The 72,089-nt window shown below is 45.8% G+C and overlaps 3 protein-coding genes across 3 annotated transcripts in view; 2 read left to right on the forward strand and 1 right to left on the reverse strand.

Annotated features, from left to right (window-relative positions):
* The window catches only part of pex11a (peroxisomal biogenesis factor 11 alpha), a 3,949-nt gene extending 2,713 nt beyond the window's left edge, over positions 1–1,236 (forward strand). Inside the window, exon 3 of the mRNA XM_066684303.1 lies at positions 1–1,236. This exon is cut by the window's left edge and continues 412 nt beyond it. Within this exon, the coding sequence (XP_066540400.1) occupies positions 1–157 (157 nt within the window). The 3' untranslated portion in view covers positions 158–1,236.
* A 3,404-nt stretch (positions 1,237–4,640) lies between these two features.
* On the reverse strand, positions 4,641–60,116 carry LOC136709217 (RNA polymerase II elongation factor ELL). The gene is made up of 12 exons (XM_066684302.1): positions 59,979–60,116; positions 54,548–54,595; positions 29,306–29,433; positions 26,899–27,062; positions 18,212–18,453; positions 15,131–15,255; positions 13,617–13,737; positions 12,148–12,589; positions 10,844–10,907; positions 8,871–9,042; positions 8,721–8,765; positions 4,641–7,306 (listed from the first exon to the last, which is right to left on the reverse strand). The coding sequence occupies exons 1-12, from the start codon at positions 60,114–60,116 to the stop codon at positions 7,193–7,195; spliced, it is 1,803 nt and encodes a 600-aa protein (XP_066540399.1). The 3' UTR covers positions 4,641–7,192.
* A 5,442-nt stretch (positions 60,117–65,558) lies between these two features.
* Positions 65,559–72,089, forward strand: part of fkbp16 (FKBP prolyl isomerase 16) — a 105,693-nt gene continuing 99,162 nt past the window's right edge. The window contains exons 1-3 of the mRNA XM_066684204.1: positions 65,559–66,096; positions 67,977–68,146; positions 69,996–70,084. Of these exons, the coding sequence (XP_066540301.1) occupies positions 65,559–66,096; positions 67,977–68,146; positions 69,996–70,084 (797 nt within the window). The remainder of the gene's footprint in view (positions 66,097–67,976; positions 68,147–69,995; positions 70,085–72,089) is intronic.

Below are 72,089 nucleotides of genomic sequence, written 5' to 3' on the forward strand. Positions count from 1 at the left end.
TCTCGACACGCTCAGGAACGTGTGTGATCTTTTCATTCCCCTCGACAAGCTGGGGATATATCAGACAAACCCAGGTGTGGTGGGGATGTGTGGACTTGTCTCTTCGTTATTAGGGATTCTGTCAGTCCTCAAGCCCACTCTGAAAATAAAACCGTGAGGTGAGGAGAGAAAGGGAAAGGCCTGTAGGGTCCAGTCAGGATTTTTAAGATGGGTATAACATGGAAATTGTCATCCTCTGTTAATGCAAGTAGGTGTAATCCTGGTGAACATCAGAATATTGAATAATGACAGAGGGATAATGTTTGATTGATAAATATTAGACATGGATCAGTCACAGGGTTCATGGTAAATCACGGTACGGTTCCTAACGACTAGTATTAATAAATTAATTGTCTGTAACACTTATCCGGTTCAGGGCTGGAGCCAACCTGGAATCCCGCAGGGCGGGAACACACCCTGGAGGGGGCGCCAATCCTTCACAGGGCGACATTCACTCACACCTACGGACACTTTTGAGTCTCCATTCCAACTACCACCGCGTTACTCACGTACAGAGTAAAACAAAGTTACCAACAGTCTCCCAGACGCAGTGGGAACACAGCACAGTGGCAGAGCTCCCGAGCGCCTGGAGCCTCGGTTAAGAGGAAGTTAACTACAGGCTAACGGCACTGACACTGCTGTAAACACATGGCTTAATCAGTTTGTCATTCTTAACAACAAACAATATGTCTCATGCACACAAGTATTATTCTAGACATAATTCCAAACTCTCTTCCCCATAACAACCTAGTGCTGCTGTAAATATATGTGAGTGATGTTTTCCCCCTTTCTTTAAAATGTTAAATTAATTTCTGAGACTCTTTTCTCCCGTTATCTTTTCAGATTGTTTCAGTCTAATATTCTGCTGCTCATCAATTCCTCTTTAAATGGTTTACATTTAAATGCGTCCCCTCTCGTGCTCTAGGAGCTGTTCGCTTAAACACGCCTCTTAAAAAGGGGCCTCAGTGTGTTCTGTGCAGACAGTGCTTTTTCATAAAAACAACAAAACTGAGGTTTAATCATTTATGGCCATTCATTATCTGCTAAACATCAAACAGAACAAACACCACTCTCTTAATCTCATGATTTTCACAGCTTTACATAAGGCTCAAAGGTAAAACTGCAGAGTGTAGAGTGAGTTTAGGTCTGTTTTTATTTAAAGGAGTAGTGCTGCTAATGTTCTCAGTGTGAACAGATTTTAGTTTAACTTTTCAACACATTTGAACACCACCATGTAAACACTGATCAATAATACGGATATGAGATTTCCACAGTTTCCTGCGTAGTGAATGTCTGCGGAGTGTATCCTGGTGAATGTAGGTGCGTAAACACATAGTTCAGCTGAGATAAGAGAGTGTCCTATAGTGAAGCAGAGTGGACAGTGTCCCAGAATGTCTCTCTCAGGGTCCCGCAGGCCACGGTAACTCTAAGGCGTCCCAGCTTTAAGTGGAGATTTAAAATGGGACTCCACTGGGACTCCTGAGTGCTCAGGGGTCTGAGCATTGGCCCCATCACTAGGAGATCACTCTTCCAGGGTCAGTGGCGCTGTGCGTGGCAATGGGGGTTTCCTATCCTTCTGCAGAAGGTACATAGTGCAGCTTCTGCAGTGCTGAGTCTGAGCTGTAGCAGAGGCTCTATGCTCTTGTTACAATGGAGCATCGCAATGATTTTGGAGCTGTTATTTTTAAGGTAAAAATACATATTCACATCTAAACACACCTCCTCCGCTGCCGTGCTGGTCAAATGGTTGTAACACACAATTTACTCCATTCTGATTGGTCCTCAGTAACAGGCCTCAGTTGAGCTACAGTAAGGGGATTGTGGGTAGTTAGGGCTGGACAATAATTCATTCATTTCTTGTGAAATTCCCAATAAGTTTGATGTGTCACATGACTCTCTTACCATTGAAAAAACAAAAGTTGGATCCAAAATGGCCGCCATGGTCACCACCCATCTTGAAAAGTCCCCCCCTCCCCTCCCATATACTAATGTGCCACAAACAGGAAGTTAATATCACCAACCATTCCCATTCTATTAAGGTGTATCCATATAAATGCACCACCCCCTGTACATTATTTACAGCATCTGTCACTCACTGACAATCATTAGGGGGCGCTGCTGTCAGTTCTTTGTAGTTAATTTTAAAATTTAGTTTAAAAATATTAATATTGACAAAGCCACGAACGGTGACGTTTGACGGTGATGTCATCTCATTTGGTCTTAACAGTTTTTCTGTGGCTTTTTATATTGTTGATATCAATATCAGAATTATATCATATCGTCAGATTAAGAAACATATTGTTATGTAAATGTTGGCCCTATCGTCCAGCTCTACTCTATACACACACACACACACACACACAGTTGTGCTCAGCTGGACCTCGAGTGCAGCCTTTGGGACGTGGTATAAGGGGTCTTCTCTTCTACAGCTGCATGTTGTTGATGTCAGAAACGTCTAGAACCAGAGGAGGCCCTGAGGGCTTAAAATGCTTTTTTTTTCTGTGTTACTGGACTGTGCAGAGATTCCTTCGAAAGCAGGGCACGGCCAGGAAACTCCAGTCCTGGAGGATGGATGCTTTAACAGTTTTGTGAAGAACAAACAGTTTGAAGTGAAACACACCTGACTGAACTCACAGTAGCTCAGTAGCTGTGTCACAGGGAAATAATCAGCAAACCAGCTGGATGCTGCCTTCAGTTTCCCACCTCCCCTCGAGGGCAGTAGCCCAAGCTGAGCAGCCAGTGGAGCGATAAATGAATGAGAACACTGTGTACAAAAGAGATTCCTCTTGTCTGTCCGGTATGTGACAAGCTCAGAGAAGAATATCTGGCTGCTCCCGATCAGGGCTTTAATCGAGTCCGTTTGAGGACTTTATTCGTTAGTCGCTTCACAAATTACAACAGGTTTACAAGGGGATGTTACACAAAGCAGGATTCCTCAGTTCCGACGGATAAACTAAGCCCAAAGCCAGGCATGTCCAGTAGAATCCGAGGCTCATTCCGACTGGATATATGTCTGTTCTGAGCTGTTCTTATTAAAATATTAGGGGTGTTTACCCAGGAAAAGCAAAACTGACTGAGATTTAAAATCTAATTTACAACAGACGTGGCCCAGACAGGAAGCGGGACGTAAAATACACAACTCTACAATCAACCCTCCACGATTCGAGATGTCGACAAACGTTTTACACACTTCCAATGTCTGAAGCATGGGTTAGTTCCTGCAATTTTAACTTTCTGTATCAGATCCCAGTCTGAGAGTGCAGCAAATCTGAAAGTTTTAATTCAGTTCGCACCGTGGGAGTCTTAAGGCTTCAGTGTGAGGTTCTAGTTGAAACTGAATGAACTGGTGTAGCTGCATCCAGAGGAAAAAGTCTCTGCTAAAAGAGTGTGCTCCTCCTGCTGCAGGTCGCCCTGTCGTCTCCGGTTCAGTCGGAGATTTTTGGACAAATTCATCTTTCTGTGTGAATCCTGCTTCAACGCGACTGCGCTTCCAGGCCTCAGATAAATGCACTCGAGTGAAGGGAGTGCAGCATGACCCACGTTACAAAGTGTTCTTCCGCACGTTTCTGGGAGTTATGTATTTGCACCAGAGACGGCGCCAGTTCCTCAAACTTTGCCAAACGTATTGAGTGCAGCTGAGAAATCCTGCTCTATAAAAGTCTCCAGGACACTGTTAGAGATTCTCGTTTATCTCATCCATGCCTCCTTTTACACTTCGTAAGACCCATGTCTTTAGTCACTGATGATATCTGTTTCATTTTGAAGCTCATCACTAATTCTTCCTAGCTACTTGACTCTAGGTAACGGACACTTTGCGGCGTCTGTTTGCATTTATCTGAGTACTTTATTAAACTTTAATTGAGGAACCTCAGTGGAACTGTTACCAGTTTCTGTAGAGGATTTGTTTTTCTCGAATTCTGTGATCAATAATCAACTCTGGTGATTATTTCAGTTAAATACTAATTCATTAAACACATTTCTATGCACAATATTCAACGTTACACTGCTGCACCTTTTTGAACCCACTGTTATAAATCGTCTCTGTCCAGTTAAACACCTGTGTCTCCGTGTGTGTTTAGGTCCTGCATCATTTGTCCTTCACTCTGTGTGAACCAATAGAAACCAATAGAAATGCTCCAGAATTACCATCTTTTTTACGCTGATTTCTATTGAAATTAAGAAGGTTTTTCCTTTTTCTGTAAAGTTAGTATTTTGGGTGATTCGTGTTTTTAATTGGACAGTGACGGAATATACTTTTTTAATCCAATCAAATTTTAATATTTATGAAAGGGAATTTTGCAATTAATTTGTACTTGAGGTGGTACTTAAATGTGCTGCTGCTGCTGTGTGTGTGTGTGTTTTAGCTAATGTGGTTAGGGCTCTTCCTTGGGTCTGTAGAAGACTGTCAGCTTTTCCTCTTCTCTTTATAAAAAAGAGCAAATAAATAGCAAAACTGACTGAAACACAATGCTTTTCTTGCCTCCTTCTGCTTCACTGATTCACACCCTGCACCAATAATGAGGTTCATTCATTTATTCATTGTCTGTGACCCTTATACATTTCAGGGCGGCCGTAGAATCAACCTGCAATCGCTGGGCAAAATGTGAGTGCTAGCTAGCTAAGGCTACATATGAGAGAGAACTCGGCACACATTCACAACGCGGGTCAAGTTAATGCGGTCCAGTTTATTTAAGGCATCTACATCAAATACATGAAGTAGCCCCATGAAGGAAGAAAACATCATTAAAAGTTTACAGTTAAAATAACAAACAAACATAAAAGAAAAAATAAAAGGAACAAATAGAGAGAGACCTATGATATTTTGGCAATTCTATCAGCTTCCACACAATTCAAATTTGGACTGAGGAATGGCGAGGACTAACACTGCAGGGACATCCATAACAACTTCGCAGCTCCATGAGAGAAATGTCAAAGCACAGAAGTGACACAAAAATACTTCCAAAAATGTATGAGAGGCAAGTGGGTAGCGTTTGCAGAACAAAAGTGGACAGGTCGCTGGTCCACGGCGGTGAGACTCGGCCGGTCTGTTTGGTTTCAGGGCCGGTTCCTTATTAAACCAAGAACCGGAGGGGCTCTAACAAGCGTCGCAACCTTGAGAACCATGTTTAAAGTGTCAGATACGAATGGCAACTTGATCTCAAACAGATCTTCAGAGCTGCTTCCAGAGAGCTGCCCTTGGGGTCACTCCCAGAGCAGTTGCCATTCGTGTTAATCTTCAGGAGCGTTGGAATACTTGAGGAACGTTCGGAAGCGGAGATACTTGGGATCAGAAGTACACTCAGCAGGAGGGTAGCTCTGGATATGAAACTCTTTAGCAGTCAGTGAAAGCAATGATCATAAACCCCATCAAAATAAAAGAGCAGGCAGCTTTTCCCTCTCTCTTAAGATTGTGAAATCTCTGGCCTCTAACTTCCTGTTCACACTAGAGGGCGACAGAGCGACAGGGGATATACAGCCATGATTTGGAGGCAGGAAGCAAGCAGCAAATTCAGCGGAGATTTTCTCTACTGTACGCAAATGAGTTTTAACACAAGAGACATGACAAAAAAAATAAAGACTCCGAAGTCCTGAACACACCCATAAGACACAAACAGGAGACATCGCCCTCTAGTGTGAACACAGGGTCAGAGAACGGAGGGGACTTTAATGATGCAACTTAGTGGACAGTGGTTCAGTGAAAGAGACGGCCGTCAAAATAAAAGTACAGAAAACAGAAAAATCATGTGCCAAAGTGTCAAGAAAGCCTTAAATTAATGTGCTTTTGAAACATGATTGTGTACGATGTGAAGGAGTTTAATAATAAAAATAACAGCAATAAAATCATAATAATAACAACAAGAATATTTTAAGGACACAATGTGCTGTAGTGGTTTAAGCACTGGACCCAGAATTCATGGCATAACTACCACCGTGGTATCCTTTTACTGCAGTTTCTCCAACACAGATTAGTGCTCGTTTTGGTCCAGTGAGTTAGGCCTTAAACACGAGATCGAAGGGATTTGAACACTCCAGTTTTATCACGATCTCAGTGTCTTAGGTGCTAGTGAGACCCAGATCCAGCGTTAAAGAGCAGGACCGGTGAGATTTAAGGCCATTCCCTACGTGTTTCAGGGGTACACACAATTTACTTTACTTTTGTTGTGAGTAACACAACTGTAATTCAAATTCAAACATTCTCCTGCTCTTTTGTGAGTTTATGTAACCGTTGTATAGTTTTAAAAATGACTTTTTTTCATTTTATTCAACAAAAAAGAGCCTGAAAAAGGATTCACTGGTCGCTGCATTTGTTCTGTTCTTGGGGATAATGGTGTGTTTAAAACGACTGCTACTTTGGGTTTAGATGGGGATTTCGATGTTCGTGACTGTAACCATAGCGTATTAATACTTCATATTGATCCAAAGTCAGTCATTTTTAAAACCACGCAACAGTCACCGTGAAATGACTAAAGTGCAGGAGAGTGTTTGAATTCCGAATCACAATTTACATTAAAATCTGTGCACCGAATACAATGAACTTCCGATATCGGAACGATCGCCCTTGAAAGTGCACCCTGACATGCTCCGGACTCTAACAGGGTCGACCCAGATCTTCTATATTTCCCTCTTCCCTTTGTTCTATCCAGTGATTAAAACCCTTTATTATAGAAAGTCATGTTCTTACAAGTTTACAAATGTACATTCAGTAAAACAGCAAAGTAGGATCTGTGCAGAGACAGGAGACAGGACAGAGGGCAACTTCTAGGCCTCTCTTACCGTCCCGTCTTCATGATTGTACCATAGAACGAGCCCAGGGCCCTAAGAGACAAAGGGCGAGCCGAGAGTTGATGCACGTTGCATTAAAGGGGGTTTTCGGGAGTTTGGCTTAAGTCACGTCTCACCATCTCTACCCTCGCAATCGCACCGATGCAACACTTTCCACAGACTAACAGAAGAAAACACACACATTTAAAGGGCTCTAGTCACGAGTCGGAGGTCTCGGCCTGCGTCAGCTTCACCACCGTTTGTGCAGAGGACGTGGAAATGCTTCTTCAGGTTCTTCCAAAAGGAACCAGGTTTACTGCTGCTTCATCTCCACGGAGGAGTCTTTTTGGTCCGTACAGCCGGCCCAGGAGGACGGAAATAGGGGTCAGCACTAGGACGGGGTGTGAGAGCGTGTGTCATAGTCTACAATCATCTGTTTGATGTGAGACAGTTTCTGATGGAGATACTCGCAGCGTTTCTTCTCTTCCCGGTAGCCAGGAAACTTCTGCAGAGAAACACACGTGAATAAAAAACACACGTGAATATGGAGCAAGGCAAGTTTATCTATAGAGCACCTTTCATACAGAAGCAATTCAAAGTGCTTTACAGAAGAAACAGTTCAATTAAAATCATAAATGTCCAATAAAACAATTAAAATACATAAAAGAGTAAAATGATTATAAATGATTAGAAATGATACTAAAGCGCAGTTATAGAATAAAAGTGCAGAGTATTTTAAACCGAGCTGTAGCTGCTCAAACAGGAAGTCTGGATTTAAAAGCGTCTAAAAAAGCGGTGGGTTCTTCATTCCATGTTCGACATCTTTATCACAAAAGTTCTAATGAATATCAAAAAGGTTTAGAGTTTCTCACAGAGAATAAAACTAGTCTCGGGAATAACTACAGAGCTGACAACGAAACAACTTTGTGACACGTGAAGCTCCTTCAGTGTCAATGTGACTGTGGCCAACAGCAGCTAAAAAACAAAAAGCCGATGCTTACGCGAAAACAGCCTGTTTTCACGATGAGATGCTACAGTGGATTCAATTATAAATTGTGTGTTAATAAAGTGATTCTAATTCTAAAACCAATAAGACTACGTTTATAAAGGCCTGTATATGTTTTAAGTGCCTGTTTATAACATGGTTATTAATTACACTGTAAACACGTTAAAAGTGATTGAGGCCTAAATCTGACTGAGTGCAGTAAGGGTGTGAGCAGCCTTTCAGAAATGTACATCTCTGAGATTGTCAGGTCCCGTGATCTACGCCGGCTTAACTTTCAGTGGAAGTCAGTGTAAAAAGATGGTATTGAGAGTCATTTTGGAGTGTTTCTATTGGTCATTCATCATGAGATTGACACACAGTGTGAAGGACAGCTGCTGTGTTCAGATCATGTAGTAACTAAACATCCACAAATATGGAGATGTTTTTATGCAGACCTACATTTTCCTACATAGTAAACTGATCAGGATTGAGTAAGGGAATTGACAAAGAACTGGACAGTCGTGTAAAACTGATTAAGGCAGTTATCAGTGAAACCCTTAATTAAATTCTTCGATTCTTATTTCTCTGTAAGGTACAGCAGTGGTGTTAGAGTCCAGTTGTGTTCCTAAAGGTTCATTACATTCTCTTCTCCAGAAGGAGAGGGGGATCTCTGTAATCTTTCATTATACAACTGTGGAGAATAAAAGAACACAATAAAAGTCCTGGAGATGAAACGGGGCGAATGACATCAACACGACTTTAACATCCACAGTTCATATAGAGTAAGGTACAGTTCTGTTCCTAATTAAAGGGACAGACTCTGTTTCCTTGAGGGTACCACCACAGAGAGTTTTCTGAGTGCAGTGTGCACCTGGATCAAATAATCATCTTTGACAAGAACGCTGTGTATGTAAATACTCCTCTGATATCTCACCTTCTTGTATTTCCTGTATTTCTGCAGTATCTGCTCCTCCATCACCTGAAATGTTGACAGACCTTGTTACTCATGGCCATAAAACCTTGCTTTATTCGTGTTACATTAAACATGTTCAGCACAAAAAGCACAGCCCCAGCGCTGTCCTACCTTGTACTCTTGACTCCCAGGAGACAATGTCTTTATCTTGGACCCCAGCTGGACGAATATGTCAGTGACCTTCCCGATCCGCTCGTGGAGGTCTCGGTACTCGTCGTATTCAGCACAGAAGTCCTCCTTGTACTGCTGCCGCTGTTCCCCGTCCGTTATAGAGCTGTATTTTCTGCAGAGACGTTACAGAAGGAGCTTGAGATACAAACACAGGCTTTGTCTCGATGTACTGTGCTCCCCACTGCCTACGTATTACAGCACAATCAGCAACAATTTAATCAAACTTTTAGTTTTAGTCTAAAGCAGTGGTTCCCAAAGTGGGGTGGGGGCATGGAGCCATTGCAAAGAGGTGAAACAAGGCGAACGGATGAGGTGCACAATGCATGTCACTTCTGATAATTACACTGTAAACGTGATTTGGTTTTGTTCACCAAGAAGTTGCAGTTTTGCATGGATTCCGTTTTAAATAAACTATGTGGAGTTTGGAAGCTTAGGATGTGTGTGTATGTGTGTGTGTGTGTGTGTGTCTGAGTGGGGGGGACTCATCTACAAAAGGGGGACCTCTGGTCTAAACTTAAAATATAACAAAAGCTCAAATAAAATGTAAAGTCCCCACCCCCTAAACGACAAATGAAATGTGGATTGGCTCAACACATGTTAAAAAAAAAAAAAAAAACAGAACAAGAGCCAGTGCCCTGCCCTGAACCTGCTGGAGTCAAACCGTGATTCTGCAGAGAGATTTTACTGTGACAGAGATGACTAACACCATAAGCTATAACATCTTAGAGCCATTAAAATGATAACATGGCTATTGAAGACTATTAAAATACGTATATATATATATATATATATATATATATATATTTGTGATAATAAGTAGGTACCTAACTAGGAAGGTTGCCGGTTCAATCCCCAAATGCCCTTGAGCTAGGCACCTAACCCCCAGCTGCTCCCTGGGCACCCACCGCTCCAGTGTGTGCTCACTGCCCCCTAGTGTTCACTAGTGTGTGTGTAAATGTATGTTTCACTGCACGGATTGGGTTAAACATGGACAACAAATTCCTCTGTGTGCAGCACAGTGTCCAATAAAGTGATTTTAATTCTAAAAAAATAAGACTACATTTATAAAGGCCTATAAATGGTTTACGTGCCTCACGTAAAAGGCTAGTCGTTTCACACCACATTATCACTGACGTTTATAAAGACACTCTGTTGGTGGTTCATTCATTAAAGGGTTAAACTCATTAACAAATGTGTGCTGGAGCTGACGGAGTTAATGTCGACTGACGGAGGAGACACAGTGAGGTCAGTATTCAGTATAAACGTGTTAACAACATGATTAATAAACAAACTCTTAACCGTTTATAAACCTTTATAAGTCTTATTCTAAAGGGGTGCCGACTAGGCCTCAGGTCCAACAAATGACCAACAGGTGGCACTGCAGCCCAGAGCAAATCTGGACCATTTCCCAACAGCTCAATGAGTTTCATATTGTGAGGATTGTGTGGTGGAGAGTTGGGGCTTTTTTAGTTGTTTATGAGTTTTGCAAGATCAGGTCTCATAGTGAGGTATAAATAGAAAATTATAGCTTTGGAGGTGTGTGTCAGTGTTCCCTCCCCCTCTCCCTCCCTCTTCGGCAGCCGAGCAGGACGGGATCTGGGAGTGTTTACGTGAAGTATTCCCAAGAATCTAGGTAGCTGTACCTTCTTTCCCCATTTCATATTTAAAATGCTTTTGAAGCTAATTAAGCCCGTCATTGTCTCAGAAATAGCGGGTGCTCAGCTGGTGCCTGCAAAAACCGAACCACTCAAGTACACAGATGTTCCCGGAGAACCGAGGGAGCCCCTCTTCGCTGTTTGCTCAGCCTTTGCTGCGCAATTAGACTTTCATTCACAAGGCACATCAACACAAGCAGGCAATCTCTGAACTCACGGCTGGTTCAGAGAGCAGCACGCGATTCGATTTGGACTTACAATAAATAGTCAGGCAGCTCCTCTGGTGAGGCACGGGTCACAGGTGTGTTGGGGCCTTCGTGGTCTACACACACAAAAACAAGAGCAGAACATGTTCAGAACACACACGGCAGAGTGATTTATCAGAGGTCTTTCTGATAAGAAAAGTGCTCCTGCTGCTTGGACGTCTGTCTCTGTCCTGTGTTGCTTCTCTGGGCTGTGGGTCAGCCAGCTGTTACTGAGTCAATCATCTACCAGGCCTCCTCAGACGCACACACACACACAACCTGGAACAATCCCACTGGCAACACTCTCCGCAGGGATATGCCTCGACTTGTTCTGCATTTGCCTCTGGATGTGACACTGAATGAGGAGCCTATGGCTCATTAATGTCATCATCTACACACTGAGAGTAGGTGGTTTCACTGTAAGATGTTATTAGGCCTGACTCTGTCGACTCATGGGTGAAGTAACAAACAGGAACGTCTGACATCTATGACATGGACTGGTAAATTTAGCTTGTTTCTACACTTACTGTCCATTTTGTCAGCTCCAATGTCCACACAGATGCCCTGCGTGTTTCTACAATTACAGACTGTAGCCTGTCTGTTGCTCTGCATACTTTGCTACCCCCCCTTTCCCCATTCTTCAGCGCTCAGGACTTCCACAGAGCAGGTGTGATGTGGTGGTGGGTCATTCTCAGCGCTGCAGTGACACTGTGTGTGTTGTGCTGCTGTAGAGTGGATCAGACACAGCAGTGCTGCTGGAATTTTTAAACCCTGTGTCCACTCTCTGTCCACTCTGTGAGACACTCCTCCCTCGTTGGTCCACTTTGTAGATGTAAAGTCAGAGACAGTAGCTCATCTGTTGCTGTACGATGTGTGTTGGTCGTCCTCTAGTCCTTCATCAGTCCTCTGTGTTTTTTGGTGGGTGGGCTATTCTCCAGCAGTGACATTGTCAAGATTTAAAAAATTCTAGTAGCACTGCTGTGTCTGATCCACTCATAATAGCTGGGTCAGTGGTATGGTCCAGCAGGAGTGAAGGAACAGTGCTTTCTCCTCCCATAACTATAGCCCTAGTGTGTGTTTACTGCTACAGTTGGAGTGTCATTAAGGTTTCACGTCTATCACTTTTTCTTCCTTAAGCCAGGAATCCTAACACTGCTAATAACAAATGAAAGCAGGAACTTCTAAGACATAAGAGCCATGCTAACTGAGGCATGTTTGTCTCTTTAAGCCACAGGTTTGGTGACATTTTCTGATGAGGAATTATTCAGTAAGGAAGTCGAATAGACTTCCTTAAGAAGAGAGAGACACCAAACATACCTTCAAGATTTTCCTGGTTATGTTTCAGATCTGGGCTAGTCTCCACCCATTCAGGTTTTAAGCGCTCTCGCTCCTTTTCTTTGTGCTTCTTGGACTTCTTCTTTTTGTGCTGGCTGTTTGCTAGCTGCTGGTCAGTGCAGATAGGGGCTTCAGTCCTTGGGGGTTTGGCCAACACTGGCGACTGAGGCTCTAGTTTATGGATACCATTGGATTCACTGAGCTTGTGCCGGTACACGCCATTGGGGCCTGTTTGAACACTGTTGATGGTCCTTTCTGGCTCAGGCTTGTTCTGCAAGCTGGAGCTTCCAAGGCCAGAGGAATTATGGCCAGCGGAGGAGCCGAGATGTCCGTTCGAGGGAGTTTGCGAGGGCGGGTTCTGGTCGTGCAATCGCTGCTTCTTCGGAGTCTGACTTTCCAGGTGGTCAGAAGGCACTGGCCGTTTCTGGGACAGATGTAGAGGAGGATATTACAAATGATCATGTGCTAACAGACACAAGCAATGAAAATAAAAAAAAATAGCACACAAGTCAAACTGAGCTTTCCCACTGCATGGTACCTACTCAAATCACCTCAGCTGTACTCATCTTTTCTGCTTTTCCATTAAGTAAATTTGGTGCTGGTTCTGGAAGTGGGTTCTTGTTTAGTGGCTGTTCTCTCGTGGTTCAGAGCGAGTCGAGTAGGGACTAAACCGTGGCGTGTAAACCTTGCAGAGCGCTGATTGTCCAGAGAGAGTCGTCACTCTACGCCACGCAACGCAGACGACCAGCACCAACTCTCCATCTGTAAAATCTCCAGCTGCAGCAGAGATCACGTTTGTTTTTATCCGACTCACGACGGCAGCTCGTAAAATGACGCCGTGGTCTTTTGAAGAGGTTCAAACGCTCCTCGGATCGGTGGCCGACGAAAGAATCCAGCGAGAGCTGGACGCTGCAACAAGGAAGGAACAAACTCTACTGATCTGTCTGAACTGATGACGGAGCTGTGTTCAGTCCCAAACAACAACACGCCAATGCACCATGAGTAAACACCGCTTAACGTTACCGCTGCCGTTGTTGTGGCTTCCAAAGCCCACTGTTCCCGTTAGAGATGGGGTACACTGAATACATTTCTGGTGGGGTGGCCAGGGAACAAAACAGTGTGTAAAGCCGAGTTGAGTAGAGAAGGAACCATGCAGTGGAAAATCAACATAGCTGGCTCTATAGAAACAGTAGCAACGAAAGTGCCCCTAGCACTAGAATGGTGCCACACATACATTTATACCTTTTTCCTCAGGAAATATTCTTGCATTCCTTGTGTTAATGATCAGAATTCCAGCTACTGAAGTTTTTAATGATTTTCGTACATGTGTAATACACATCACAGGCTCAAGGGTCACACACCTGCTGCGGGAAGCCTCTGCAAAGTAACCGTACTCTGATGGAAGACTGTGGAGTAAAAGGAAGCAGTTATTTTAATGGGTACATACTCACCACAGAGAGATTCTTGACTGGGCTAAGCTGGGATGGAGAATCCCCTGTGGTTTTGTGGAATGAATGGTTGGACTGGAAGGTCTTCAACTGGCTGCTGCTGCTGCTGAGAGGCTGAAGCTTTCTGCAGGATTAGAGGGACAAACATGTAAGTTGTTTTCAGTCAGTGTGCATTAGCAGAAACCTCTGCCACTCATCCACGAATGCGTGAACTTAATAAGGAAGCTTGTGCCTGCGTTTCCCAAAAGCTATAAACGAGGCCAAGCTGTGCTTTCAGGGAATTGAGAAAGTAAACAGGAAGATGCTTGGGCTTAAGAACTATGAGGAAGACCAGAGTCCAGGAGTTAAGAGCACTTCTAACAAATTCATGACACACTCTTTCACACCCACTCTTGCCCACACCCTAGTCAGAACGTAGTCAGGGCTTGTTAGTTTGCTCTTTCCTTGCGCCGCTTGGTTCAGCTGCTGCTCGCGTGTTTCCTGGTGGCTGATAAGATCTGCAGTGGAGCAGGCACTGGCTTCACTGATGTCCAGCAGAGAAAACAATAGCGCCAGACGCATTCCCTCTCCCCAAACGCTCTCCTCTGGCAATCTGCTTCCTACAGCTCTTTCCTCAGATACAGTGGCCTATTATCTAGCTGAGGGATCGCTCCTCCCCTGCGGCCTGGTCTGGGACCTCCTTACCGTGACCTGAGAAGTTCACTGACTGAACTGCACAGAGATCAAGGGACACAAAATTAAAAAGTAAAAAAAATAAACAACAACAACTGCTTTCAACAGGAATTTCATGGAGTGACCAAAGTCTTAGTGGATCAAAGTTCTTTCAAACCTTCTTTCGGCTACGTTTTGTAAGCCTAGCTCCAGGGGTTTAGAAAACGCTTGCATGTTGCGAGAGCCGTGCAAGGACACTACTGCCTCTCTTCTCCTGGCCTTGATCCTGAAAAATGGTGGATAGAGGTGAAACTGGAGGAGAAAGTCAAGCGCATGGCCAGTTGAGAGAAGTGTGGCAAGCTTCCCAAACAGTTTGCCTTCCAGCTCCACCGGCAGGGTTGGGAATTTACGACCCCTATTGTTTCTTGGAGGAACACTGAAGCTTCAGAAGCCCTCTCTGTAATTCCACTCAAAAACGCCATGTGGTGAACTGCGCAGCTTGTCCCTCTGACAGGCCTATTAACCGGATCATGTGTGCAGGGTTAGGAATTTAACAGGGCCCCTGAAAGTGTCAGCACAGTGGACTTCAGGGGCCAGACTATACAGGCCACCAGCACAAATGATGGGGCTGTCACGAGCTGTCAGCAGCCCCCCAATGCTCAACCTACGCAATCATCCCATTACGAAAGCTTAGGAGGTCAAACCCAGAATGCCTTGAGGGCTTATAGAGGTTTCCATACAGAAGCAGCTGTTGTGTTGACTTAAGGACATAGAACTAATGCAAATTCAAAGTAAACGTTGAGCGCTAGGATTAGGGAAATGACAACTGCATGGCCCAGGAACACCAAGGCTAAAGGCTAACCCACCTGGCTAGAAGCTTGTGGATTTGCTGCTTCTCCTCCTCCACATAACCGGGCCAGTCCCTCTGAACCTGCTTGTAGAAGTCGTCTTTCAGCGTGAAGCTGTGATCTTTGGGGTTGAGTTTGGCCACCTGAAAGAGGAAGAGATGCACCGTGGTTATGATTGATGTGGGACTTTGAGACTTGTTTGAAACCATCTTTGACCAATGGAGATATCCCAGAACCATAGCTGTGTCCCAAATCCACACTTAATTCCTATTCTGACTAGTTTTGGAATATGTGTTATGTAGCATTATTAAAAAAAAAAACAGAATGCATAATTAGAAGCAGCTGGTTTTCGAGTACAGTAACGATGGACACGTTTGTCCCACAATCCAACAGGAAACAGAAAGGGAGGAGCTTCTCACGTCTCATGACTTATTTTATGACCTACACTGTGCACTACATGGGGTGTAAGAAGATATTTGAGTTTCAGCCTTTGCAGCTTGGTATCTTGGACCTGTGTTGTCATAGCAACATTTTATCACGATCCTGTTAGTAGTAAGTTATAGTAGGTAAATATATTTTGTACTAGCCACCACAATCATACTATTAATATTAGTACATAGTACATGTTACATAGTATTAATGTGTTATACACCATTAGGAAGCAGCCTGTGTCTGGCTCAATTAGGAGAGGAAAATTGTCCAAAGCTGCCCTGTGAAGGACTGGTGTCCCCTCCAGGGTGTATTCCCGCCTTGCGCCCAATGATTCCAGGTAGGCTCTGGACCCACCATGACCCTGAATTGGATAAGGGTTACAGAGAATGAATGAATGAATGAAAAAGTGTCCAAAGCTTTGATCAAAACGTTAGCGCCTCTCCACAAAGCTTTAAACACAATCTGAGTTTTTAAAAGTTTGACCACGCCTTTCTTTAAAAACACAGTCTGTATACAGTGTATGTACTGATCTTCTCAATCGTCTTCGAAACTAAGTATGTCCCAAAAAACATGAACATTTAGTGAGCTCACTCTATAAACACGTCTAGTGGAGCCACCCCAACCCTCTCCCATCTAAACATGATCCTCTTCTCTAAATATAATTAAAGCAATGGTCTAATTGCTGCCGCCAGCACCGCAGTCTCCTTCTGATGACCACAATGCTGCTCCCAAATTTAAGCTTTACAGGAAACGTGCAGCAAATAAACCCAGCGAGGAAATCAGCTGAGCTCCATTACGTTCAGACTGCACACACACCCTTAACTGTCGATAGTGGAGCCACAACCTGGAGCCTGGGTCTGCTTTTTCAGAGTTTGGGTGCTGAATTAAAGTTGTCATATTATGAAAAAAATCCCTTGTTCAGTGTATGTTCACAATAATGTGTGATTCTGGAGCCCAACATCCCACACACAGCGAAACAAGACCACCCAGTCAGTTTTCTTTTGGCTGAAAACGTGAAAAAATGAGACGTTCTGAATCACCTCCGCTTCTGACGTCAAGTGCAGAGACTTTAGAATGGCTCCGCCCCCTCGTCTGAGTCTGTCCAATCACAGCGCTGGGCCCGCGTTTATGTGAGAGCGCAAAGACGAGGTTAAACTCAGCAGAACAGACACAACGAGCGCGGAGAAAGTGCAGAGAAATAAGAGAACTTAGTGAAAACGGCTAAAAACCAGAGCTTCTGCTCCTCGCTCCTCACTGCTGTGCGCTCGGGGTCGGGGTGAACAGCGAGCGGCTCATTATCATTTAAAGGAACAGGTGCGTTCTGAACAGGGGCTGTTTACACAGGGGGAGAACACTGCTCAGTCAACTCTGGATATGGTCTTATTATGAAGACACACTTTTGAGGGCACACTTTCAGAACAAACGTCCAGTGTGTGAATTCATGTGTTTGTAAAACAAGCTTTGAGAAAAACAAATAGTTTAAAGTAAAGTGCACACGCTGCTGGGGCTCCTGAGTGGTGCTGTTTGATAAGAAGGTAATGACTGGAATTCCTTGCCATTGCCAAACACTCGCTGCCAAACGACGAGTGCAGCAACTCACCGAGAAACAATTGACTTATAGGAAGCATTTTTTAGGGACTGTATTCAGTAGGTTCCTGGAAACTCTTAATAGCACCTTCTGACCTCAGAGCAATTACGGTACTTTTTGGGCCACGTAGGCCACGGTAAAATGTGCTGAATGGTGAATATGTATCAGATTGAATATTAAAGCAACACTATGTAAGATCTGGTGTTTTTGCTCCTGGGCTCCTGCAGGGTTTAATTCACTTTTGCAGCACTCTCCTGAAATCAAGTGGAGGTAGAGGGGATATTTCCTACCCTAAACCAAAAGTAACATAGTGCAGATTCTGCAGTGCTGCACCTGGACTAGCAATGACTGAGCTTAAAATGTTACATATTGTTGCTTTAATAGCTTACTTTCTGCTACAGTGTCTCTATCACTGCATAAAAATGTTGTGCTGCCGCGAGTGGATCAGACACAGCAGTGCTGCTGGAGTTTTTAAACCCCTGAGAACAGTCCGCTGACGAAAAACATCCAGCCGACAGCGCCCTATGTCACTGATGAAGGACTAGAGGACGAGCGACACACACTGTGCAGCGACAGATGAGCTACTGTCTCTGACTTTACATCTACAAGGTGCACCAACGAGGGAGGAGTGTCTCACAGAGTGGACAGAGTGTGGACACAGGGTTTAAAAACTCCAGCAGCACTGCTATGTCTGATCCACTTGCAGAGTACAAGTATGCAGAGTAACAGTTGGACTACAGGCTGTAATTGTAGAAATACAAAGTGCTCCTTTCTGGTCAGTGGAGCTGATAAATTGGACAGTGCCCAACAGAGGAAGAGCACTTTAGCCTTGACCTTGCAGGAGCTAATAGCTATGGTGAGATGGGGCTTAAAGACACTTTAAGTGTGTGTGTGTGTGTGTGTGTTCTCTGGCGTGTGTTGTATCACCACTAAATAAGGGCTGTGGTTGTTGTGCATATGGACCAGTGAAGGTTACGCTATGCAGCATGAGGGAAGGTGTATCTTTGAGCGCGTACCTGCTTGGGTGTGTGTATGTGTTTGTGTGTGTGTGTGTGTGTGTACTCTTGACTGTGTTTTACCTCTTCTAACACAGTGTTCAGGTCAGCTTTGTCCTTGGGGCTGGCCTTTTCTTTGTCCAGCCACAGCAGCAGCTCTGGTTTCTTGTAGTGCTTCAGGGCCAGCAGGTGGATGACACGCTCTCTCAAGGGCCTGTGGGCCACCGTGCTGGGCCCTGTGCTCCTCTTGTTGCTGGGAGAATGTCTGTTAGTGCCATCGAAGGTCCCCGGCAGACCCTGCTTCCTCTTGATCTTAACACACTTCTCTAAACAAAAAAAAAAGAAAAAAGCAGAACATGAGGACATGATTTTTATAAACCACATCTAAATGAGACGTATCTTGAAAACATCACGTTGAGTGGATTAGAGCATTAATCTGTGGATCCGGAGCTCATGTAGTAACCCACTCTGTGAAATAATATAAACCTAGTCAGTTCTGATTTTGTGCTGGACCCATGTTTATGTGAGAGCACAAAGACGAGGATAAAAATGCAGAAAAATGAAAAAAAAGAAAGAGAACCGAGTGAAAATGACTAAAAACCAGAGCTTCTGCTCCTCACTGCTGTGCACCTCCAGCTTGGAGTAAACAGGGGCTGAAACCAGAAATCCTAAAGAGGGCTGTTGGGGTGCTGTGGTGTTTGATCCTTGTGGTATTGTGACCACAGCCTTTGTTCCCTGGAAGAAAGTGGGTTATAATGTTGTATTTATTAAATAGAAGTTTCCAAATCAAATCATTTTACAATAAAGTCAAAGACTTTCCATTAAAAGCCGCACGGAAACTACAAGACGGCACACAGACGACAGAGCATTAATAAACGGAACGTGAAAACATTCAAATGCTTGAGAAAACAGAAGGGATTTCAGACCAGATTTAAAAACCTCTGCGTTTGCTGTAGGAGATGATCCTTAATGAAATGGAGAGCTGGGCTATAATTCCGGTGCTGCCACAGAAAAGGCCCCGTCATCTTTTAATCTCAAGAACAGGCTGATTTGAGGATCTCAGCGCCCTGTAAGTGGAGAGTGGAGAGGTAAAGGGGGTCTGAAAATGTAGCTCAGGGCAGCGTCATGAAGAGATTTAATAATGACAATAGGAGAGACTGTTCCTCTTCTGCGTGTGCCGTCAGAAGCCTGTCTACTGCGCTTTGGACCAGCTGTAAACGAGAGACTGTCGACGGGTGAATTCCCAGGTAAAGGGAAACACAATAGTCAGTAGATTAGGAGATAAAACACAAATTATTTCCATTTCTTTACACAACAAGACAGGCCTCTCCTCTCCACTGCGTAAATTAAGTCCAGCCAATACAGGGTTAATCATGACACAGTAAGGGACGAGGAGGGATTATTACCTAACCCATCCACTTCTAAAGGACTGAAAATAAACCGGGAGCATCTCAAATAGCCCGGCGCCTCTGGGAGCGCTTAAATCCCTCAACTCTCGTTATGCAAAACGCAGGACAAAAAAAGAGACAAAGGTGGCAAGGTGAAATTAGAGACAGAGAGGGAGGGAGAGAGGGAACTTAGTGCCAGGGCCATGACACATATCTGTCACACATACAGTAAAGCAAACAGCCCGTGTCGGACTGCTTCAGGAAATATGGCTTTTGAGTAAACAGTGCTCGGCGGGACTCGTTCTCCAGAGACGCCGAGCTCCGAGCGGCCGGGAGCGTGAAAGAGCTTTAACTGTACACACAGCTTTCTCCTGAGCAAACAACACAGCTATGGAAACTGAGGGAGCTCAACTAGAGGCCCACCTCTTACTCTGGCTCTGTGTGTGTGTGTGTGTGTGTGTGTGTAGTAATTCACCTGGAAGCCAGCCAGGAGGCCACAGCAGCGCTGACAGATATCAAGCAAGCCTAATCTCATTAAGGAGTTTAAGACCTGCTCAGAAGGTTGCCACAAGAGCAAAGACGGAGGCCCCGTTTGTTGAGTGGACGCTGCATGTCCTGAGCCTGCACAAGTGTTAACTACATTTTTAATGCTGTAAAGTGGGCTTCTGTTCTCACTGTACCTTTTTGCCTTCAGTTATTTCACATACACCTCAATTGTGCAGGAGGTCAAAGGAAGACTTTGAGTCAGGTTTGTGAGGTCAGCTCACACACCGAAACGAACATTGCACCATAGACAACTCACCGAAGTGAACACTATGCCGTAGACAACACACCAAAACGAACACTACACCGTAAACACACCGAAATGAACACTACGCCGTAGACTACACACCTAAAGAACACTACGCCGTAGACAACACACAGAAACAAACACTGCGCCGGAGACAACACACCGAAACGAACACTACGTCATAGACCACACATCGAAACGAACACTACGTCATAGACCACACATCGAAACGAACACTATGCCATAGACAACAAATTGAAACGAACACTACGTCATAGACCACACATCGAAACGAACACTACGCCGTAGACAACACACCGAAACAAATACTGTGCCGGAGACAACACACCAAAACGAACACTACGTCATAGACCACACATTGAAACGAACACTACGCCGTAGACCACACACCGAAACAAACACTACGTCATAGACCACACACCGAAATGAACACTACGCCGTAGCCAACACACCGAAACAAACACTGTGCCGGAGACAAGACACCGAAATGAACACTGTGCCGGAGACCACACACCGAAACAAACACTGTGCCGGAGACAACACACCAAAACGAACACTACGTCATAGACCACACATCGAAATGAACACTACGCCGTAGACTACACACCTAAAGAACACTATGCCGTAGACAACACACCGAAACAAACACTGTGCCGGAGACAACACATCGAAACGAACACTACGCCGTAGACAACACATCGAAACGAACACTACGCCGTAGACAACACACCGAAACAAACACTGCGCCGGAGACCACACACCAAAACAAACACTACGCCGTAGACAACACATCAAAACGAACACTACGCCGTAGACAACACACCGAAACGAACACTACGCCGCAGACAACACACCGAAACAAACACTGCGCCGGAGACCACACACCGAAACAAACACTACGCCGTAGACAACACATCGAAACGAACACTACGCCGTAGACAACACATCGAAACGAACACTACGCCGTAGACAACACACCGAAACAAACACTGCGCCGGAGACCACACACCGAAACAAACACTACGCCGTAGACAACACATCGAAACGAACACTACGCCGTAGACAACACATCGAAACGAACACTACGCCGTAGACAACACACCGAAACAAACACTGCGCCGGAGACCACACACCGAAACAAACACTATGCCGTAGACAACACATCGAAACGAACACTACGCCGTAGACTGACGCGCACCCCAAATCATTTTCTCGTAAGTGACATTCTCAATACTAGATTTAAACAATGCAATCCAAGTAACAATATAGTTTAATTACAACAAACAAAAACAATATATATATATAATAATGTACAGGTTTTAAATTCCTTGTCACAACCTTTTCACAGTTTTACCCCTTTGACAGATACAAATCTAGAGTATTTGTCTGCACCTCGAAACGTACATATTCTTCCCGGCTGTCTCTAATTTCAGGCAGTAATCTGGGCTTGCTACATTATTCCTGCAGTATTAAGGTACGCTCGGCCGATTTTAAGGCGTGTAAATACTCTGTTTGTTATTTCACTGATCTATTTACACTTGTAACTTCCTTCTCTGGAAGAAGAACAGGATTGGTGTTAGTTTTACATGTGTTTCTCCAAATCTCCACCCAGAATGTGCTGTAGGGTGCTAAGAGGAAACACCACACTGTTTACAATACATTCTGACTCAAGATATGGTAAGTTTTATTTAATAAAGTGGTATATGAGGTATAAAGATCAAGCAGGGATTCACTAAACAGGGCTGAGAAACAATATCAGAATCGTATTATCAGTGGATAACTGTGCAAATGTGTACCTCTCATTACTGGACAGTAGTGGACCATGGATATCGACTGATAAACATACTGTACTCTACAAGAGCAGACCACTCCAAGATATGAAGCTAACGTCCCAGTTTTCTACACTTTAGAAATATAATAACTGTAATGTATGCATCAGGTTCTCCGTGTGTGGGCATTAAACACATACTGAAGATCCACACCTGCTCAGGTACCGTGTGAGTACATTGTTATTATGTTGGTTGTGAATGTATTTTTGAATGACACCACCTCACACAGGCGATATGAACCCAGACGCTGTAACGCAATCACAGATACAAACATCATTATAATACTAGACACTAAAAATGCTTTCAGGACCTCAGAAGTTGCCAAAACCACAGCCTCACTGCCCCCCAGAATAACTGCAGGTTGCTAACGGACAACACATCATGCCTTTCGTCTGGGTATTGTTGTGTGAATGCTTCCACTGTTGCTCAAACTGCAGACTGCCAGTGCTCGCAGGTCCTGACCAGAGCGTTAAGTATACGCTACAACACCACTGACTCGCTGAGAGAAAACAATGTCTCCATTTACGAGAACTGTTCCTGATTTACAAAGTTCAAGATGTTGGCAAACAGACGAGAGAGCGGCGAATTCCTTCTGACGCCTAAACAGGACGCACTTGGCAAAGAAAGTGCTGAATCAAAACATGCTCCAACTGTTGAAGCAGATTAGCGCTGTTTCTCCCGGGGGATCTTCTCATAGCATACAACTCTTCAACAAAAACAACATGTGAGACACAGATGTATACACTACACTGACACTACAGTTAATGTGCTTTCATGGTCATTGCCCAATGTACAGTGAAATGCCTCTGCATTTAAAACAACAGTCGGTCGTATTTTTACCTTAAAATAACAACTTCAAAATCATTGTGATGCCCCTCTGAGCTGTAACTAGGGGAATGGAGACTCTGTCGTTGCTACTCTGGGCTCAGCACTGCAGAAACGGCACTATGTAAATTCTGAAGGAGGGTAGGAATCCATCCCTTTCCATTCACTTGTGAGTTCAGGACACTGCTGTACAGGTGAATTACACTCTGCAACTGTAGGGGGAGCCCAAGTAAGCACACACACTCAGTGACAGGCAGCGTTCTGTTAGGGCAACTCAGCTGTGTAAGTTGAGGGAGGAGACAGTGCTGTCCCTGTACCACTCCCAACCCCCACTTTTCCTGCCAGTTAAGGGGGTAGCCCACTTCTCGAATGATAAGAGCAATGGTTGCCCCGTGTGGCTTGTGCTCTTATTTTAGGATTATCACAGGATCACCTGCCACACATCTTTCAACCTCCGAGACCCACAAACCACAGCACAAACAATACACAGGTTGTAAAATATTTGATGAAGTGCTGCACACCCTCCGAGTCTGTGAAGTGCGCTCCTGCCGCCCTTAAAGACAGACCAGGCCTCTGTAATCAAGTTCGCTCTGGAATACCTGCTATACATTTAAAATCGCCCGGCTCTGAGATCTATGATTGCAAAAGCTGCATTTAGAAACTCCTGGGAAATAAGCGTCCATTACTTGGCCACAGAAGTGCAGCACCCTGCCGCAAGAGGCTCTTCCCTCGCGACCCTTTTATCTCCGTACGAGCAGGAACAGGCCGCAAAGAATGGCCGCACGGCTGGACCCCTGTGTGCTGCTGGAACTTAGACGGACAGCAAGGGCTGAATCCGTCAGCAATGGTCATGTAAAACCCTGCACTTTACATACCATACCTCTTTCATTCCTTCATTCATTCATTTCCTGTAAGAGATTCATCCTAAACAGGAACACAGTGGGGCCAGAGCCAACCCAGAATCACTGAGTGCAAGTAAAGAACGCACCCTGGATCACAGAGCCTCTCACACACACACCATTGGACAGTTTCACACACACACCCAGTCACTCTCACATTCAGCCAGTCACTCACCCAGTTACTCACACACCATTGGACAGTTTCACACACTCACCCAGTCACTCACACACCATTGGACAGTTTCACACACTCACCCAGTCACTCACGCACCATTGGGCAGTTTCACACACTCATCCAGTCACTCTCACATTCAGCCAGTCACTCACCCAGTTACTCACACACCATTGGACAGTTTCACACACTCACCCAGTCACTCACACACCATTGGACAGTTTCACACACTCACCCAGTCACTCACGCACCATTGGGCAGTTTCACACACTCATCCTGTCACTCACACATTCAGCCAGTCACTCACCCAGTTACTCACACACCGTTGGACAGTTTCACACATTCACTCAGTCACTCACGCACCATTGGGCAGTTTCACACACTCATCCTGTCACTCACACACTCACTCAGTCACTCACACAGTCACTCACACACCATTGGGCAGTTTCACACACTCATCCTGTCACTCACACACTCACTCAGTCACTCACACAGTCACTCACACACCATTGGGGAGTTTCACACACTCATCCTGTCACTCACACACTCACTCAGTCACTCACACAGTCACTCACACACCATTGGGCAGTTTCACACACTCATCCTGTCACTCACACACTCACTCAGTCACTCACACAGTCACTCACACACCATTGGGCAGTTTCACACACTCATCCTGTCACTCACACACTCACTCAGTCACTCACACAGTCACTCACACACCATTGGGCAGTTTCACACACTCATCCTGTCACTCACACACTCACTCAGTCACTCACACAGTCACTCACACAACATTGGACACTTTCACACATTCAGCCAGTCACTCACACACTCACCCAGTCACTCACACACCATTGGACCCTTTCACACACTCACCCAGTCACTCACACACTCACCCAGTCATTCACACCCCATTGAACAGTTTCACACACTGCCACTCACACACAATTGGACAGTTTCACACACTCACCCAGTCACTCACTGGACATTTGCACACAGCCAATGTACCTACCCACATATTACCTTTAGGAATTAAGAAAGGATAAAAAGAAGCATACGATGTGTGTGAAGCTGGGCCACACACTCGAGACCGAGGACAAATCTCGTCCCTTTCAAGCTCCTCGGGGGGGAATCGCAGCCCTGGCTTCAGAGACAGCGCCCATGTATAATTCAGCATTTCTGCAGATGAAAACCTAATTGAGTCCCAGCCATGGTAATTAAAATCCCAGGCTCAGCTTCATCCGCACAGCGTGAGACTTGTTAGTGCATACTTCCGGCAATCTCAATCACATTAATGGAGCAGGTTCTCTGGCGCCGTGCCTGCGCAGCGCGGGGAAGGGGGTCAAGGACAGAAAAGGGGGCGGAAGATCCCACCGCAAACAAGGGCTTTTTGATCAGTGGCAAACTAACTCAGGGCCGACTGCAGGACCAGTTGGCCATCGAGAGAAAATCCTAAAACCTGGGTAAAATCTAATTGGCCGAGACATAAAACCGTTAAATATATTCTACTGTTGTTAGGGGCTGCTGTTTGTGTAGCTCTCTGCACTGATGACACTGTAAAGGTGCCCCCTCAGTCAGACAGAGCCTCAAATAATCAGTCTGTCCCAAAACCTAGCGACATTTTACGTCATAGTGTGTGTGCTCCTGACACATGGGTTGTCCCAATTCTTAGACACCTTAAATCCGCTGCCTACTGAGAAACCTTAATCTGGCTGAAATGTAAGAGAGCATTGAACTGTTCCTCAGCCACAAAGGCAATCCCATGATGCAACACAAGCACAACTCCATTCCATTTCACTCTTCTCCCAGATAAAAACACCAGTTGTGTGCGGTGGGCGGTAACAAGCCTTGACACAATCGCTCTCTAGATACAGCGTCTCAATATTCTGCCTCATGAGGACAGACTTTCGTTAAAATGCTGCCGACTTAAACAGCTGCCTACGGAGTCAGTGCCTACTTTCAGAGCTCATTAGGTTTTGGGACAGACCCTTTGTCTCACTTCGCCAGGGACTGTACCCTTCACCACTGAACGTGGCCATGAACCGCCTACTACTGCAGGAAAAGAAACTTGACTGACACACAAAAGGACCAATCCCAAGTCTGCTATTTTGGCATGACATGTAGGAGGAAGCTGACAGTCAATCAGAATACAACTGGCAAAATCCTGACAGTGAGGTGAGCTTAAGGCACTGAAAGTATCAGAATCTGTGGCTGAGACTAGGCAACATAGAACCACGTCTACTCCAAAAACCATCTGCATGTTTAAAGGATTCCTCAGATCCATGAAAAATGTATGTATATGGTTCTAATATAGAACAGTTTTGAAAGTGATAATAAAAGGTCCTGCCATTATTACAATGTCAAGCTTGTAAGAGCAGCAGAACCCATTTTTGTTGCTATTTATAACAATTTTCCAAAAAGATTTGAAATAAAACCATTTACATAATAATTTGGATCGATCTGGAGAAAATCTTGTAAGCGTTCTTATCATTCTTTGAGTATTCGCACATATATAGAACCACTATCATTACTTAAAGACCCTGGGAGAACCATCATTTTAAAAGAAAAACAGTGTGAAACCAGGACTGAAACAAGCACCTGATTAAATTAAAGACAGTGAGTGAGTCTGTAAACAGAGAGCTCTGAATCTATTTGTGAAGTCGATCACGTTTGTGTTGTCACTGCACTCACACTGAACACATGCTGCCACTCAGAGGGTGTAACCGCAGTGATGTCACGTTCATACCATCTTTTGAACTCTACTGAATCCTTTCCTCAGGTCATGGGTGTGTGTGTTTGTGTGTGTGTGTGTGCGCAGGGGCAGGGAAATGTCTCTCTCCTTACTTGGATGTGTGGCCCCAGGTTTGATCTCAATGGCAGATCGACTCCAGATGTCTTTCTCCACCTGGGACATTCGCTCGCGGGTCATCTGGTAGGAGTCGTCCGTGGCACACACTGTGATCTTGTCCTGAATACTGCCCTGGCCTTCCAGGTGGTCCCTGCCATCCCTGAGAAGAACAGAAACATAGAAACGAGTGTGTTTATTATGGCTTGTCACAGTGTTTATAGGAAGGGGCACCACTTAGTTCCCAGTCCTGATGCTGGAGTTCCACTGCTCTCTTTTGGCTCTTGTCCCACTGTATGGTACCTATTCTACTGGACTTTACTCTCTGTTTGGTCCCTGGTATGGATTGGATTTCCACTCCCACAGCTCCCCCCTGAAATGGACCGGGTGTTGTCTCAAAACCCCATCTCTAAGAGGGAAAAGAGGGCTTTGGAAACCAAAAACTAACTACGGTGGTAATGTTAAGCGTTGTTTACTCACTGTGTATTTTTAGTTTAGTCCCTACTCGGCTCGCTCCGAACCATGAGAGAGCAGGGACTTAAAAAGAGACCAAATTTACCTGATGGAAAAGCAATTTCCAAGGTAAGTAGAGTAGGACCCATTATTTTGTCTTTTCTATAGCACTAAAAACCACACGTATCCTGCTAGCTGTTTGTGCCATATGTAGCTAGTACACTGCTAATACTGCTTCTGGCACTGGGTGGTTTATGTTGTGATGGTGATGCCATTACTGATCATTCTGTGATCCAGCAAGCCCTTGTAGTTCTGAGGTTCTGGACTCACAGGGCCCATCAGGACTGCACTTAACCCAATATCGACTGCCCTCATGTGGCTGCACACATTTATCCATGGGTCCCATTAATAACCGATGTACCAGTCCCACCCAGAGCCCATGTCCCACTTGAACCCATCGAGACAATATCTGAAAATGATGATATCTTAAATATCTCGAAATGAAGGCGGTATTTGTCATGTGTTTGTGGTGTGTTAAATTTCTGTTCTGTGTTTCTAAGCACAAGGCCAAAAGGTTAATTTATGTTCATCTATGAGCCACTGGGAGGGGGCGCTGTGGGAGCTCATTGACTGTGTGCGCTGTCGGGATGTGCTGAGCTGAACTGCACAGTGCCGAAAACCTTTCACTCATGTGGCTCTTGCAGCCTGACAGTGCACTGTAATACCGTATACCGTGTTATTATTATGAGACCGTATTATGTGATGAATATTATGGATACCACCCATCCCTAAGCCAAGCCGGGTCTGTGTCTGAAATGTCTGCCACAGCTCTGAACTCCTGAACACCGTTCCGCTCGTGTTTTCTCATTTTCTCCCGGCGCATCTGTGGCACAGTTGGGGCCATTGTGCACAGTTCAACCGGAAAGCCGGTGACTAATTTATGACTAATGCCCTCAGCCAGCTTGCTGGAATCGCTTTGCATCCTATTTTCCCACAAACCAGTGCAAAGCTATTCTTTCTGTAAGACAAGCAAAGTACTGTAGGACCCACAAGCCTCTTTTTGAGCTCCAGAATCAACAGATCAGTGCCACTCGAGCTGCGGCAGAAAAACACACACATGGTGTGATGTAATTTGGGTCCAAGGGTCAGTGAAAATATTTGTCCTCACAAGCGTAAGCCTCCGCAACACAAATTTAGCACGGAGCATGAACGCACTTGCATTGACGTATAATTATTTCAATCTGCCTAGACATTTATACACACATTACAGGTCCGTTTAAACCGGACTGACCCAATTAACCGCCCATCAGCTAATGCTAAAAATACTGCAGAGTAAACTATCCATGATTAAAACTATATCTTTGTAAATTTCATGCAACCCACCATCACTAACTCTGACCCAACAGGACTTCACTTCAGCATCATCACGTCTACAGCGCTGAGCAAAATTCAGAGCCCACCTATCTATCTATTTATCTATCTATCTTTTGCTCAGTTCACTTATTTTCATCCCATTCTGTCATTTCACAGCTCTTTATTTTGTTTCGGTTACATCCCTGCTCTCATTTTTGCCTGGTTCCTTTACGTCTCCACTGTCTTCTTCTGAGTTCTCTTGAGTTCTCTTATCTCCCTGCGCTCATTTTGTTGATTTCTCTTATTTCTCTCACGTCTCATTTGAGCCGTTTTCACACAGCTCTTAAACGTCTCTGCTCTTATGGACTGAGGGAACACATTTTTGCACTAGTAGGCTTTGCACAATTGTTAAAAGTCCCAATTTCTGAATGTTTTTTGAGCTCCAGCTTTGTAAATTTAACCGCTTTACTAAATTAATATTCTGCTGAAGTGGTGTGATTACTGCAGGGTCTTGTACCAAAATGCAACGATAAAATTGTGAGGAAAATCATTCGCACACAGACCCAGTTGAATCTGTGTTGAGACTGTGTTGTGACTCACCCTGAGACATACTGATGAATACAGTCAAAGCTGGCTTGAGGTTTGTCCTTGCTGTCGCTGGACAGGTAGAAGGAAAAGACTCGCAGGGCGTCAGTGGTGTCCGCGGTGGGGGCAGGAATCTTGATGTACTGTAAGTAGACAAAGTGCAGTCAGCACAAATCCAAAATTCTCAGAAACCCAACACATGAAGAAATCTCTCCTAACGTTAGTGTCAAACGCAGAAGTGCAGTGCTGTGTTGTTCTGCAGAGTGTTTATTTAATGCTTGTTTATATATATATATATATTAATACAGACGCAATCGACTGTAATGAAATGTCAGTCCTCGGTTTCATTAGAAAGCAACTGCTGCAAAACTAGAACCGAGACACAGTGTTTTATTGGCAGCTCTGGCGGGCCCCGTTTAAACTGCTGTCGTGTTTGAGCTTGGCCATTTATCTCAGAAACACCCAAGCTTACAGTTCTCGCTTCATCCCACTGATTCTGACAAACTATCCCTGATTCTGACAAATGCCTTCTTTGATTTAACGTGGACTGCTTTGGTCCAAACCCCATGAGCCCCACAGCAGTGTTCTCCCCCTGTGTAAACAGCCCCTGTTCAGAACGCACCTGTTCCTTTAAATGATAACGAGCCGCTCGCTGTTCACCCCGACCCCGAGCGCACAGCACTGAGGAGCGAGGAGCAGAAGCTCTGGTTTTTAGCCGTTTTCACTCTGTTCTCTTTCTTCTCCGTTTTTACTCGGTGCTCTTATTTCTCCGCGCTTGTTGAGTCTGTTTTAACCTCGTCTTTTCGCTCTCACATAAACGCGGGTCCAGCGCTGTGATTGGACAGACTCAGACGAGGGGGCGGGGCCATTCTAAAGTCTCTGCACTTGACGTCAGAAGCGGAGCAGAATCAGAACGGCTCGTTGTATCCTGTGTTTTCTGACTCAGGCAACACACAGAAAACTGATTGGGGTCTTGTTTCACAGTGTGTTTTTTTTTTGGAGCTTAAGATCCCTAAATTAATGTGAACATGTAATTAATTAATGTGTCCCTTCTAATCTGAGTCTTTGACGAGGAGCTGGGCCATAGCAGCTCAGAGCCACGTCTCCCTCCTGCACAGTGGTCCTCAGTCTCCTCTCTGCAGCACAGAAGATTGTGTCCTCGTGCAGCAATTACTGCCATTACTCCATTTGAAATGAGAGGAACGTGCCGTTCCAAAAGTCGGTTCACTGCAGGCCATTCTCTGTCTGCTATTTCTGACATAAAATGACTTTAAAAAAAACAGGGCATAATATACAGAAGGATATTTATGTGCCAAGGACAGTGTGTGTGTGTGTGTGTGTGTGTGTGTGTGTGTGTGGTTGAAAGGGAGCACAGAGTTCAAGCAAAGATTATTTACTCAATAAATATCACCCAAGTTTAGTTTTACTAAGGTTCAGAACCATTTCCAAAACCCACATGTGTAAACCAACACGTGCAGGAGCCCAACACACACAAATGTGGAGTATTAGAACCTAAACGACACCAGACTGACAGTATTCATTTATTCATTCAGCCTCTGTAACAACTTCATCCTGTTCAGGGTTTATCACTGGGTGCAAGAGCAACACACACACACACACCTACCAACCCTAACCTTGACCTCAGGAACCAAAAGTGAGACCTGCACCTCTTATAACAACATCCCTGTCCCGTCACGATCCTCTCAAACAGAACTAAATAATCCACACGTGCTCGAGCCTATTTCAGCCGACAGTTCGGGGTGTAAAGCCGTGCTCTGTCCCCGGAGCGGTGCTGACATGTAGGAACGTTCATTACGGCTCAGTAGCGTGGGCCTGACTTTTGTTTTGGATGAACTCTGGTTAAATATAAGCACTCAGTCATGGTCCGTAATCTGTCAGTGGTGCACTGGGGCCAAAAGAAGCAGTGCTGTCTCTGAGCCATGAAAAGCCTTCCCTTTCTCTGATTGGTGGAGCATGCAGACACCTCTAATTATCTTCACCATCATGTGGTTTGCCATTTAAAAAGACAGGACGGTATCAAAACAGGGAAGGAAAACTACACTGGTGAACGGGGAAGCACACAAACGTAAAGGAGCTCATGGTGCGCCACAAAGACAGCTTTGTTTTCTACTGAATTCACTTCCACTGTCACTAAAGGTTAATGCTCTATGAGGACACAGAGGAGCAGAGCCATCCCCAGAACTAGTCACAATGGGGGGCATTTGGGTTAAACCGGGGGGGGGGGGGTATGGCTTCTTTCAGCACAGAGAGACAGAGCATGGAGATGGTGGTGAACTACATGTGTTTCCTGTTGGAGCAGTGACCAACTACAACTGAGGCTTAAATATTCCTTATTCAAAGCTCCTCGACTTTTCAGATCCACCTTAAATAAAGTAGCACTTAAATCCTGGTGCATCATTTTAAAATAATTGAGGAAAAATACATACACACGTTAAAACAAACTCAGCGGTGCCCTTTAATCTCCTTTTACGAGTTCAGAATCTCTGCTTTCCACAGATTCCAATAAAACCACAGGTCACCATTTGGCCAAGACTTAAAAGCCCTAACTGCATTTAAGGTGGAGTGGCAAATTCAAACGCGAAGCTGGTGAATAAGGAGCTAAATTCAGCCTGGTCCTTGTGCTGGTCTGAGCTGACCTCCTCTGGTTTGATTGTGGTGTGTGTGGTGAGATTGTGAGGTGGATGTAACGCAAGCGTTACGTGGGTGTGGTGCGCAAGTGTGTGAGTGTAATGTGAACGTGACAAGAGTGTGAAGCAAGTGAGACTCAAGTGTAGTGTGAAGTGAGTGTGACGTGAATGTGCTTAAATGTTGCACGACTGTGGCACAAGTGTGGCGTGAGAGTGATGTGAGTGTGGGGTCAGTGTGAGAGAGACACGAGTGCATTGAGAGTGTGGTGCGAATGTGACGAGAGAGTGTAGTGTGAGTGTGATATGAGGGTGATGTCTCAACATCCATCACAACAATATAAACAGTCTGTAGATACGGGTGTATGGTTTAATGAATCACTATGGGGTGGAATAGCGGGGCAAAACTGCCTACACGGGGCAGCTACTGCCCCAAAATGCCCCACACATTACCCATGAGATAAGAACACTGTCAGTGTGTGAGAGGGTAACACTCAAAGCCTCTGCCCGTGTGACACAGTTGGACAGAACACCTCTCAGAACCCGTCTGTCAGCATCCACCCAGAGCTCCTTTATCTCCGAGAAGTATCTTCAGGCTGCAAACTAACAATACACTCCTTTATTTCTCACATTCACACACCTCCCTCCAGCTGTAGCCGTGAAGAGAAACAGTGAAAACACCAGGGCGGAGTCTGCCCGACTTGTTCGAGCCTGACTGCAAGTTTGAGGTAAAGTGCTGCAGGCAGCAGGAGGGCTCATGGTGTGTTTATGTAACTCTCCGGCGTCCCTCAGGCGATCGATGCAGGCGAGACTCCACAGCGAAGCCCTGAGAACCTTCACGAAGTTCTGCAGAGAGCGATCAATGAGACGCGGAGCAGAACATGATGTAGAGAACACACAGACTCTCACTTCACTCCGATGGTACGGACTGTTCTCAATCAGAGCTCGGGACACTGTTAGGGATGTTACAGATGCTGCAGCACACTTCCAGCGCTTCCTCTAGAAGCATTTTATTAGTGTGTTGCATTGTTGTTGATGGGGTATGAGGCCTGGAGGGGATAATACAACCAGGGACAGAGAGAGGGAGAGAGAGAGCAGAAAGGAAAGGGGGGTGGTCATTTGGCTTGCACCTGGCTGACTGTTTTTGAGCTACACTGAGCGTGACCCTGAATCACTCAATGGGACAAGCTTTTCTCAGCAGTCTGAATGGCTAAAGAAATGATTGTTTTTTAAGTTTTTACTACTATTTTTTACTGCTTTAGTTGCTGACATAACACTACAGTTTGAAAACAGTCCCTGTGCTGTTTGAAAGTCATATTTCGTAATGTCTCTATAAACCTGTAAACCACTGGCATGTCTCCAGAGCCAGAACCTCGCCCACTGCAACAGGAGACGTGCCATAAGTACACCGTCGCTGCAAGTTTAGCACGAAGGCTATAAATAATCTACGTCTGTGATTGAGCAAACGGTGTAATTTGCTGCCTCTGCTCTCCTCGGCTGTTTGCATGCTGGATTTAAACAGGCCATAAAGCTGGAGTTAGCGAGCACGCTAACGAGGTAGAACAAGCACAAGGCAACAGAGCACAACAACAAACAAAGAGCAGTGTGTAAACAAAGAGTAGTCTGTAATTTCAGTTGCACGCATTCACCCAGTCACACACTCACCCAGTCACTCACACCTGTGGACAGCTTCACACACTCACCCACTCTCTCACACCAGTTAACGATGTCACACAGTCACTCCACTGACCAACATGTGCATTTGGATTTCCCAGAGGAAACCCACACAGACACACACAAACACACCACACTCCTCACAGACAATGACCCGACGAGAGGGTCCCACCCAGGACCCGAGCCCCTGCAGCTGTGTGGCAACTGAGGGACTCTTTAGCTTTAGCGCTGTCCGCTGTCCCCTCCGAGCTCCTGAACAATAACGCTCTCTTTGTAAAAACCCACTTCCACCACCAAAGAGCAGTTATTCTTCTAAAGGGAAGTCCCAGAAACCTACTTTCACTAATAAGGAATGAGAAAATTCCATCCATAAACTCATTAAGCAACAGGTATCAGCACTTCCTTAAAAACAGTGGTCCCTTCAAACAGCCCAAGGCAGTAATTCAGTCGGGAAATTGACAGGGGGCTTGAGTGGCGGCGCTGGCCTAGATATGAAGAAAACCACAGCAGTGCCCAAGCTCTCACTGGATCCCAACGGCTGATTTGACATCAGGCATAATTTAGCTGTCACAGGAATATCCAGAGTTATATTGCACTAGATTAGAGGCAATGTCTTTGATTCTGGGGAACTGCTTTTCTCTCATTTGTTTACATGAGGTTAGCTCTCTCCCAAATTTAGAAACAGTTCCATCCACAGCAAAAATAAGTCAATATTACCCACCCATGGAGCAGGAATAGAACAACACCCTCATCTCAATTCATTCTTTTCTAAGTTTAGAGGTCTTTAAGATGTAGCTGCAGTTTCTCTGCCATGAGCAGAGAGAGAGAGAGAGAGAGGGAGAGAGAGAAATGCTAATTAATGCTAACCCTAACACTAAAAGATCAAAAAATATAAAGATGTGGATTTGTGAGAACCTGCTTATTACTACAAGGAAGCAACAGAATGTAGTCCCCACAATGTCTTTTACACACACCCCCCACAGGAAAGAAAAAACAAACAGTCTCTGTAGTTTCACAAAGACAACAATGAGATCAGATGGAAAAACAAAGGAAAACAGTAAAGGTCTCCTGCTGCTCACATGTTTCTCCTCATTGAAAACCTCAGTAATTTCTCACGTCTCCTCAGGAATTCCAGTGGAGATCCCAGTAAAGTCATAAACTGTGCTCAGATTTGTCAAATGAACTAAACACGACTTTATTTCTCTCATGTCTCATTCTTTTCTCCTAAGAAAGTTTAGGAAAAACACCACTTCGTCTCCTGAGCCATAACAGAGCCACTAATGAGCAATTAAATTCTCCTCAAGTTTGTTTTGACACAATGGCCTCTTTCCAGGGTCGAAAGGTTCTGAGCAGAGGGCAACTGTTCCAACACAGACACGGTTCCGCAGAGAAATGATTACAATGAGAAAGTGAGCCCGGTTTTCTTATCACAGTTAGCATTCTTGCGACCTGTAATCACTCGGTGGGAGAGTTTAATAATTTAAGGATCTACTGATTGGTTCCAAATTTAAACCATTTTTGCCACAAAATCTTTTTTGTTCAGGTTTCTATATGTTTTCATAATTTTATTTAATTTGAATTTAATTAGGGCGGCACGCTGGCGCAGCAGGTAGTGTCTGTGAGGAGTGTGGTGTGTTCTCCCTGTGTCCACGTGGGTTTCCTCCGGGTGACTGTCTGTGAGGAGTGTGGTGTGTTCTCTCTGTGTCTGCGTGGGTTTCCTCCGGGTGACTGTCTGTGAGGAGTGTGGTGTGTTCTCCCTGTGTCCACGTGGGTTTCCTCCGGGTGCTCCGGTTTCCTCCGACAGTCCCAAAACACACGTTGGTAGGTGGATTGGCGACTCAAAAGTGTCCGTAGGTGTGAGTGTGTGAGTGAATGTACGTGTGTGTGTGTCTGTGTTGCCCTGTGAAGGACTGGCGCCCCCTCCAGGGTGTATTCCCGCCTTGCGCCCAATGATTCCAGGTAGGCTCTGGACCCACCGCGACCCTGAACTGGATAAGCGCTTACAGATAATGAATGAATGAATGAATGAATTTAATTATTAATCCCCCTTTAGCATGCTAACTTGCTAACTTTGTGAAATCTGGAAAGAGATCAGACACATCAGACGACAGCAAATATAACATAATTATTGAGAGACACACTTCCTGGTTCTGGTTTAGTGACACAGCAAATGGAAAATGAAATCGTAACCGGTTTAACGGGTCGGCATCGGCACGGAGCAGGCCTTAGTAATCATTAGACACCGGAGTGGAAAAGAAATCAACCGGCACGAGTGGCGTTCCCCCTGGTGTACCTCTGGTGATAGGGAGGTCCCGGCGAGTGCATATTCACACTGTGCAGAATGACAGAAATCAGATCAGAATCAGAACTCTCTGTGTGCGTTATGTCTCCTATCACTGTATAAATGAGGCACAAGGCTCTCTGTCCTGTTGAAGGCACTATATTAGTTTCAGAGTGAGTGTGAGAGATCATTCAGAGTGGAGTCTGAGTGGTCAATGTTCTGGTGCCGTTCAAATATAAACCAACAAAATAAACATGTAATGGTTTTTGGCTTTGCAATCTGATTATTCTTAAGAGAAAGCAAATCTAATAATTTGCTAGAGGTCTGTGAAACCAGCCCCAGGTGTTAGAGCTTCATGCTTAAGCAGCATGACAAACGTTTCTGCAATTCTGCACATATTTCTCATCTTCTGCATCAGTCCTGCTGTCAGTATTTGCCTGCGAGGGTTTAACTCAGGCTCTGGTCGTGGATTTGCAGAACAGGTTTTAAAGAACACATTGCAGATACAGTTAATCTTACTGAGATGACATACAGCTGGGAGAAAACGTGGTAAAAAAAAAAAGAATAAAAATATAAAGGCAAACGAAACATGCTCATTGTCCACTTTGCCTTTACAGAAATTTGAAAAAGAATTGGGAGGGGCCAACACAAGGGGCAGTGTGGAGAGGACCAGGCTCATCGTGTGTTTAATTTCCTTAGCAACAGAAAAACAACCACGCGGCACGGAGACTAAAGCGGTAGTGGGTGCTATCCTCTCCAGGTAGAGAACCATCAGGGGGCAGCAACATCGACATGTCATTCTACTTTGCATGTAGTAGCAGAGTTGAACCTGAGGAGGCGCTGCAGAGACTGAACTGACCACAACATCAATGATTTTTTAATTTGGAATTTCAGATTTTATTTGAGATTAGTTTACTTTATATTCCACTGCAACACGAGGTTAACACCCGACCTCGGGGTGGAGCTGCTCCTTAAGACAAGTCCAAAACTTGTTTCTCTGTATATTGCATTTGGCTGAGACCACCCAGGGGCACAGAATGGAGGCACGCTTTAAAGCACAGAATATATAACAATCCTTCAGTCACAGACAAGAATAAAGACTGGTCTCTAATGAAACATACGTTGCTCGGGTTTAGTGGAAAATAAAGTTTAAAATAGAAGCCTTACAGAGAAGCTCCAAGTCATATCCTCAGTTTCTCATGGAGCAGTGAGAGACTGAGCAGGCGGTGGGCCTTGAAACAGGCTCTTTATCTATTCACAGTGAAGGATTGATTCCAGGGATCAACAGAGAGAGAGAGAGAGAGAGGGAGAGAAGAGCAGGACCTTGGTCATCTCAAAAGCACAGACTTAGTCAAATACACATTCTCTCTCTCTCTCTCTCTCTCTCTCTCTCTCTCTCTCTCTCTCACTCACTCACTCACACACACACACACAGAGCTCCGCCATGTGTCCCCAACCCCCCAGTCCTCTCAAGACACACACACACACACACACACACACACAGCCAAAACATCAGGTCACCACAGCTACAGCCACTCAAGGCAAGTGAAGCGAATGTCAGTAATGACCTATTTCCGTCTGAGGCTCAGCGCCACGCGGAGTGCCACAGTCAAACAGATGTGTACTTTGTCTTTCTACGCTTATTAAGCACAGTCGTCCTAAAAAAGCAGGGTAGGGGGGTGGTGAGGGCGAAGCGGGGGAAGCAGGGTCTGTATTTATGTCTGTTAAAACTGGCCAGAAAGCATACAGACTATATAATAAGTATCCTCATGTTTACTTATGAAGGGGATGTGACTAACACTGACCACAGAGGGCACTGTAACTTATGGCTGAAGGGGCCATGTGAAGCTTTTGGAGTGGAAGCAGGAGAAATGGTCTGTGGGGGGCTCCGGAGGTGCAGCTCTCAGTACCGATCCAAAGTGTTCAGAGGGAGGACGAGTGTTGAGCGGAAACTCTCACTGAAGAGCTACTGCAGCTCACACCACTGAAAGAATTAAGGGCGCTCTGATAGAACCGGGTCAGAACACGCACTGCTGAAAGAGTTAGGGGCGCTCTGACAGAACCGGGTCAGAACACGCACCGCTGAAAGAGTTAGGGGCGCTCTGATAGAACCGGGTCAGAACACAAAACGCTGAAAGAGTTAACACCGCTCTGATAGAACCGGGTCAGAACACATGCCACTGAAAGAGTTAACGCTGCTCTGATAGAACCAGGTCAGAACACGCACTGCTGAAAGAGTTAACTCCTCTCTGATAGAACCGGGTCAGAACACGTGCCACTGAAAGAATCAACTCCGCTCTGATAGAACCGGGTCAGAACACGCACTGCTGAAAGAGTTAACTCCGCTCTGATATTACCGGGTCAGAACACGCACTGCTGAAAGAGTTAACTCCGCTCTGATAGAACCGGGTCAGAACACGTGCCGCTGAAAGAGTTAACTCCGCTCTGATAGAACCGGGTCAGAACACGCACTGCTGAAAGAGTTGACTCCGCTCTGATATTACCGGGTCAGAACACGCACTGCTGAAAGAGTTAACTCCTCTCTGATAGAACCGGGTCAGAACACGTGCCGCTGAAAGAGTTAACTCCGCTCTGATAGAACCGGGTCAGAACACGCACTGCTGAAAGAGTTAACTCCGCTCTGATAGAACCTGGTCAGAACACGCACTGCTGAAAGAGTTAACTCCGCTCTGATAGAACCGGGTCAGAACACGTGCCGCTGAAAGAGTTAACTCCGCTCTGATAGAACCGGGTCAAAACACGCACTGCTGAAAGAGTCAACTCCGCTCTGATAGAACCTGGTCAGAACACGTGCCGCTGAAAGAGTTAACTCCTCTCTGATAGAACAGGGTCAGAACACGTGCCGCTGAAAGAGTTAACTCCGCTCTGATAGAACCGGGTCAGAACACGTGCCGCTGAAAGAGTTAACTCCGCTCTGATAGAACCGGGTCAGAACACGCACTGCTGAAAGAGTTAACTCCGCTCTGATATTACCGGGTCAGAACACGCACTGCTGAAAGAGTTAACTCCTCTCTGATAGAACCGGGTCAAAACACGTGCCGCTGAAAGAGTTAACTCCGCTCTGATAGAACCGGGTCAGAACACGTGCCGCTGAAAGAGTTAACTCCGCTCTGATAGAACCGGGTCAGAACACGCACTGCTGAAAGAGTTAACTCCGCTCTGATATTACCGGGTCAGAACACGCACTGCTGAAAGAGTTAACTCCTCTCTGATAGAACCGGGTCAAAACACGTGCCGCTGAAAGAGTTAACTCCGCTCTGATATTACCAGGTCAGAACACGCACTGCTGAAAGAGTCAACTCCGCTCTGATAGAACCGGGTCAGAACACGCACTGCTGAAAGAGTTAACTCCTCTCTGATAGAACCGGGTCAGAACACGTGCCGCTGAAAGAGTTAACTCCGCTCTGATATTACCGGGTCAGAACACGCACTGCTGAAAGAGTTAACTCCTCTCTGATAGAACCGGGTCAGAACACGTGCCGCTGAAAGAGTTAACTCCGCTCTGATAGAACCGGGTCAGAACACGCACTGTTGAAAGAGTTAACTCCGCTCTGATAGAACCGGGTCAGAACACGTGCCGCTGAAAGAGTTAACTCCGCTCTGATATTACCGGGTCAGAACACGCACTGCTGAAAGAGTTAACTCCTCTCTGATAGAACCGGGTCAGAACACGTGCCGCTGAAAGAGTTAACTCCGCTCTGATAGAACCGGGTCAGAACACGCACTGTTGAAAGAGTTAACTCCGCTCTGATAGAACCGGGTCAGAACACGTGCCGCTGAAAGAGTTAACTCCGCTCTGATAGAACCGGGTCAGAACACGCACTGCTGAAAGAGTTAACTCCTCTCTGATAGAACAGGGTCAGAACACGTGCCGCTGAAAGAGTTAACTCCGCTCTGATAGAACCGGGTCAGAACACGCACTGCTGAAAGAGTTAACTCCTCTCTGATAGAACAGGGTCAGAACACGTGCCGCTGAAAGAGTTAACTCCGCTCTGATAGAACCGGGTCAGAACACGCACTGCTGAAAGAGTTAACTCCTCTCTGATAGAACAGGGTCAGAACACGTGCCGCTGAAAGAGTTAACTCCACTCTGATAGAACCGGGTCAGAACACGCGCCACAGAAAGAGTTAACACTATGTTATAAACTGAATGCTCTTTTACCTGAAGGCAGTTTTAATGAGCAATTAAATAAAACCAACGTGGCCTCTGTCGTTCTCTACTTCTCACACAAATCTCCAGCCCGTCCTCCTTTATCCGTCTTGTGGAGTTGGATATGAGCCTGATCCTCCACAAACTTCTTTAATGAGCGTGCAGTGACATGAAAAGACGTCCGATAGCAAAGCTGTCAAAAGCTGTAGCAGCTTTCAATCAAATTACTAGCAACAAGTCACTCAAGCGGGAGACGACGAGGGTCCCCAGAAGTAGGTCAGCGTCATCGCTACCGAGCCTCAGTGAATTACACACTGAAATCTTGCCTTAGACAAGGGCACAAGCATGGATGTATTGCCTTTACCAACCCCCTTTACCCATCACCTCGAGTCCTAAAGACCACCCCTTCCCCCTGCATCCATCCCGTGAAGTGATGCATTCGTAAGTTAACGCTGGCCCCCCCTCAAACTTCCACCACGCACACTCTGCATTCAAATTCTAATCAATGTCACTCAGGTCACTCCACTCTGGGAGTCACTCACCCACCCTCTTTCTCCATCCACAGCCTCCTCTGCCACCTTCATAACCATATGTCATTTATCCCACTGGTTCCCAGCGGGTCTCCAGGGAGGAAAACAAAATCCTCAGCTTCTTCCACGCCAAACAGAGTGGAGAGATTTAGCACCACCAAGCTCCCCTTTGCCCGGACGTAGAGCTAAAAAGGAGGTCTTCCTGACATTGTGGGAAAACGGTGTCTTGGAGTTGTCACGTATATCAACTTGTCTCGATTCTTTTGTTGTCGGAACTTAGCAGATCAATCCCAAACACTGAAATCCACGCTGCAATCCAGGCCTCTGCTGAAACACCAAGGCTTCAAGGGAACTGAAACAGCCTCATCACGAGGAACAATGCAGGAGGCAGAGCTTAAGGTCTGCGGAACAAGCACCAAGGTGTCCAAACTACCACACGGGACACCACAACACCTCAGTCACAGTGACACAGCAGTTCACACCTGCAGCGTGTGCTGACTCATGTTACAGTGTGGGGATCAGTAGGAACTCAGCTCGAATGTAAGGTTAAAGGCAACATTCACGATTGTATTTAGAAACACTTTTTGTACAGTTCAGATGGTGTCCCTCACCACGTGCTGCTCTGCAGTCAGTTTGCGCAGAATACTAGTCTAAATGTGTTTACGAAGCCCGTGTGTGTAATTGTTTTTAAAAAGTCTGATGTGCTAGGCTTTCTCCCTCTCTGCTAATGACTGATGCATCTGTTTTTTTTAGTATAATTATTATTTTAGAAAACAGAGACAACTCCAGACGTTAGAAAGCATGAACCGAGATGAGGATGTTGCTCTATTTCTGCTCCATAGGGGGGTAACACTGACTTATTTTTGCTGTTTCGGGTCACTTAAGGTTGAAATTCTCGAGAGACGGCTAACTGCATTAGCGACAATGCTACAAAACTAAACAGCTCGAGTTACACATGAATTCTGTGGGAATTCAAACAGTGAATAAACACTTACAGACAATTTACACTTCAGACACCAACAAGATACAGTCGCTTCTTACTCACACACACCTCTCCACCTTAAAAGATACAGTCGCTTCTTACTCACACACACCGCTTCACCTTAAAAGATACAGTCGCTTCTTACTCACACACACCACTCCACCTTAAAAAGATACAGTCGCTTCTTACTCACACACACCGCTTCACCTTAAAAGATACAGTCGCTTCTTACTCACACACACCACTCCACCTTAAAAGATAGTCGCTTCTTACTCACACACACCGCTCCACCTTAAAAGATGCTTAGATTCAGAATGCAAACAACCAGTGAGAAGTGCCTTTCCCCGCAATCGTAGATGCTCGCTCAGTGTTAAACAGTAGCTTGTTCTTTCACTAACACTCTACACGTTGATGCATATGGTACTCCACAACAGTCAGAATCCACCCTTAAAGCAACACTAGGTAAAACTTTTACCTTAAAATTACAGCTTCAAAATCACTGTGATGCTTCACTGAGCTGTAACAGGGAGAACAGAGTCTCAGTCATATCTGAGCACTGCAGGAACTGTGTAACGTTCCCCCCTTCATTTCAGGATAGTGCTGTAAACATGAATTAAACTCTAGGGGGAGCCAGAATATCCATGAATATGTATATGCACAGTTATTCATTTACATCCTCATTCATTCTTCCAGTGCAAAGGCAGCTTGGGTCTCTGGGTCTGAAAGGAAGTGTAGCTGTTAACAAATCAATACTGAGACTTATTCAAAATCATGCAAGGAAGCCGCTGGGGGTCTCTATGTATTTTGCCGCCCCAGACCCCACATCTCAGCGTCATTAAACATGGTTGGGGAGACTCTTCTGGCTTGGGCGATTAGAGATATGGAAAAAATGTTCCTGAGGATTTCTTGGCAAATCTGAAAAGCCAGTCTCACACAAAGAGTGGAAGCTGCAACAAAAGCGAAGAGGAGCACAGGCGTCAGATGATGTCTAACTGTTGTTCTTTTCAACATGTTTTCAGCTTTTATTCACACCACAGTTTAACACACTGTATGACACTGGCATTCTGATTGGATGTGATAAAATTAAGGGTGGTCTCTTTAAGGGAGACATTTTATAAAATTCTGACTGCTTCTGCGCATGTGCTCGTTAATTTGGAAACACTAACCCTAGCCCGAGCACCTACCAAACCCCACACCATGAATTACCATGACTCAGTCAGTTTATTATGGGATGCTTATACCAGAAAACATGGGATTCAATGAGCCATTCTGAATTTATTCTCCTTCTGACACAGTATGTGGAATCATTTTCACAGTAGCACCTTCGTCTGAGTTTGTCCAATCACAGCCCACGTTTATGTGAGAGCGCAAAGATGAGGTTAAACTCAGAGAAGAAAGAGAACAGAGTGAAAACAGCTAAAAACCAGAGCTTCTGCTCCTCGCTCCTCACTGCTGTGCGCTCGGGGTCGGGGTGAACAGCGAGCGGCTCATTATCATTTAAAGGAACAGGTGCGTTCTGAACAGGGGCTGTTTACACAGGGGGAGAACACTGCTGTGGGGCTCGTGGGGTTTGGACCAAAGCGGGTCACAGACGCTTCATTAAGAAACAGAACTGTGTTCCACTGTGGAGAAGAGGAGAGTATTTGTCCTTTATCTCTTCCACAGTAAAATATAAAGTGTACTAACTCAACATATCCACACAGGGAAGTATATAAAAGTGTAGATGCGCTAACATTGTTGTCTCTAGGGTTCTACAAGTAGAATCTATGTTTACTCAATGCATCATTTGTTTAAATGCACACATGAAAAATGTAAACCGAGGCCTTGGACTGCCACTACTTTTCAAAACCTCTGATTAATACTGAGTTGTTATTTTTGCAGAGTTATCACTAACCAAGAGTCCTCAACAAAGCCATACACACACACATCACTGGAGGCAAATGGAAACTTGAGATTGACAGTCCTCAACACCTCGTCAGACCGAGCAGCAGCACAAAGCCTCCCTCTGTGATCCAGGCCCAGCCACATCTGCCGCCGCTCGGCCCTGAGTGTTTGGAGATGTCAAATACTTTCGCCCTGTTGTAAGGCGTGAACTGGCCTGGAACAGAGCAAATTTGGCGGGGGGCTTTGGCGGCTGCGCAGGAGACAAAGGGCACGTTTGGCAGCAGCTCGAGGAACCTCACATTCCCTGGACTCCACGGTGCTCTGAAAAGCGCTCATGCAAACTGCAGAACGTGCGGCACGTCGACTCAGATGCGATCACGCGCAGCAGATGACACCTTTGCTGTGCTTATGGGAAGAATAAACTTCTGAAACTTTGCCGTCCCGCCCTCCCTTCCTTTGAAGGCGCACATCTGCTCGGAAAAAAGACGGCGGAGGCTTGTGTGTTTTTTCAGGTGCTGTTTTTCTGAACTGGCTCCGTGTGACCCGCTTATTTCGAGCCAGGACACTGAAAATAACACGCATCTGCCAAATCCATCCACACACAGGGCCCCGACGGCTTGACCCTCTCGTCCGGTATCGAGTCATCACATGCACGGACATTCGCTTTCAGTGCCCTGTCGCTGCGACCAAAATTACACGAGCGGAGGGCAAACCTTTTATCTGGGACCGTGCAATTACAGCAGCGGCTATGATTCTCCAGCCCTGACCAGTCATCGAAATGAGCACTCTTTACTTCCCCTCTCTCCGGCACGGGCGAAATTAGTTCCAGTGGTTTTGTTTCATGTGGGCTGGGTCTGCTCTGCACGGCCGCGCACCATTGTTCTCCTCCAGCGCTTCGTCACGGCTTCCTCTGAAGCCGAGGCTCGTCTTTTGTTGGAGGAGTCGCATGCGATGGCACGGAGAGACGCCTGGATTATTCATGACCCACAGGGACGTGTGCCCTCTTGGGGGGCAGCTTGGAGGAGGGGTGTGTGGGGCATCCCTACCCAGGACCGAGAGAGAAACAGAGGCCCCTCTCCCACTCCTCACGTCTAAAACAGACAGAAAACCACTCATCCAAGGAAAGAGGACAGGGAGGTGGCAGGGGTGTGTGTGGCAGTTAGAGAGATGGGGGCAGGGAGAGAGAGAGAGAGACTGCCATAGTGATAGTGAAGTTAACCTTCATTACTTATACCTATAATGCTAATATGGTTCATTCTGAACGTCACTGGGTGTAGTGTCTGATTCTGAGTCGAGGAGGACATGCTCCTCTCTGTCATCCTCCTGGTTCTTGTCAATGCTTCTTTCTGTTGACATTAGTCAACTTCAGCTAAACCAAGGCAATCTCAGTGCGTATGGATACGGTACGACACCTTCCTCAAACAGCAGCGTAAACAGGAATCCACAGATCGACACTAAATACTCCACTAAATCCTTAATTCTGCTCAAGACAGTGGTCTCATTTCTGCCCTTTTTTCTTTGATAATGCAAAAATAACTTGTTATAAACATTACTGTGTACAAATACAATGAAAAGCATTTTTTGTCACATAACTGTAATTAAAAATGTGATCATCCTCCCACTCTTTTGTCATTTTCTGGTGATTGCTGTGTACAATTAATAATCACAATTCTGCTTTAATTCAACAGAAAACAACCTTAAAAAAAGTATTGACGTGCTACGTTCCCCAGAGATCCACACCCCCATCTGTAACTGGTCTAAACCCACACTCACACGGACTTTTGGACACAGTATCGTCCCCAAGAACAGAACAAACCCATCACAGTCTTCTGCAGCTTTTTCCTGATGGAGCTCAGAACCAAATAAACTCTTCACTTTTCACACGGCTTCATTTTTAGGTTCTTTTCTGTTGAATAAAACGAGAACTGTGATTTTTTTTATACGACACAGTCACCGAAAAATACCAAAAGAGCGAGAGAAGGTTTGGAATGTGAATTACAGTTATACGCTACACAAAAGGCACTTTAAAACGTATTTGTATCAGATGAATCAGCTAAACTCTTCAGCTTTTTCTTTGATTTATTGTGTGTTAGAGTTTAATCGATTCATTTAGAAACTGAGGAAAATGGAGATCAGGGAAATGTCACACACGCCTAGTTTAACTTTTATTGTTTTATTTAACATCAACAACATTCAAGCACTGTGTATTCTCTGGTCAGAATGTACTGAAGGTATAGTGTATTTGCCCCATGTGTCGAGAGCCTCGGCGCAACACTTGCACATGCTTTGCTCCAACCAAAGCATATGATCCCTGAACTAAACCAGGAGGCGACAGAATGAAATATGGCGGCGTTTAACAAATGGCATTTAAGACTGTGAGGGAGAAGGTTGCAGGGGTTTGTTATTACACACAGAAGCAGACGATGCATGCTAACACTGGCGCGCCACGAGCACGGGGGAAGATCCTGTCGCATTTTTCCTGGCTGCTCCATTGTTTAGCATATGATCAATGAGGCTGCCACGAGCCAGGGCCGGTTACGTGTGCGAGCCCTTCTCTCCTGGCATTAAATCAGCGTGAGCCGCTCGCGTCGTGCTCGCAGGGGCTCCGATGTCGGTTACATTTAAATGGGCGGCTGTCTGTTGAGAACGGGGGGTTGGTTAGAGGTTGGAGGTTGGAGGCAAGAGTTGGTGATGTGGGGGATGGGGTGGGGGTTCGTGGTGGTTGCTTGCCTCATCCTTTTAGCTGCTGCGTACTATGCCAAGCAAAATCTGCCTCTGCCTCCTCCTCGGCACCTGAGGGCTAATCTGTCAAGCTCAGTGAGCTCTGGGTGAACCGACTCGATAACCAACCCTCCATGTGTGTGCTCTGGTCTCCATCGTGGGGGTGGAGAGGGCCCTGTGTGCTGCTTTCATAAGCAGCCCATTGGTGGCACAGCCGGGAGCCAGCCTCCACTCTCCTATTAGTTACTATAGAGACAGTCAGGAGGAAATTAGACAGAAGCAGGTCTACGCATGAGGGTGAGCACCGTGCAGCCTCCCAAATCTACTCCACCACCTCCTGTCTCCGAGTTATCACCACATAATGCCGACACAGGTTTGAGAATTTGCTCAAAATGTTGAGTCATAGGAGGTGGTCCTCGATGTAAAGATTACACTCCATTAAAAAGACTGAAGACGTGCTAAATCCACGTTAGAAAAACACAAACCTGTGGACAATCAATCAATATAATATTTATTTTCCTTCAATGTCCATCAGTTCTGCAGGTGTCTTTTATACGCTGTCAGAAAAACTGTGTACTGTACTGTACCTTTAATTAGGAACAGAACCGTACCTTACTCTATATGAACTGTGGATGTTAAAGTCGTGTTGATGTCATTCACCCCGTGAAAAAAAAAAAAAAAAAAAAAAAAAAAAAGAAAAATAAAGTAATGAACCTTTAGGAACACAACTGGACTCTAACACCACTGCTGTACCTTTAAAGATACACTCCACTGTTTGTAGCTTTAATGACAGTGATGTACCTGTAGAGTACCTTTAATACTGAGAGTGTATTGAGTATTAATATGGGATATTGTATACATTTCCTTTGTGATACGTTATCGATACGTGACGTCAAATCGCCCTCCACACTATTATATAAATAATAAACTAATAAATAATAAACAGTTATATTAGCATTGCTCAAGCACTGCTCTAAGGAACATGAAGAGAGTTTTCCCCAATGGCCTTAAACCCTGCTACTGTCCTCATAAGTGAATACAAAGACAAACAGGATTTACTCTGAACTCCAGGAAGCCAAGCTCCAAAACAACCATGGTCAGTTCCACAGCACCAAATACGTCCAGAAAACAAGTCCACCGCATAACACACTCAAACACACTTAGGCCTCTGTTATTAAGCAATGTGAAGCGTTTTCATCAACCACCACAAGATCTATTTGAAGCTAAAAGTGGTGATGCGTTAGTGGTGATCTGCATGGTGCTTTTCCACTGCAAGGTATCTACTCGGCTCGACTAGTTGCTTGAGACCTGGTTGGTTTTCCTCTTTATACCCCGTCTCTAAGGGGAACAGTGGTCTTTGGAGACCACAACAACGGCGGCGGTAACGTTAAGTGGTGTTTACTCATGGTGTATTGGCGTGTTGTTGTTGTTTGGGACTGAACACAGTTCCGTCATCAGTCATTTTACGAGCTGCCGTCGTGAGTCGGATAAAAACAAACGTGATCTCTGCTGCAGCTGGAGATTTTACAGATGGAGAGTTGGTGCTGGTCGTCTGCATCAGTGTCACTGCAGCGCTCCACCACCACATCACACCTGCTCTGTGGGGGTCCTGAGCGCTGAGGAACAGGGGGAGAGGGGGCTAACAAAGTATGCAGAGCAACAGATGAACTAGCTGTATGTGGCTGTCATAGCTCTTCAACGTTCACAATGGAGAACTCTCCTCCTCTGAAAGCACCTGGTACGGACGACATAAGGAGCCTCAGCAGTGAAACGCAGTGCCAGTCAAAACATGGGGCCCCAGACGAGAGAAAGGCACTGAGGGGGCCCCAGCGGCGGGCACGTCACATCTGGGTGAATAGTGCGACGTGTGCCCATTCATTCACACGTGGTGTCATCCCCCTCCTCCTCTGTTGCTCTGCTCCTGGGGACCACCGCTCTCTGCTACACATTCCTCCTATTGTCATTCTAATTAGCTTTCAGGAGGAAAGAAAGACACACAAACACACACACCATCTTGTATCTGTGAAATTTAGGGACATTACATAGACTTCCAGTCATTTCGTGGAGCCCTTAACCCTAACCTTAAATCGTAATGATTACAATTTGGGGACGAGCTGGTGGTCCCTACAACGAGGACAAGTCCCCACAATGTGAATGTGTAAACAGATTTTGGTACCCACAATGTGATAAATTTCTGGTACAGCAGTACACACACACACACACACACACATGCTGGTTCAGCTGTACTTGTGAGTACCTCCACTGAAATAATGACTACTGTAGCTATTTAACACTACACCTAACCCCAACCTTAACCTCATTAAACAAAAGTAAAAATTTCACAATGAAGCATTAGCGTTAGAATAAAGAGCATTAGAAAATGTGAGAGCCACCACAACGTCCTCACAATGCCCCAAGATGTGGGATACTCCTAGCCTTACAAGGATCCCTGGTCCTCACAAATTTATAAAAACACACACCCACACAAACACATACACATTTGGACAGATGAACTTAAACATACATCCTCAAACTTTCACAAGTGTGCACTCTCACTTGCACACTCAGTGTCTCCAGAGAGGTGCCTCATGCATCATTTTCATACACACACACACACACACACATTGCACTGTGGCTGGGGTTGGACTGCTGCAAGTGAGAAGGAAGCCCTTGTGAGTCTGAGGGAAAGATGGAGAGGCTGGAGGAGGATAAGACAATGATGACAAGAGAGGCAGAAGGGAGGGGGGATGAGTCACACACACACACCATGAGAACATTTCACCCAGTAATGCGCTCTACCCCACCTCCCACCAGCAGCCAGTGACTAAAGCTGTAATCAGACCTGAAATTTTCAGGACCACCACGGGACCCCCACAGCTTCAGTGCTGGGTCTCACCCCCGAAGAACCGAGTGGAAAGTGGCAAGTAACGTATGCAGAGCAATAGATTGACGACAGTCTGTAACTGTAGAACTACAAAGTGCTGCTCTGTGGACAGTGAAGTAGGGGTGGTTGTAATGTTATGGCTGTGTATACACACAAACACAACAAAAGACTCAGACTGCAGGACTTTTTAGTTTTATGACATCATTAAACCTGCTCAGGAGGAGTTGGTGTGGTGCCAGGTCCGCGGCCGGACCCGGCACAAACTGTCGGCTGTTTACGAAAGCGTCCGAAACGTGTGAGGAGGACGTCAAGCCTGCAATCTGCGCTGACTCTGAAGTGCGCACACGTCTGTGCATGTGTTAGGGCGGCTTACGTGTTTCATATCAGTGCATTCAATTAACTCTGAGTGTGAAACTCAGGGGGAGGGAGCCTTTTCTGTGCGACTGCGGCAGGTAAAAATGCTAGAATTGGAGGTGATGGCTCCAAAAATATTTGCAGCCATATACTAAAACTGTAAAAGTGCATCAACAAAAAGCAGACCTCTGTCTGGATCTGGACCGACTGAGGGTTGTATCCAGATCAGTGACCAATTTCTAACAAATGACAAAACTACTGCTTTTCAGGGATTTACTTTCATGCTTCTGTTGCTAATTGTATTGTGAAGCATTTTGAGCTGCATTTTCCAAGGGTTGGGTCCAGAGATGCCCCGGAGCGGTCGGTCACACATGCAGCACATGATTCAGGCATGGGGGTGGAGCCTGTGCAGCGTGTGCAGGAGAAACTCCGGAACATTTCCGGTTCTGTTTTCACAGAATACCAGGGTTCATTAGAATGCCAGGGTTAATTCATTAAAGAGTTATTAGCTCATTAACAAATGTGTTCTGGAGCTGACAGGGTTAATGTCGACTGACAGAGGAGACACAGTGAGTATTCGGCGAGATCTGAGGTTTAACTGTAGATGGATGTGTGTTCACTGTTTGGCCAGGTCACTTTTACCCTTTCAATCTGTGTGTTATAAGTGATTATTAAAGACTGTTAATGTATTAACAACATAATTATTAACTATTAATATACAGATTGAAAACCATGTATAAACCTCTACAAATGTAGCCTAATTCTAAAGTTGTACCATTGGGTTAATACAGTAACTTTTCAACTCTTTCAACTCTCTTTCAACTCTTTAAATTGAACCAATCAAAGGCCTCCTCCTTTCAGGGGTCGGAAGTCGGTAAACACTTTTATTCTGTGCTGTTTTGCACAAAAAAGGTAGGAAACATAGCCCAAAACCTATAGTTCTCATATATTTAGCATCCAAACTCACACGATTTTTACAAGATGCACTTCCCACTCCTGATTTAGGAACGGAAAAGAGCGCAGAACTCTACGGAACAGCCTTAAGAAGTGTTCGGCCCTGCAGTGAAACCAAGGCCAAAGAGATGACCCTGTTCACTAGAGAGAGTGAAAGTAGAGAATAGGGCACATCTAACACTGCACAGGAAACAAAACAGAGCAGGAACTCGCTGGTCTAGTCCTTATCTAAAATGTTCATTGTGGCAAATGCTATAATCTCACGTACCCTTGGCTTTCTGGCATGTAACACACACACACACACACACACAGTGCAGACTGTAATTCACGTTTACAGCGCTGCCCTGAAACCAATGGAGAGGGGGTGGGTTCCCAGTTCCCTCCTCCAGGAGTTACACAGTGCAGTTTCTGCAGTGCTGAGCCTGAAGTTCCAGCTCGGTAGAGTGTCACAATGATTTTGAAGCTGTAATTTTAAAGGAAAAACACAACCTAGTGTTGCTTTAACTTAGAGCCCAGTGATTTCCAACACGGAGAAACACAGACCCTCGACGTCAGAAGCAGAGCCGGATCAGAACGACTCGTCTCACCCCACGTTTTCAGACAGAGACCTGACTGGGTGGTCCTCCTTCACCGTGTGTGGGTCAGTGGCTCCAGATTCACACATAAATGTAAACATGCACTAAACAGGTGATTTTTTTTCACAGTATGTTTCCTTTAAATCGGGCTCCTGTTGTATATTTTTCATACCCTTTCTAGGTCACACTTACACTGTATTCTCCTCCAAATTCAGGCTAGCGACTGCAGACTACACAAAAGATTATACAGTGGAAAGAATTCCTTTCCAGTTCTCTGCAAACCGGGCCTAAAAGAGTGAGACCGCGCTTATTAAGCAGGGGAAGCAGGAGGCGATAGAAGAAGCCTTCTCAGTGATTACACAGTGCGAGGCAGAGCTTCCTGTAAAAAGAGAAGGTCTTCCTGGGGCCAAAAGAAAATGGGCACCTCTATGTGAAATTCCAGTCACGGAGCTCAGAGCCTTAACCTGAACACATTCCCATCTCCCTTATGAGGCTTTCAAAGTCATTTAAATTCCAAGAACTGCAGACTGGGGAACTTCTCTCGCCAAAATGAAAGGAATTCTGCATGTCTCTCCCACTCTTACTCTCCAGAATTGTGTTTCTCCACCGTTTCATCATCCCTTTCTGGGTCTAGAAATAATTAAGAGAGCCGTGTGTTACTCCGGCTGATGGCGATCCACCGCGGGCTGTTTTTATCTCACTAATTGATGCCCTGAATAATCTATAACAAAAAGACTCCCCTGCTTAGCAAGTGTTTGGTGAAGGTCTGCAAAGTCTTCTGCAATATCTTGAGCGGGAATTATGGAGGAGACAGCGGGGCAGAGCTGGGAACCACGGGAGGTCACTTTCCGTTGAAAGGACTTCCACCCCACCCCTTCCCACAGCGCGTCTCTGAGGCCTGGATCGGATCCAGGACGCTGTTTATGGGAATTCCCTGGCAAGCAAGCGGAACCTACAGCCGACCAAACTGAACGCGTGAACAAAAATGCTAACGCTGCTAATAAGAAAGGCCAGGTGGGTGGTAGAGGGCAGTTAGCACTGAGTCTAGCAGAGCCTCCACTGATCTAGGCTTATTTACAAGCGGTGTTATTATCATTAAACAATGTTCTCCACTAATCTTAGAGGAGTGTGGTGTATTAAAAGCTTCAAGTCCCCAGAGTCGCTTCCAAAACAAGTCTCGGTCCATGGAGGACTTTACTGTCCCTCTATATTACACACTAAGGCAGTAACGTAAACATGTAGAAAGCATTAGAAACACTTCTACAGCGCTGTAAACAAACACACCTAAAACACTTCATTTAAAATGTACCCCCTGAGTGAATAACTCCAAATTAAATGCTTGTTAAGAGCACAAACACACAGCAGTGACACCAGCACTAGCTTCCATTAGCGCTCTAAAGCAGGATGATGTGCTAGGGCTGGACAATTAATCGGAAATCAATCGAAATTGAGATTTTTCTTTTAACTGTTCATCCTTTGTTATTAATTCTGTGAATACATCCCCACTGTGTGTTCACATACTGTCCCTTTAAACCCACACCACCCTGCTGTAGTCACATGACTCTGCCCCGTCCAATCAGACACACGGAGGAGAACCTAAACACGGAGGCGGACCGAGCGACTGGAGCGGCTCGTACCAAAGAGAAACGCTGCGTCTGTGGTTTGGACGTGTTCTGACTTTAGTGAAGACACCGAACATAAAGAAGTCAAATGTAAACACTGAGAAAAACCAGTTTCAGACCAAAGTGAATCCCCCGGTCTGTTTCACACTGAACACAATCACACACCGAATACGAACAGAGCACGGCTCAGACACAGAGACGGAGCTCCCAGCCGCATCAGAAACACACACCCCACCTTTAATAGCGTTAAAGCTTTTAACACCTTTAACACAGGCAGCGTGTCCTGCTCCAGATGCAGAAAAGCGAGTGTTTAAAGATGGATTTACAGGGTCCCAGAATGGGGCATTATTCAAGACCCGCAATGTGAAGTGCCACTATGAGACCAAACACACATCCTAGGGTCGGGGAGGATTTCAGCAACTGGGCTTCACTGATTCTAAACTGGAAAACTGAGATGTTTCACTGGTCACGAACACAGCGCAGGACATAATATAAACACCCCTAGACTCAGTTCTCTAAGACACACATGGTTCATTGTGTCCGATTTGTCAAAAGCCATCCAATCCAATTTACGCAGACCTGATTCCAAGTAGCTGTCTGATTAGTGCTCGTCCACCCAGCCGTGAACCGAAAGGTCACAGCGATGGCCCTTGTATAACGCTCCCTGTGATCTACGTTCAAGTTCCTTGACATTTAGTCTCTGTAGCGAGGTTATGGCTGGTATTTTTCATGTCAGTGTTAGCATCTCCGCTCGTCAGAGATTACTGTAGCTCTGAGGATTCCCAGAAGTAACAGCTTAATCCCCCACCCCATCTCGCACACTCACATTCTCCAACGGCTCACACAGCTCATTAAAGCCCAGCGGTCCATTGTCACAGGAGGAGGAGGAGGGCCGAGGGTGCCTACGCTCCGATTTGCCAGAGCCGATTTGAATATGCAACCTTCTGAACACAGGCGTCAGTTCTACGTTTCTTCAATTAAAACCCATTTAAACTTCAATTGCAACTGCGTGAAGTAATGTGCCGCATGTTTCAGCGCATACTGCACACATTAGACTCCACTTTGACATAAACAGAGGGCTGTCCATGTGAGAACTCAGGGTTTAGGAGGTTTTGCAGCACCGCTGCCTTTAAAAACCAAGCGTCCCGCACCCCCACTCCTCCTCGTCGGAGGCCTTTCATGTCTGCGCAGAGACAACAGCCACAGAGACACAGGGTGGGTTCCCTAGGGTCGGCAGCGCCCTCTCTTTCCCGACAGCCACCGCCCCGCACTCTCTAACAAAGCCCTCCCCGGTTGCCAGCCATGACCCAGTAACCTGGAGAGCAGAGCAGAGCAGCCCCAAGGGTGTTGGGTACCCTCTCGCGGGGCTTCCCCAGCACTTCCCCCCGTGCGCTCCTCGGCCACACAGTCCGCACTTGTGCGCCCCAAACCGCGCAGGCTTCTTTCAGACAGGAGCCACAGTGTGTGTGAATGTGTGTGAGGACGGCAGGCAGCGGGGAGGTTCTGTAGCTGAATGTGCTAATCCGGTTAGACACAGGCATCTTTCTTTAGAGTCGTTTCACTGGAATTCTCGCTCTCTCCAGGTCATGGAGGCTAGCCACAAGCTGCGTGGCTGGGTATAACTGGCTGTGGAGGCATGGGATGGACGTGTGCGCGCGAGAAGGTCTAACTTTCGCAGCCCCCTATTCATATCTCTTCTTACAAACGCGTACAGCACTCAAATTCTATAAATGTTTTCAATCTAGCTGAGGAGGCCCCTGAGGGCGGGAGCAGAGCAGCCTCTCTCTCTCCGCGATGGGGGAGGCGGCTGCTGGAGCTCATGAAATATTGAGATAGTGAAGAGAGCTGCCGTGAGGGTTTCTTTCTCCCTCTTTTTTTCTTTGCTACACGGCTCAACAATCAAGACTAATTAAAGCATGCTATTTCTGAGGAGTTGAGGAGGGGTGAGCAAAGGAAAAAAAGAAAAAAAAATCATCTTACCCCCTGGCTCCCCTTGAAGCAAATTGACGGCTGATTCGGTAAAGATCCCTGGGGAAGAAGGAGAGAGGGAGAAGACAGTGGTTAGCATTTAATATCATCGGCAGAAGTGGCACATGACAAAAGAGAGCCTCATCGATCGCTAGGCGTCGGGCCTCGTAATCGGGGCAGCGTCATCCAAACTAACCCCTAACAGAACTGACGGATTTAACCCCTGCTTTTACTCCTACTCTTCCCTCTTAATGACAGCTCTGGGGTTGTTTTTGGCTCGCAGATTTCCAGGAGGAGGCTGGTATTTATTTACCTCCAGTATATAGTGAAACCCCTCTTGCTTATTAGCCAGGGCGGTAATTACAGCTTCACGTTTCTGGCCCGGCCCCTCTGACAGAGCTGAAGTAGGGAGCGCGGGGGGCCAGAATAAAAGCTGCCTGTCACTGGCCTCTCAGTGTCATGGTTCTGCATGCGTAAGCCTACAGATCAAGGCTAGGCTTAGCTAATCTGCACTGGAATGTGTTCCCATTAATAAATATGGACTTAGGAGAGCATACATGAGTCCATCAAATGGTACTGAGGGAATGGGACTGTGTGTGTGTGTGTGTGTGTGTGTGTGTGTGTGTGAGTGAGGATTTGCACTGCTCAGTGTGCAGTAGTAAATAACCAACCGCTAGCGTTCATACAAAGCATGAGTGGTTAATATTATGGTGTGTAATCGTGATAAACAATGTCAAATCCCATGAAATAGGAGCTGGTTATGGACATCGCTGTTATGTTAATAACAGAGAAGCACTGCTGTGTAACTCCAGAGAGCACAGATCCGTCCAAATCAGCAGCAGCTTTAGTGCAGCACGCTTCGTGTCACACTCTGTATTTTTAAACATATTTTAATCAGTTTTAACTATTTAAACCTCAGGAGACCTAAATATCATGATGTACATTGTGCGCCGTGGACCTGTCTTTGCTGTTCCCAGACTGAAATTTGAAAGTGGGGAAATACATGTGTGGACGCATCTGGGAACCTGATCCCATTGAGTCATTTTCTGAGGGTTGTTTTTCTGGTGTTTTCCTGACACTGAAAAACCCTGTGATGTTTCTTGAATTAAATAAAGGGCTAGCGGTCTCTGACTTTTGCACAGATGAGACTGTAGACAACAGTGGTGCCAGTCTTTTAACGTTATAAATAAACCCAAAAAAAATCTAGTACCATTTCTGCAGTGAAATGATTTCAGGAAAATATTTGATAAGCCACAAGATTAAAACCACTACCAGGTGACGTGAGTCACGCAAATGATACAGGTGCAGAGTTGGAGGCAGGGGGTGGGGACTCTAGGGGTTTTTTATAGTGAGTGAACACTCAGTTTTCGAAGTTGATGTTGGAAGCAGGAATGCAACTTTAATATAAATATTTAGCCATTCGTCAAAATCAGGCACATTTACATTATTAATTCATGATGATATGATAATTTATGATTATGGGGCGACACAGTGGAGCAGCAGGGACCAGGGTCCTGGAGGTTGTGGGTTCGAGTGACTGTCTGTGAGGAGTGTGGTGTGTTCTCTCTGTGTCTGTGTGTGTTTCCTCCGGGTGACGGTCTGTGAGGAGTGTGGTGTGTTCTCCCTGTGTCTGCGTGGGTTTCCTCCGGGTGACTGTCTGTGAGGAGTGTGGTGTGTTCTCCCTGTGTCTGCGTGGGTTTCCTCCGGGTGACTGTCTGTGAGGAGTGTGGTGTGTTCTCCCTGTGTCTGCGTGGGTTTCCTCCGGGTGACTGTCTGTGAGGAGTGTGGTGTGTTCTCCCTGTGTCTGCGTGGGTTTCCTCCGGGTGATTGTCTGTATATTCTTCCTGCTATATATTTCTTTCTGTGTCTCTAGAATCAAAGTCCACCCAGGTCTGCACAAACTCAATCCTGGTCAGTGAGAAGTATCAGTTCAAATAGGTGTTTATATGACCATGCCCTAGAGCACTCTCTTTAAAGGGCACGTCTAAGATTGTGGGTAACTGATCTTCTATCTGGTTTGTATACGTTCAGACGTGGTGTGTCTTTTAAGGTAGAATAAATGAGTGTCTGAAGTGTAAATTGTCTGTAAGTGTTTATTCACTGTTTTAATTCCCACAGAAACTCATGTGTAACTCGAGCTGTTTAGTTTTGTAGCACTTTCCCTCTGTGTTTACTTTCATGCAGTTAGCACTCTCCTGAATTTAGAGTCAGTTCCACCTTAAGTAATGTAACTGTAACAGCAAAAATAAGTCAGTGTTACCCCCCTATGGAGCAGGAGTAGAGCAACATCCTCATCTCGGTTGGTGCTTTTCAGCGTTTGGAGTCTCTCCATTGTCTAAAAACCTCCAGATGGCGTTTCTCTGCCATGAGCAGAGAGAGAGAAAGCCTAGCACCGGACCCAGACACTTTGTTTTTTTACCCATTTACAGACACCAGGGATTCGTAAACACATTAGAGCGGTTTCCAGAGCAAACCGACTGCAGAGCAGCACATGGAGAGGAGACACACTCAGGGTTTTTTGATTAAAATCGTGAACGTCACCTTTTTACTCTCCACTACGTTCAGAAACACTTCCTAAAAGGAACATTGGTGGGGGTTGTTGTTGTTGTAGAAATCAGTGTCATACTCAACTACAGACTCTATTACAGAAGGCCTGCTGGGGGTGGAGGATTCTCTGTGCTCTCAGTGTAATTCAAAGCCATAACGCAGGGTCAGAGATAAGCCTCATTATCTTAGAGGCACAGCTGGAGCTGTGGTCAACAAGCGTGTTTATCAGTTATATGAATGCTAAAGGGAGAGGCTGTCCTGTCCTTTCCAGCGTCACACATCCACCGTTTACAGTGACGTAGCGTGGGTCCACGGGTCCAGCATTTTCAGGATTAGGTGGTAAACATTATAAGGCTCACTTCAGCTTTGTTTCTGTGCTTTTCTGGTGAAAGCTGTTAAGTCCATGGGGGCGGGGGACAGAGTGACCCCACTTGACCGGCTCTAAGACAGTTACAGCAGACGCTGGAGTAACGTGAACCCACACAGGGCTATGGGAGCACGAGTGTGAGGCGAGAGATAAAGTGTGAAGGGAGTAAGATATTGATACAAAGTTCTGGTGAGTGACAGACGTTTGACAACTAGTGCCTTCCTCAAGTCCGCTCTCAGGAGGTGAAGCGAGCTCAGGCCGTATCACAGCGGAGAGAGCTGACACCGCCTCTGGAGCCTGGAGCCCGTCCAGCGTTTAAAGGGCGGTGGAGGCTGTATAAATATAAAAGAGAACAACACGAGTCCAGTCGCGACCTGGCGTCGACATTAAAGGGTCAAGATCCTTTTGTTTTCTTATTGTTGTCCTTTTATGTTCTGTTTTCTTATGATCCATAATTCATTTTCCCACAATCATTTTTTTTAATCCCAATTATTAACTTGCTCTTTGCCACTGTGACTTTAAGACTGACATATGTAAATCAGCTCTGTTCTGATTGGTGCCTCTGTATAGAGGCTCATTCAAAAAGCAGTGCAGGCTGAAACACTCCTTAGAACTTTAGTAAAAAAAAAAGATGAAGCTAAACCAGTGAATAAATAAACAAAGTAATTTTTTAAAAGAAATAAACATATATTTAAAAATGAAATAAAATAAATAAAAGTAAACAAGCCTTTCTTTAACATCATAAATAATGCTAAGCTAAACCTGGTGTTAGTTGATAACGTCCTTGAGGTGGAACCTACTGCCGAAAAATAAAATGACTATTTATCGTATTAAAGGTGCTTTAGACAGGTTTCTTTTTTTTTTTTTTCTTTTTTTAACGACCACAAATTAAATTTAAAACATGAAGTACATGGCACCACACAGTCATTTTAGCAACAGAATCAGCACAAGCGCACTCTGCACCTGAGAAAACATGTTTGGAAAACTGCACTCCAGACCGTGTGTGTGTTGTTGTTGTTCCCTTATGTGGCCACTGGAGGTCGCCTTGACGAATGCATAGTGGTTATTTGGGTGAAATAAAAGAACAGCTTAATTTGAGACAAACTCTTCTCTAGATGAACATAATTTACTGAGATATCAAGAAAACAGTTTTCTAAACTTTATGGAGTAATTCGTTTAAGATCAAAGAAAAACGGCTGTTGTCGTGATAATGTAGTTTCTACGTTTGTTACGTTACGATAATAAAATAAATAACAAATACAATTTTCACCGTCACAGTAAAATGGAGTAAAGAAAATATGCAAAACCATGGCCTTTTAAGCCTTCAGTAATGCAACAGTGTACGATAATGTAGTCTAACTGCTTTCTTGTGACATCACAAAAACAATTAATTCGGAACGGGCTGTTGTTGCAGGTCAGTTACCACATGTAGTTTCTGTAAAACATCGAGGGGCCACCGAGACAAGTCTGAAGCTCTAATACTAGCCTCTTCCAAACTTAAAACAGTGAGTGATCCATGACATGAGCCCTTTAATACCTAACAGAGTCCTGGAATCTGTGGTGACCTCCTCAGAAAGTGATACACTTTGGACTACAACGTGTTTTCAATGATGTTACATTGTTTTAAAGACACTTTTAAGCACATCTACAATCATGTATCGTGGTTTAACTCTGTAAACTCTGTGAGAAGTGGCTAACGCTCACTGAGGGCAGTGTTGGAGACCCGGAGGGGGGGTAGGAACCAGTTCACACTGCCTTCCGTGAGTGAGTGACTGAAGGGACTGAAGAGAGGGGGGCAGGGGGTTGTTTTCGGTGAAGGATTTATAGCAGCTCTTCACAATAAGCCATGGAAAGAAGTTGCTGGGGGTGGCTGAATAGAGCGAGGAGGAAATAAAGCTAGCCGTCATGAAAAGTGCAGCTGAATATGAGAAGTAGAGGCCAGCTTGGTCTGCTTTGGTTCAGTCCAGACCCATTCTCACTCGCCTTGAGCCCCTCTCAGACCATTTGATCCCTGAGCTCTGTTGGAGAGAACTTGTGAGGGACCTGTGTCTCAGGCTCATGTGTCTCTACAACATTCTCCCCTCCAAGTATAAGTTAATTATAACTAGAGACTGAGCTCCGAAAGTGGGCAAAGAAGCTTTCTCCTATGGAAATACTACCTCGAGGGAAGCTGAGAGGACTTCACGATGGAAATTAAGCTTGCCTGAACGTTGAGGTAATCATCTTGATCTCCTAAAGCCACAGCCAGCCTTCTAAAGCTGTTACAGCTCAGTTACAGCTCTCTCGGCCACTCCAGGAACCCTAGATCTACCAGCTGCCAGGTCGTAGTTACACAGAGTAAGACAATATGACTCTGACAGACACGGAACACGACAAACCAGGCGACGCGCAGCCTCTAGGGTCGTCGCCAACTTCTGGCAACTCGAAGTGTCCAGCTTTGTCCGCACACGGACGCGACTTTGCGCTGGCAACACTCCGGCGCCGTCAGCACTGCGTAAAGGGGAAGAAAGTCCCGCCGTGGCCGCCTACCTTCAGGTTCTGATAGGCTTCCAGCGTCCGGATGGCAGTGTCGGTGAGCTTGACGTGGTAGATGGTCCTGTTGGGAGTGCTTTTGTGGCTCTTGGCGCAGGAGAGTCCGTAGCGATGCTCCTGCTTCAGCGCTGCCATGTCTGGAACTGAGCGTGAGACCCAGCAGCGACATGCTCCCTGAAACGTCACTCGAGCGGAGGAGGAGGAGGAGGAGGAGGAGGAGGAGGAAAGGAGGAGCCGGCGCGAGCGCTGCGGGCACGTCTCTCACACACACACATACACACTCACACTCACACACATGCACGCACACAGGATACACACACACACACAGGACACAGGCGCGTGCATGCCACGCCCCCCCCCCCCCCCCCCCCCACACACACACACACACACATACACACACATAGTCTAACCCAAACCCTAAACATAACCCTAAAGCTGACATTAAAACTTCCCATATATTTAATTCAAAAATCAATGATTTGCCTCGTGGGGTAAATAGCGTTGGTCCCCACATTGTGATAAATACCTAATCACAATCGTACACTAACCTTAAATGATGTCTTCACATTAAACATCAATGATTTACACTGTGGGGACCCCAAGGAACACAAGTCCTTACAATGTGAGAGTGGAGACAAGTTTTGGTCCTCACAATGTTATACAAACCGGGTACACACACACACACAGAGAGAGAGAGAGAGAGAGAGAGAGAGAGAGAGAGAGAGAGAGAGAGAGAGAACCAGACAACCAGAGTGGTATTACACAGATGTTAAGCCAAAGAAACAATTATTTATTAGAAATTTACCCCAAACAACAACACAAACACAGCCCTGAATTAATGCCCTATTATTACAGCCAGTAAGTTAAGTTTAATTTGTTTATTCAGTAATAATTGAGGAGAACAAGTAAAAAACACACATTCACACAATCCAAATAAACCTCAATAATAAGTTTAATATGATCACATCAATCACTGATAAGTCTCCTTCCCAACTTTAAACCCACCACTGACAGCTTCCCAAAGATATCCCTGTCTTTACAGCGGTGTCCTACGCACCACACACTAACAAGGGCCTGGATCAGACACAGCAGTGCTGCTGGAGTTTTTAAACCCTGTGTCCACTCTCTGTCCACTCTGTGAGACACTCCTCCCTCGTTGGTCCACCTTGTAGATGTAGAGTCAGAGACAGTAGCTCATCTGTCGCTGCACAGTGTGTGTCGCTCGTCCTCTAGTCCTTCATCAGTGACACAGGACGCTGTCGGCTGGATGTTTTTGGTCGGTGGACTGTTCTCAGTCCAGACACTGAGGGGTTTAAAAACTCCAGCAGCACTGCTGTGTCTGATACACTCTACACCAGCACAACACACACTAACACACCACCACCACGTCAGTGTCACTGCAGCGCTGAGAATGATCCACCACCACATCACACCTGCTCTGTGGGGGTCCTGAGTGCTGAGGAACAGGGGGGAATGGGGGTGAACTGTAGAACTACACAGTGCTCCGGTGTGGTCAGTGGGGCTGAGAGAACTGAGTGTGTGTGTAAAAGCAAGGTTGACCAGTGTATACACGTACGTTCAGCGTCCATGCTCTTAATCTTCTCAAAAGTTAATCTTTGACTAAAGTGGCACTTCAAAACAAGGCCGTGACAGGGTGAAGCTAATCAGACTCAGAGTCGCTGTAATTGGACCGAGACAGACACCCAATCACAGACATATTACAATGAATCACTTATGTTTTTATGGGAAACAAAGGCTGGTGTCTGAGTGACACATATGAGATCAGCCCACGCTCTCGTGACGTGTGTCTTGTTTGTCAAGTTGGTTGGAAACGCTTCTTTATCTCAGACAGACATATGGCACCCAATCTCCATTAGATCCTGCAGGAACCTTCCCTAATCCCACGCCGAGCACCTTCTCCAACCGGGATTATACGTCTCTAATTAACCCAAATTCCCTAGGTTTATTTTTCTGGAGGCACTGTCCGTTTCACCTCATCTGTGTGTGTGTGTGTGTGTGTGTGCAAGGTGGGCAGCTTTGTCCGGTCAGATTAAACAAATCAGTTTTTCTGTGTGTCTACATTTACAGTACATGCCCATCCCCCGTCGTCTCCCATCCCCCCGCCCCTCCACACAAAGAACTGATGTCTTTAATGCCTCTGTAATCTCAAAATGTATTGCACCATTGCCGTGGCACAAATCTGACCCTGAGATGACCATGTTTGTTTGTGCCCAGCCCTGGCCCTGTGTGTTTTTGTTTGAAGGACTCCATCTTTAAGCGGATATGTGGATATCTGGAGTCAGACCAAACATCCTGGTCCATGCTGTTTTTTTCCCGTGGGTCAACATGGCGTGTTTGCTCTGCCGGGCATCAAAAACGTTCCGCTATAAAGTGGTGTGAATGTAAACGAGAGGTGGACACGCGTCGGGGTCGACTTAGAGAACAAAGCAGGACCTGTGTTTGAGGACGGGCTGTGCTCGCCTTTTAAAGCTTTCACCGATGTGTTTATAAATGAAGCTCAATTCTGTTTAAGACATTCACTGGCACTGTGTCAAACACCAATTCTGCACTCATTTTCCCTGTTATTAGAACCATACGAGTGTGCTTTGTTGTTCTACAATTACACGCTGTAGTCTTGTGTGTTGTGCTGGTGCGAGTGGATCAGACACAGCAGTGCTGCTGGAGATTTTAAACCCTGTGTCCACTCTCCGTCCACTCTGTGAGACACATACAGCGGTGCATATGGCATGCCAGTCCAAACGTAGGGGGAATTGTGTTTCCATGTGCACTGATTTAAACGCGCACTGCTCCTCCTCCATGTTTGTTTATTTTATATGACTGACTCCGCCCAATAATTCCACCCTAAACACAGTAGGTGGAGCAAAAGGTGGGGACAGGGACCCCTGTCCAAACGGAGGAAACCCACGCAGACACAGGGAGAACACACTGCACTCCTCACAAACAGTCACCCGGAGGAAACCCACGCAGACACAGGGAGAACACACCACACTCCTCACAGACAGTCACCCGGAGGAAACCCACGCAGACACAGAGAGAACACACCACACTCCTCACAGACAGTCACCCGGAGGAAACCCACGCAGACACAGAGAGAACACACCACACTCCTCACAGACAGTCACCCAGAGCGGGACATGAATCCATAACCTAGACACTACCTGCTCCACTGTGTCGCCCTGAATTAGGGAGTGCTTTGTGTAAATTAGTCACTGTAATTGCAGCTTGGATTCACAGACTGTAGTTGATTCATCAACTGTGCTCTGTTTATTTCTTTGATGCTTTGTTTCTCTCTTCTCTTTTCTTTCCACACCGTACACAAGGTTCATTAATCAGACAATAAAGAGTTTGAGTGTGGTTCAATGCAGTGAGGTATTTGACGCAGCTCTGATCAGGGTCAAAGTCAGTACTACAGTTAATGATTGGAGCACTTCAGTTCACACACACCTGTGCTAACTGTGACATAAACACTGCCAGCCGCCACCGGGGAGAAGAAAATACACAAAACTCTCTTAGGAGCTTTCCCTGTAGAGACCAGACAATTAACAACCTGCTCAGACGTGATTTCAGAGCTAGAGCCGTGCTTTCACTCAGGAGATATTCACCCTCTGTAACCATTTCATCCTCATCAGGACACAGCACCGTCACACACTCACCCTGTCACTCACACGCTCACATCTGTGGACAGTTTCACAAACTCACCCAGTCACCCACACTCGCATATCTGTGGACTATTACACACACTTACTCAGTCATACACTCACCCAGTCACTCACACACTCATATCTGCTGACTATTACACACATTCACTCAGTCACTCACACATTCACCCAGTCACTCACACATTCACCCAGTTACTCACACACTCATATACACACATTCACTCAGTCACTCACACACTCACCCAGTCACTCACACACTCATATCTGCTGACTATTACACACATTCACTCAGTCACTCACACCTGTGGACTATTACACACATTCACCCAGTCACTAACACACTTTTATCTGTGGAATATTACACACATTCACTCACACATTCACACCTGTGGACTATTACACACAATCACTCAGTCACTCACACACTCACCCAGTCACTCACGCACTCACTCAGTCACTCACACACACACACCCAGTCACTCACACACTCACCTGTGGACTATTACACACACTCACTCAGTCACTTACACAATCACCCAGTCACTCACACACTCATATCTGTGGACTATTACACACACTTACTCAGTCACACAGTCACCCAGTCACTCACACACTCATATCTGTGGACTATTACACACACTCACTCTGTCACTCACACCTGTGGACTACTACACACACTCACTCAGTCAAGGGATGAGTGGATTGACTGTGGGAGGAAAGCAGAGCCTCCGGAGGAAACCCATGCAGACACAGTGAGAACACACTGCATTCCTCACAGACAGTGACCTGAGGAGAGGATCTGACCCAAGACCCGAGGGAACACTACCTGCTAGGGACAGGAATCCCTTCATAGTTCCCAACACTGATATCACTGCCAACCCCAAACATAAAGGAGATATATGTAGAATCCAAAAGCCTTTGGGACATCCATTAATATATTAATCAGTGTAGAGTGGTAATTACTGTATTGTTGTGTATTACAGCTGACGGCTTCTGCACTGTGTACAGTTAGGGGTTTTTGATCTGAGTTAGAGATGAAGAAAATAGGGGCCTGTCTCATCTTGAAATTCCCTGTTGCTCATTGACTCTTCTGCAAAAAAAGGCATGCTGCAAGCCTGGAAAAACCTGTTTGTGTCCAGAGTGCTATCTTAGGTCAAAGTATTCCCTGAGAAGGAGGATATTGTGGCTCAATTACACTGTGTCTCGAGTACATTAACGTCAGTAAATGAAGCACAGACTTGCAAACACATGTCGAATGAAACAAGGCGAAGTGATTGGGCTTCTGCTGCTTGTCCAAACGAAATGACAGCGAGTGCCCAGCGCTGTAAGCCCACGCTTCACAAACCTGGAACAGGGAAAGGCCGTCCCTGCAATCTTATTGGTGGACGTGGTCATGGAAACTGCATTGTGGGACGGCGTGATGAAGTCATTAAGGAGCTTACAGACGTTGGGGCAGATTAGATTTTGCTCTTCTAATCCTGCAGATTACCACCGCAGCACAACCCTCTGACCAACAGGGGCTTCGCTGTACACAGCCTAGCTCCTGCGCACTGATCATTTCTGCTTTTCTTTACCAATCTGGCACATGTGGGCTTAAAGGGACAGTGAAATGACAGCCCCTTGACTTCGCTTGACCGACGAGGAGTAGTCCGCCAGACCCTTGGCCAGGAAAGGGCTTGGTGCCAGCAGGACGGTAAACATACGCTCGGTCTAATGCTATTATTAGATCACGTGTGGACACCACCAGGCTTTAAGAAATACTACAGGCAGTCACTCATGGATACAAGAGCTCCTTGGCCTTAGCGGAGGCACACGGCAGCGGCCAAGCGTCTGTTCCAGATCTCAGAGGTGCTCAAGCTTGGGGAGGAATCTGACCGTCTTGACAAAGCTCCCTCAGATGGTTTCCCTTGCTTCCTGTGCAGAGATGGATCCGGAACCTGGAGAGGTAGAGAACAAAGCTCTGGATCCGGGAGAACCTGAAGTTATACGAAAAAGTTCACTCAATCCACACGATGAGGACAGCAAAGGTTGGCCAAGAGTTCCTCACCACAACCAGCAAGGAAGCAGCGTGGATCTGGAAAACATAGCGGTGGAGTCAGAAAAGGAGATGGAGGAAGAAGAAGAGGTGGACGGAGAGAAGGAGCAAGATAGGGACAGGGAGGAGGGTGCAGGTGGCATCAACGATGAGTATAATGAACTCATCAAAGACAGTACCACACCGACCCAAAACATCCTCATTTCGGAGAACCACAAGGCATTGCAAAGGCTGAGGAAGACCCCCAGCCTTGGAAAAACAGTGCGGTTTTCAGACACAGAGGAAGTGGAGGAAAGAGACAGTGCAGAAGAAAGTCTGTTCCCAGATTATGAGCTTGAGGAATGGACAGCTGCTTGTTTTGAGGAGCTGTTTATGGCGGACAACTGGATCGACATCACGGGTAAGCTGTGTTACACGAGTGCTCCTAGTGATCATTATTATGAGACAAATATGATAATCTTAACTGAATATACATTCAAATGTACGCTCATTGATAAACAAAAAAACACACACATCAATAAACAGTTAGAATTGAATGGAACTTCGTATGAATGATTATATATGTAAGTGATTACAGTATTCGAATGTAAGAATACATTTATCGGGGAAAGCTCGGCAACAGAAAGGAGGCTCTAGTACAGTGTTGGGCTGCCTCAAGCCTGGATACAAAATGAGATACAGTCGGAGGCACACAGGTTCTGTATGGCATCTTGGGGCACACTTGCCCATAGATGTTGCAGCTGGGCCCGTAGATTCTGCTCACACTTAGGTTGCAGAAGCTCACATTCAATTTATTGGTCAATGAGTGTATTTAAAAACATCCCATTGCATACTCCTCAAATACTATGGCTATAGTATATAGTATATAATATAGTATAGAACTATACCCAGAGCGTGCCTGCAGTGCTGCGTTTGAGCTGTTAAAAGGCTCCTGTGCCTAATGTCTCCTGTGCTATCAGCCTCAATCAACCAACATCTGCTGCTCTAAGTATGTCCACACTGGTTAAGTTTGTTCCCAGTGCTGTTTACCTTGGGGTCAGCTTCCTAGGCAGGGATATGGTCCATATGAGCAGCCCACCTGGGTATCAGCACATTTTGTTCACTGATTAAATGTTGACACCACCTCCAGAGTGGAGGATGGGTTAAACATAGGGTCCATGTGGGCATCATGTGAAGCCCATACACTCAAACTCTCTCTAAATTAAGGCAACACACTGTGAGAGTAACCGAGAGTATCTCATACAGGAAGCCCACCTGGGTCCAGCCCTTGGACACACTCAGAAAAGCTGTCACTGTGGTGGTGCCCTCAAGGGTACACCGTCGGTAATGAATTAATTAATTGTACTGTATTCAACACTAACTGTAGATTTTAAAGTTGTGTTGATTTCATACGCTTTGTTTCATCTCCAGGACATTTATTACGTTCTTTTATTTCACACAGTTCTTTAATGAATGATTACAAGTATTCACATGTCCTTCTGGAGAAGAGACTGTAATCACGCTTAAATATGATGGTTCTACCAGGGTTCTTTAGTAAAGAAAATGGTTCTATATAAAGCTTTGAACACTTGAGTAAACATTTGCAGCACGAAGGGGTTCTTCAGATGGATGAGGAATGTGATACAGAGGTTCTACATAGTGCCTTTGATGAAAAGGTTCTATACGGCACCAGAACCAGGGTTCCTCTGTGGATACGATGTCAAGCTTGTTACAGCAGAAGAACCATTTTGGTGCCATATAGTACCCTTTTCTACAAAGTGCTGTATGTATGATGCAAAGAACCCTTTAATCGTGCAAAAGGTCCTTCAGATGTCATTTTCTTTACTAAAGAACCCTTGCAGAACCATCATTTTTAGGAGTGAGCTTTTAGGGAACACAGCTGGCCTTTAACACCACTGTTGTACCTTTAAAGGTACACTACACTGTTTGTACCTGTACAAGACCGAACCCGTATTTCTGACCGTATAAAAACTAATTGAACACAAGTGCATTTTTAATTTTGCAATCTATCAATCAGTCAACACCCAAGCATCGGTTATATACAGTAAATAAAGTGTCAGGAATGTAGGTCACACTGAAGGATATCAGCATCAGGAGGCTTTATCTCGAACGTAACCCGGCCTCCTCCTCAGGGGTTAATGCTATTTTTATTGTGCTACCTGCAGTAGCCCAGTGTAGAAGAACCTGTCCCTCAGTGTACTCCTGTCCTAACCGTGTGCTGAGACACTCCGCTGTCTTTTAATCAACAAGTATTTTAACCGGCCCTTACCCCTCCTCCAGATGACCATCTGCTGATGAAGAAAGTTTTGGAACCGGGTCCTGAACAGGCCCCGTGTCCAGTCTGGGGTCAGGAGGTCACTCTGAGAATGCAGGGAGTGCTGGAGGACAGGACCATGGTGGAAAAGGACTCCAAGCTGGTCTTTGTCATTGGGGAAGGCGATGTCAACCAGGTGAGAACTGAACAAACACATTAACACACACACAAACACACACACACACACAGCTTCCTCCAGAGCACCTGCCAAAGGATATCACCTGACACCTGCTGCATGCAGAGTCCTCTGCAGGGAATATGCCTGTGTTTTCACTTGTCATCTACTGTATATGTTTACACTGCAGTGGAAAGGCGTTTCACTGCTCTGTATTTGGCTCCACATCTGCCTTTTCTTTTTTTGTTTTCCTCTGGTGGACGGACCGAAGAAACAACAACAACACACAGCAGTGTTCAGGCTGGGATTGGTTTGAAATTGTTGCCTGTGCTTGTTTGCTCAGGGCCACGCACAGTCTGCGTGAGAAAATCATGCCTTGGAAAAAAGTCAAGTCCAGCGCAGGGAACTCAGGGGAAGAGGGTCAACAGCAGTAAACTTGAGCAATCGCTGCCTCACAACATTTCACAATTCAGTATTTCATCTGAACTGGGGTCAGATCTCGCATTTGCAACATGTGCACAGTGTATAGTAATAACACCACCAATTATTACAGTCATAACAAGGAGAAGAAGAAAGATAAAAAGGATTAAAAAAAGAATAATTTAAATATATAACAAATCAATTATTTTTTAAAATTTAAAATCAAATGAAATATTAATAAACCATGTTGTACCTTGGGCGGCACGGTGGCGCAGCAGGTAGTGTCTCTGTCACAACTTCAGGGTCCTGGAGGTTGTGGGTTTGAGTCCCACTCCAGGTGACTGTCTGTGAGGAGTGTGGTGTGTTCGCTCTGTGTCTGCGTGGGTTTCCTCCAGGTGACTGTCTGTGAGGAGTGTGGTGTGTTCTCTCTGTGTCTGCGTGGGTTTCCTCCAGATGACTGTCTGTGAGGAGTGTGGTGTGTTCGCTCTGTGTCTGCGTGGGTTTCCTCCAGGTGACTGTCTGTGAGGAGTGTGGTGTGTTCTCTCTGTGTCTGCGTGGGTTTCCTCCAGATGACTGTCTGTGAGGAGTGTGGTGTGTTCTCTCTGTGTCTGCGTGGGTTTCCTCCGGGTGACTGTCTGTGAGGAGTGTGGTGTGTTCTCCCTGTGTCTGTGTGGGTTTCCTCCGGGTGACTGTTTGTAGCTTTAATATACCTGTACTGTACCTTTTTATTCAACAATGTGCAATGTACAGAAGTTAGTGTGAAGTTTAACTGCTCCCTTGGTGTCTGACGGCAGTGTGACCCTGTAAAAACAAAAGAGACATGGTCCCTGTCTTACTGTGAGCCAATAAAAAAGAGCAGAGTGAAGAATTCAGCCCTCAGAGCATCAGTGAGGTCAGGTGCTGATGTTGGGTGATTACCTGTGGAGCACAAATGTCACTCACCTGGTAGGGCTTTGAACTCCATCACTCCAGAGAACACAGTTCCTGCTTCACGGGTCAGTGCTGGGGGAAGACACTAGAGCATGGTGATGTTAAAACAACTGTAGGTAAGGTTTAGCATCTTTACTCTTTGGCTCCCACTCACTTTTAAAGCACTGTCCTGAAGACAACGGGGAAGGGGTGGGGGTGTTGTTTCCTACCATCTCCAAAAATTACATAGTGCAGTTTCTGTAGTTCTGAGCTGGAAGTAGCAATTGCAGAGGCTTTGTTCTCCCTGTTACAGAAACTGACATTTTAAGGTATGAACACAACCTAGAGTTGCTTTAACCTCATGTGCAGCAGCTCCAGATCCTCCCGAATTAAAATATTCTAAAGTACATCTATTAACATGAGCAGATGTAGTGTAAACTCCACCAGGTTACAGCTAGATTTATTTCCAAACCTGTTGATGATGTGTAACTGAAACTGCTCCACACTGAAAGTCTCCCTCTGTCATCTGTGTTGTGTGCAGGCTTTAGAGGAGTGTGCCATCTCAATGAAGAAGGAGGAGATCGCATTACTGCTGGCTGACTCCCAGTACACCTATGGACTTCTGGGAAGGTAGGAGGGGTTTGTACACTGCTCCACAGCCTAGCAGCTCAAATCCACTTGTTGAGCCTGCAGTAGATGTAGATATTTTAACTCTAACGATGCCGGTATCCTGCTGCGTGTTGAAGATCTGTCATGACACTGGTCAGAGTGATGTGGCATCAATCTTCACACAGTGGGACAAAGTCCTTTTGTACCTGTTGCTGTCAGAGCCAATGGGCTAAGCCCAGTCTCTTGCTAAATGGAGCGTGAATAGCAGCAGATGGCCTCCCACCCAACACTATTCAGACACCGGCCAGAGGTTCCTGCCCCTCCCCCTTAGGCACAGGGGACCCGTGCTCCAATTTCAGCCAACGGTTGTTTTACCACCCTCTGTTAAATGAGCAAACGCCCAGCGAATGTCACACTGACTATACTTTTCATGGCCTTTTGAGTCAGGTGGCAGATCTATGACCTGCTGTACACACACTTACATTTAAATCAAGTGATGGACAGATATGCCGTGTATCCAACAGTGCACACACACACACACATACAAAATGAACCACCTCCCAAATCAAACCTGCCCTGTTGGGGTTCTGTGAGGGTCCTGACCATTGAAGAACAGGGTGAAGGGGTTAGAAAGTATGCAGATCAACAGAAGGACTACAGTTTCAGATCAGTTTAGGACTATAGTCCTGCAGAGCGACCTGTGTGGGCAGTGGAGCTGACAGAAAGGACAGTGAGTGCAGAAACAAGGAGGACATTTAAGATGTGTCCTCCCACATGAACATCGCAAGTGGACTTCTAGGTGGACGTACGGTCCAGAACTCAGTGTAGGGTACAGTCTCTTTAAAGTGCTCAGTGGATTTGTGTATATTCTCTGACAGAGGGGTGTGAGAAGCTTTCACATTTAAGCTTTTAGCTGTTTATTGTGCTGTACATTAGTGTAAGAAAAGTGAGGGCGAAATAAAACACTACACATTAGGTTGAGGTTTGAGGTACTCTGAGTTTTCTTTAAAATATTTGTTCTTAAATTTTTGTAAAACGTACAAAGGCCTCACACTTGCCTTAAATTTGAGTTGAGTTTAATGAGTCTGTCAAATTATTATATTATATTTATACAGGGGCGGCACGGTGGTGCAGCAGGTAGTGTCACAGTCACACAGCTCTTCGATTCCCACTGCGAGTGACTGTCTGTGAGGAGTGTGGTGTGTTCTCCCTGTGTCTGCTTGGATTCCCACTGCGAGTGACTGTCTGTGAGGAGTGTGGTGTGTTCTCCCTGTGTCTGCGTGGGTTTCCTCCGGGTGACTGTCTGTGAGGAGTGTGGTGTGTTCTCCCTGTGTCTGCGTGGGTTTCCTCTGGGTGACTGTCTGTGAGGAGTGTGGTGTGTTCTCCCTGTGTCTGTGTGGGTTTCCTCCGGGTGACTGTCTGTGAGGAGTGTGGTGTGTTCTCCCTGTGTCTGTGTGGGTTTCCTCCAGGTGACTGTCTGTGAGGAGTTGGTGTGTTCTCCCTGTGTCTGTGTGGGTTTCCTCTGGGTGACTGTCTGTGAGGAGTGTGGTGTGTTCTCCCTGTGTCTGTGTGGGTTTCCTCCGGGTGACTGTCTGTGAGGAGTGTGGTGTGTTCTCCCTGTGTCTGTGTGGGTTTCCTCCGGGTGACTGTCTGTGAGGAGTGTGGTGTGTTCTCCCTGTGTCTGTGTGGGTTTCCTCCGGGTGACTGTCTGTGAGGAGTGTGGTGTGTTCTCTCTGTGTCTGGGTGGGTTTCCTCTGGATGCTCCGGTTTCCTCCCACAGTCCAAAAACACACGTTGGTAGATGGATTGGCGACTCGAAAGTGTCCGTAGGTGTGAGTGAATGTGTGTGTGTGTGTGTCTGTGGTGCCCTGTGAAGGACTGGCGCCCCCTCCAGGGTGTATTCCCGCCTTGCGCCCAATGATTCCAGGTAGGTTCTGGACCCACCGCAACCCAGAACTGGATAAGCACTTACAGATAATGATTGAATGAATGAATGAATTAATCCATTTTTTATGGTCATTTACTT

The sequence above is a fragment of the Hoplias malabaricus genome, chromosome 11, assembly GCF_029633855.1.
Source record: "Hoplias malabaricus isolate fHopMal1 chromosome 11, fHopMal1.hap1, whole genome shotgun sequence".
Classification (NCBI taxonomy): domain Eukaryota; kingdom Metazoa; phylum Chordata; class Actinopteri; order Characiformes; family Erythrinidae; genus Hoplias; species Hoplias malabaricus.

Bases quoted from the DNA above. Each gene is read 5' to 3' on its own strand.
- LOC136709217 (XM_066684302.1), bottom strand. From the start codon at position 60,116: ATGGCAGCGCTGAAGCAGGAGCATCGCTACGGACTCTCCTGCGCCAAG. The intron at 29,434-54,547 runs GTAAGATGATTT...GTCTACTTACAG, and splicing joins GCTTCAAGGGGAGCCAGGGG to TACATCAAGATTCCTGCCCC. The intron at 27,063-29,305 runs GTGAGTCACAAC...TGTTCTTCTCAG, and splicing joins ATTCATCAGTATGTCTCAGG to GGATGGCAGGGACCACCTGG.